Source organism: Mirounga leonina, unplaced genomic scaffold (assembly GCF_011800145.1).
Source record: "Mirounga leonina isolate KUSES-001 unplaced genomic scaffold, KU_Mleo_1.0 Mir_150, whole genome shotgun sequence".
Classification (NCBI taxonomy): Eukaryota; Metazoa; Chordata; class Mammalia; order Carnivora; family Phocidae; genus Mirounga; species Mirounga leonina.
Genome location: NW_023270374.1, coordinates 25,984,518 through 26,056,313, shown reverse-complemented (window position 1 = coordinate 26,056,313; position 71,796 = coordinate 25,984,518). Strand labels below are relative to the sequence as shown.

Below are 71,796 nucleotides of genomic sequence, written 5' to 3'. Positions count from 1 at the left end.
ATCTCCAGCTCCATCTTAGTTCATGGAGATTGCTGAACTCCACCTGGGTTTTCTCTCCAATAGCAGGATTTAGAGTCAAAACATACCATGGAAATAAAATCAACATGACTTGATAAACAATTAGAAAGGGAGGAATGGAGGATGCTGACAGTCTGAATGGTGGTGTCATTCCCTAAGTTGGGGGATTCATGAACAAACACATAGACTGGGAGCTGGACAGGGGAGATAAGGAGATTGCTTTAGGGTATAATTAAGGATGAGGTCTGTATGGGCTTGGGTAGCTGTATATATCCATCTCATTCTCAGAGGGAATAAATGAATTAGAGGTGGAGATTTCAGAAGCGTGAGTACACAGTTGAAAGAGGACTTTATCTACCTCCATTTTGACTGTGAACTTTCTAATTGATTAAATTCTTCTCTCCAGTTTATCCCTTAATCAGGCAAAAGACCCTGAGGGCAAAATGTCCCCTGGTGGGAACCAAACCTATCCCCTCAAGCAATAAGGACTGCCCTGAACCAGCAAAACTCGTTCATAACTGACCCCAAGACAATGATCAACTTGACCTTCACTGCCCACCTGCATGTACCCACTGACTTCTGTCCCACATTTTCCTTATATAAACCTGGAAGTATTTTCAGCACTTTGGAGATAGTCTTTGAGACATTAGTCCACTGTCTTCAGGTGCTGGCCTCACTGAAATAAATTCCTTTCTTGTTTTACCACCACTTGTTTCTCAGTCTTTGGATTTTGTCAGCAGTGTGTCGCCGAACCTGGTCTATTTGGGAGCCCCAGAGCCAGGTGCTCTTGTACCCTGTGCCCTAGCTACAGAATCTGAAGCCATTGATTAGGTCATCCAGGGAGCACATACTGAAAAAAAAAAAAAAAAAAGGAGAGAGAGAGTGGAAAATAGAAGTATGGAGTATTCTAATATTTAAGGTTCTGCAGAGGAGGAAGTCAGTAAAGGAAACTGAGGAGTACACAGAGAAGAAGAACGAGGAGAGCGAAGTCAGACTTGTCATTAAAGCCAAGAGACAAGAGGAATTTCAAGAAGGAGACAATATTCTGTAGTGTCCAATGTTCCAGAAAGGTCAGGCATAATAAGGACAGAAAATTGTCTTTTAGCAATTTTAGCAATTTGGAAGTCACTGGTGACCTTAGAGAAAGTTGTTTGCTTTTCCTTAGTAGAATGACTTTCATTGACTTGTTGATTTGTTTGTACATTTATCCATTCATTCATTCAAGCCCAAGCAGTGAGTATGCTTAACCCTCTGAACTCCTCATATTGTTAGGCTAACAGAATTGGGTCCTACTAGGATTCCTGGTAGATCTTCAGGAAACAGAACCATACTCTAAAAGGACTGAAAAAGGAAAATCAAACCTTAAGGGTAGGGCATAGCCAATAATGAGAAGGGTCAAAAATTCAGTTCATAAATAAATAGCCTAGGAAGTCCCTGGATTGTTCTCTTTATTCTTTTTTTTTTTTTTTAAGATTTTATTTATTTATTTATTTGAGAGAGAGAGAAACAGCATGAGAGGGGATAGGGTCAGAGGGAGAAGCAGGCTCCCTGCTGAGCCGGGAGCCCGATGTGGGACTCGATCCCAGGACTCTGGGATCATGACCTGAGCCGAAGGCAGTTGCTTAACCAACTGAGCCACCCAGGCGCCCCTGTTCTCTTTATTCTTGAATCCTTGCCTTGCTTGCACTGACCAAGTGCTAACCTTGTTCCAGCCCTAAAACACTTACCTCCTAAATCTGTAGGTGATGACCTTATCAATTCTAATCTCATCTTTCTTAAGGGACCACTTTGATTTTCATATCTCATTATATGAGTCAGAAGAAGAAAATATTTTTCTTGCACATTTTAGGTTATTTTCAGTTAAAACTACACATTTTTGGTAGCTTGGCAGGGATAATTTCTTTTTTTTTTTTTTTTTGCATAGAAGAGCCCCTCGTCCGTCTGAGCAAATTTAAAAAGAAAGAGTTTAATAGTAGAAGCTTCAAGTTCCCCTATACTCCATCCACTACATTTAACCCCAGAGTAGTCAAATTCCAGCAAGCCTGAGAAGGGAAGACAAGCAAGGACAGCTTAGAAAAACCCAACCTTTCTATTGGGCCTTCTTTGGCGGGGCCAGAAGGGCGGGGAGAGGGGGACCGTTTGTCTTTTATTGTCTTTTAATGCCTATTTGAGTCAACTGCAGGAAGGAGGAAATTGTCAAATGCTCAGTTACCCCGTAGGAGGCACAAGAACATTTGGCAAATGTTTTTCCTACCTTGAAGACCAGCTGTTCTCTCCTCAGATGTTTTCTAGTCAAAGTGAATTTCTTCATCTTTTAAAAGAGCTGCAGCTTTTCTACAAGGGAGAAAACTGGTCCCAGCTTCCAGAAAGGAAAAAGTTTAAATCTCACAGAATTCCCTACATCAGGAGAAAAAAAACAAGATCTGCAGTTTGAAGTGTTTTGTTTCTAGGCCTTCCCCACTTGCTTAGAAACTTTACACCATCCAAATCTCCCCTCCAAAGCAGATGTCTGTGAGAAAGAAGCACAAAGACATTTTTCCAATGGTAATTCCCAGATGTGAGCTGCCCAGAATAAAGTGCAGCCCTGCTGTCAACTTCCAGGACAATCATGGGCTGAGTTCTCTTGACACATGCTTTTATGCAGTTTTAGCAAAAGAAGCCTAAATTTAGGGATGTGACGAAATCTTATCCTTTCCTCTGCTGCCTTTCTTCTTATGCTAAAACTAGACCTTACTCTCCCAGTCATACAAGATTTATGTACAGGTTGTGACTAATTTTAGTCTGTCTAGGGCTAAGATAATTAAAATATAACTGTCTCTTAGGTTTTTGTCCTAACTGGTATTTATCCTAATATTTGAAGGTGACAATAAAAACAACAAAATATATAAAGCTCTGTGCCTCCTAGGTGATATAAAGAAGCTTTCTTAGAAAAAGTTGTAAAGAAGACTTGAAAGGGGACTGAGTATGGTGGGAACACATGTGTTAAGTTGTATGACAGGGAAGGAAAGGGTTAAGTTGGACATTTTGCAGGCAGATTTCAAAGTGGAACCTTAGTTGTTGAGGGGAGGTGGGTGGGGGGATGGGGTAACTGGGTGATGGGCATTAAGGAGGGCATGCAATGTAATGAGCATGGGGTATTATATGGAACTGATGAATCACTAAACTCTACCTCTGAAACTAGTAAGACACTATATGTTAATTAATTGATTTTAAATTTAAAAAAAGAAAAAAACCCAAAGTGGAACGTTAATATTTGGTGTTCAAGAGGCTCTGGAGAGGGCACTTAAACCCAGAAGTTAGGAATGGCAATGGAATATAGTTTGGGAAATTGCTATTTTTACTGTGACTAGAAGAGCTACACGTGGGATTCTGGTATAAACTGGGAGTGGACAGGAGTTGTTTGGAAATAATTATAAAAGCATGATGTGTGTGTAAATCCATGCTTTAGTCATATGACTGCATTCATAATTAATTGCCTATGGGTACTGTAATAGTGTTGTATGGAAAAAGGATTAATTCCAACAAGGCTTTTTTTTTTTTTTTTTAAGATTTTATTTATTTGCAAGAGAGAGAATGAGAGACAGAGAGCATGAGAGGGAGGAGGGTCAGAGGGAGAAGCAGACTCCCCGCTGAGCAGGGAGCCCGATGCGGGACTTGATCCAGGGACTCCAGGATCACGACCTGAGCCAAAGGCAGTCGCTTAACCAACTGAGCCACCCAGGCGCCCAAGTCTCTTTTTTAAATTCTCCTTATTATCAGTCTAGGCAATTAGGTAGCAAAGAGATATTGTTACAGAATGCCAGCTAAGAAGGATTGTGGTATGAACATGTCATTAAATGTTAATTAAAATAGCACCAAATAGACATGGGAGACTTGGACAGAGGGAGGGAAAGGACATATAAAGGCAGAGGAGGGAGAGCTTTTCCTGGGCTTTCTTCTTGGAGGAGTAGCCAGCAGGGCATTGGAGGAGACTGCTCATGTCACTGAAAGCAAAGAAGCCAACAAATATAGAGGACTAGGAAGACACATGTTCCTCTGATCCAGAAGGTTCTAGGGACCAAGTTTAGAGGGTTCCAGTTTGGTCTGCCTGGGAAGAAGGTGAATATGGAATTTTATGGTTGACTTTTTGATTTCTTTTCTTTTTTTTTTAAAGATTTTATTAATTTATTTGACAGAGAGAGAGAGAGATACAAGTAGGCAGACAGGCAGGTGAGCAGAGGGAGAGGGAGAAGCAAGCTCCCCCGTCAAGCAGGGAGCCCACTGCAGGGCTCGATCCCAGGACGCCGGGATCATGACCTGAGCCAAAGGCAGATGCCCAAGCAACTGAGCCACCCAGGCGCCTCATGACTTTCTGATTTCTAACATCTCTTTTGCCACTGATCTCAATATTGGGGGGGGAAGGTGTAAAGTTATAAAAGCTGGCTAAAATGCAAATATTAAAAGAAGCAACCTCAAATGTATGTCATTAGTCACCAAGTATAAAGATTAATACCTTTTCCAGTTTTGTTGAAGAAGTCTGGGTAAAAAGAAAGCTGGTGGTTCTTTAGAATCTGAATTTTAAGAAGGGATCAGAGGGGCTCCTGGTGGCTCAGTTAGTTAAGCGGCTGACTCTTGATTTGGCTCAGGTCGTGATCTCGGGGTCCTAGGATCATGCCCCGCATTGAGCTCCCTGTTCAGCAGGAAGTCTGCTTCATGATTCTCTCTCCCTCTGCCCCTCTCCCTGCTCATTTGCTCGCTCTCTCTCTAAAATAAATAAATAAATCTTTAAAAAAAAAAAAAAGAAGGGATCAGAAAAAGCAAATGCCTACTCAATGTCTATAAACCATGTTTAAAACTCATTAGCCTTCCAGTTATAAAATAAACAAGTCATGGGATGGAAAGTACAGCATAGGGAATATAGTCATTAACAGTGTAATAACTTTGTTTTTGTTTTGATTTTTAAGATTTTATTTATTTGTCAGAGAAAGCACAAGCAGAGGGAGCAGCAGGTAGAGGGAAAAGCAGGCTCCCTGCTGAGCAAGGAGCCTGATGCGGGACTCCATCCCAAGACCCTGGGATCATGACCTGAGCCGAAGGCAGATGCTTAACTGACTGAGCCACCCAGCGCCCCTAATAACTTTGTATGGTGACAGATGATAACTACTCTTACCATGGTGAGCATTTCATGATATATGTAGTTGTTGAATCACTATGTTATACACTAGAAAGTAATATCATATTGTATGTCAACTATATGATAATAATAATAATAATAATAATAATAATAATAATAATAATAATAGACAACTATCATGATTAAACACATTGCCAACCACACAACAAGATAAAGAGCCAGGCTGTTTCCCTTGCCCCAACACTGAGGCTCCTTTGTTTTAGAGATCTTGGTTGATTCTGACAACTGACCATTGGACCACTTGTTTTTTCTTTTAAACTCCCATTCTTGTGTTTTAAATTTACCAGTAATGCATGAGCCTGTGAATTCTAAGCCCCTACACAAGAACACCCCAATACAAGCAGAACCTCAGGCCAGTGTGCTGTCTCTCTAAGTATCACCTTGCTGTGTGGCCTTAGGTGTGCTGTATAATTTCCAGGTTCTATAAGTAATAAACTTTTATTTTTTCACAGTTTCCTGATCGTTGTTGCTGAAGGGCATTTTGCAATCATAATAAGAACCAGAAGGCCCATCCAACCACAACATTGATTATTGATAGGATGAGACCAGCACAAAACAATCCTTAAGTTACATCCCCACTCCCAATCTTTGTCCTTATCAGGGACAGAATTAGCCCTGGTCTCATGGGTAGCTCTGTTTCAAATGTTAGCAGTTATTTTAGCCTTGACCATACCCCAGACACTTAGCAACTAGTCAGCATGAACTATAAGGATGGGAGAAACAAAACGAGGATCTTTTTTACTGAGCTTTACCTGAACTAGACTCCCAAGATCTGCCACACAAACCTGCTTTGATGAACCTCACAATGAACTCTTTCCTGTCTCAGGGCTATAAACATGTTGTTTCCTCTGCCTAGACTACTTTCTCTTCATTCTTCTCAGGACTAACTCTCACTCATCCTTCAGGATTCAGTTTAAATGTCATTGCCTCAGTCACCCACACTCAAGTTTCCACTGTTATTCTCATTCATAACACTGTGTTCTTTTCCTTCATAAAAATTATCACAATTTGTAATTATATGCTGCTTACATGTTTATAATTTATTTACTATTTAACTCTCCCACATAAAGGTAAGCTCCATGAAGGCAGGTATTATGTCTGTTTGATTCACCCACTCTACACCTACCACCTGACAAAAAGCCCCATGTTCAATATATATCTGTTGAATGAATGAAAATGGATCCCTGGTCTCATCTGGTGACCAATTCTTTTTTTTTTTTTAAGTAGGCTCCATGCCCAGCATAGAGCCCAACGTGGGGCCTGAACTCAGGACCTGAGATCAAGACCTAATGAGATCAAGGGTTGGATGCTCAACTGACTAAGCCACCCAGGCCCCCCTCATCTGGTGACCAATTCTTGCCATGTTTTCTAGTTCATAAGAACTTGGTGGATTATCAAGGAAGATTGTTAGTATTCAGCTTCAAGTTTAATAGTTTTCTTATGTGAAAACATGTCAGACTTCTTTGAAGAAACATTCCCCTCTGAGGTATGGTCTTTAAAAGCGTTATGTTTAATCAATTAAATCATCTTTTTTATTTTTTAGTTTTTTAGTTTTTTAAAACTTTATTCACTTCAAAACCTTTATCAGAGACACGGTTCTGTCCTGGGGTAAATCATCCTTTTTTAAAAAAATTAAATAAAATCTTACATCAAGGGATATATATTCTTCATTTTTTCCTTTTTTTAAATTTCCTTTCTGATATTGCCTTTTGTTTTCATACTCCCTCTTGTGGCTCTCACCTCTTTTTCTCTGCTTTTGTATATTTGTTGCCTTCGCTTTATTTTAGTGATATTTAACACATCCCCCAAATTCTAGCATTTACTGAAATCAAACTGCATTTCTTTTTCTTTCCTGGTAATCAGACCCAAATAGCCCATAGAAGAGTCATATTTTTTCTCAGATATTGATATAACCTCATTGCATGAGGTATATAATTCACAGAAATATTAATTATTATATATAAAAACAAACCCAAGTCAAAATTTCCAGGTATCATTTCTTGTGAACAATAGTATTATTAATGAGTTCACATTGACCAGAAACATACATAAATGATATGAAAAAGAATAGTTCTTTTCCCTACACTTGAGGTTCTTTACTTAAAGAAATGAAAGATGAATAAGAAGTCTGAAATAAGAGACATTTTGGGGAAAGTCTTTGTTTTTTCCTTTTTTTAAATTTCTTTTCTGATTTTGCCTTTTGTTTTCATACTCCCACTTGTGGCTCTCACCTCTTTTTCTCTACTTTTGTATATTTGTTGCCTTCCCTTTATTTTAGTGATATTTAACACGTCCCCCAAATTCTAGCATTTACTGAAATCAAACTGCATTTCTTTTTTTCCTGGTAATCAGATCCAAATAGCCCACAGAAGAGTCATATTTTTCTCAGATATTGATATAACTACTACCCAACAACTCCTATGACCTGCGGATCCTCTTCCAGAAAAAAGAGATATTCTAGGGCTCACATCTAAAGCTCATAGCAGGTAACTCAATAAATCATAGCCACAACTATGCTTTGTAAAGAATCTCTGCTTCCCACTCCCACCTATAGACATAAAAATATCCTTTGGGGTACCAAGTAGAATAAATAACAAGTGTACAGCTCTTTCAAAAACACTTTTCATGTATGATCTCATTTAATTCTTTCAACAAGAAAGAACTAACATTATTCTTTCAACAAACCTGTGAGCTAGATATTATCATCTCCATTTCACATAAAAGGAAACTGAACTTCAGAGTGATAAAATGACTTTCCCAAGGTTACTCACCTAGTAACTGCCAGAATTAAGGCTCCAAGTAGGACCTCAACTCTATAACTTGTGGTCTTTATCCCACATCTAAAATAAATCTCCAGGGGTGCGTGGGTGGCTCAGTCGTTAAGCGTCTGCCTTCAGCTCAGGTAATGATCCCAGAGTCCTGGGATGGAGTCCCGCATCGGGCTCCCTGCTCAGCGGGAAGCCTGCTTCTCCCTCTCCCACTCCCCCTGCTTGTGTTCCCTCTCTCGCTGTCTCTCTTTCTATCTGTCAAAAAATAAATAAAATCTTTTAAAAAAATAATAAAAAATAAATCTCCATAACAAGAGTAAGAATAGGAATAGAAACAGTGACAAGTAAAGGAATATGATCCAAACTTAGGGAGCCTTATAAAACCATATGGTTGAGGATTCCTTCATGGGACTTCCTACTGCCTCATTCTACCTACCCTTCTCCTTCAAAACAAATGTGCAAAAACATCTTACATAGTAGAATTTGTCCTAGTGGGAAGAGTCATCAACTGCTCAAAGCTACTCTATCCAGAGGTGATTTATATTCTAACCAGGTAGCAGTCTGAAAGTAGGCTCTCTAATTCAAGCCCTTATCAACTCTTGTTTGGACAACTCCAAAAGCCTCCTAACAAGCCTTTACACCTTTATAGTCTTATCCTCCCTCAGTCCCTCTTCCACACTATTACCAGTAACTTTTCTGAATTAGAGATCTGTTCATGCCTTTCTCTACTTAAAATCCTTCAGTGGCTTCTTATGAGCTGAATTCTGTCCCCTAAAAATTCATATATTGATGTCCTAACCTCTAGTACCTCTGAATGTGACTGTGTTTGGAGACAGGGTCTTTAAAGAGGTAATTAAGTTAAAATGAGGCCATTAGAGTTTGCCCTAATCCAATCTGACTGGTATCCTTATAAAAAGGGTAAATTTAGACACATACACGAACAGAAGGAAGACTATGTGAAGACAGAGGGAGAAGACAGCCATCTGCAAGCCAACGAGAGGGCTCAGAAGAAACCAAACCTGTCAATACCTTGATCTTGGACCTCTAGCCTCTACAATCATAAGAAAATAGATTTCTGTTGTTTAAGCCCCCCAGCCTGTGGTACTTTGTTATGGCATCTCCCAAAGACTACTACAACTTCCCAATGCCTACGACATGAAATGGAAACTTTTTGGTGTGGCATTCAAGGTCGTTCATGAACCAATTCCTGCTGCTCCAGCATTACTTCTGACTACTCCCTGTCTTTGACCATATACTCCACAACACTGAATGTTTCTCGGCTCTATACCTGTGCCTGGTGCCCTTGTCTCTTTCTCATTTTATTCTCTAAGATTGAGCTCAGGACTGCCCTCACCTCCAGGCTGAGTGAGTGATCCCTGCTCTCCTAATGTGATGTCTTGAAAGGGAGAGAGTGTTTAGTTTATTTTTATGTCCCCAAACTCCATCACACTAGTCCATTCACAGGCAGATGTCAATACATATCTGTTGAGGGGCACCTGAGTGGCTCAGTTGGTTGAGCATCCAACTCTTGATTTCGACTTAGGTCATGATCTCAGGGTCATGGGATGGAACCCCAAGTCAGGCTCTGTGCTCAGTGGGGAGCCTGCTGGAGATTCTCTTCCCTTCCCTCTCCCCCTCCCCCCACTTTTCTCAAATAAATAAATCAGTCTTAAAAAAATATACATATCTGTTGAACTGAATTGAGGATTGGTGGAGAGGGAAGAGTGGTAGGGAAAGACCTCTCTGTCTTAGTGATCTTACTTCACACTGAGAAGTCAATTTACCCCTCTGTGTCAAGGCCCCTGGCTGGCAGTTTCCATGTCTAATTTCAAAGAAAAGGCTGACACTATGGAATGCGGGACATTGAGAACATGATTCATGAATTTCAGCTGTTTCCACTGTGTCCTTCTCTAGCCTCCATTTCCTTCTTTATTAGGTTCTTAGGAGTCCCAATTCTGTCTAAATGTGTGTGTTCTGTCAGGCATAAGTGATTCCTGGGGACATAGGGATTCTCTTTCTCTCTCCCTCTGTTCCCATTTCCCCCATGCATCATTTTTATTCTTTCTACCATAGAAGGGCTTCCTCTATGCCTCCAGGGAAGAAAGGTGTGACAGCTTCAAGTTTACAGTCCCATTTTTGCATCCCAAGTGGAAAAAAAGATTATCTTTCTTCTGGAAAAAAAAAAAAACAACCCTAACTTTCTTTGGTCACGTGTCTGCTCCTTGGACCAGTTACTGTTGCAGGAAAATGAGGTACTATGATGTCCAAGTCTGAGAAAAATTCTCCATGCTGCCCTCCCTCCACTCCTGGCAACACATACAGATACTTCGGCTAGTGGGGTGGGGTGAGAGAGTCTTTCCAGACAAATTTATTAGCTACAACACATATTAGAATGCTGATGAAGACCTGTAAACAAATGTTTATAGCAGCTTTGTAACAGCCAGAAACTGGAAAATACTCAAATGTCTACCAATAGGTGACTGGATAAACAAATTGTGGGATATAAATGAAATCTCAGCAGTAAAAAAGGATGAGCTACTGTTCTAAAGAACAACATTGGTGAACCTCATAAACATCATGCTGAGCAAAAGGAGCCAGACACAAGAGTATATACTATATGATTCGATTTAATGAAAGACATACCTAATTTATAGTGAAAGAAATCTATAGTGGTTGCCTCGGTGTGTGTGTGTGTAGGACTGACTGAGAAGGGGGCACAAGGGAACTTTTTGAGGTAATAGTAAAATTCTATAGATTGAGTAGTGGTAGTTACAGAGGTATATATATTTGTCAAGTCACCAAGATATACACTTAAAATGGGTGCATTTTACTGGATTTATACCCAGTAAAATGTACCCATTTTAAGATACCACCTTTTAAAGGCATATATATACATATATATGTATATATATACACACATATATAAGTGCAGAGCTGCTATGATAATAATCAAAATCTTGATTGTTCAGTACAAAACCCAAGATCCTTGGACCCCAACTCCTCTTTAGTCAGACCTCTAACTGTACCTGCAACCCCCTGTCTCTCATTGTGCCCCTCTCCTATATTATACTTTGGCATCTCAAATTAATTGTAGTCTCCTAAAAATTCCAAGCTGTCTTCCCACTTCTGGATCTTTACACATGCTGTTCCTCTGCCCCTAAAAGTTCAGCAGGCAAACAACTTTTCTCTTAGGACTCAGGTCCAGCATCACCTGTGCTGCCTTTCTAGATTGCTTTAGGTAGCATGTACAGTTAGGACGTCCTTTTCTCTGCACCATACAGTGGACATTCTATTGCTTTCATTTGTTTGCACATTGACTCCTCTATTAGACTCTGAACTCCTAAGGGCAGGTATGAAAGAAGTTTCTTCCACCAAAATAAGTTTAGGGGTGTTTGAAATACTTGGAAAACAGAAATTAAGACTTCTTAGATGGTTACTGTGTACCAGAAATTGCTAGACTTTTTCACGTCCTGATAGGGACTATTTGGTCTATGACTGTGATATCAGTGTTTCAGAGGGAATCTATAAGCTGAAACAGTACAGTCTAGCAACATTTTGCATTTCCCTAAAATGTCAAACATTCTCCTAAACATTGTTTTTAATTACAAAGAACTTTCCAGCTAATTATTAAATTCATATGTATTTCAAGGGAAATTGAATCCCTGTTTGATTCATTCACACTCAATCCATCACAGTTTTACTTTTAAGAGCTATTTGATGTTCCAGACACCATTAAAACCCCCATGATGCCAGTTTCTGAGAAAATGAGGATGTGGGTAAAATTAAGCAAAACCAAATGTTACCAAAATCCTCAAGGCCTAAAGCAGAATCTTTTTTAAGGCAATTAATGTTTTGATATTTTATTTTATTTGGAAATGATCTATATATTAAATAACTTTCATTTGCCCTAAATTACTATAACTTTAAGGTTTCGAGTTACCAAAAAAAATTTGGGAAACTAATTTTATTTAATTTTTGCTATTGAAGTATAGTTGACATACAATGTTATATTAGCTTCAGGTTACAACATAGTGATTCAACAATTCTATACATTACTCAGTGCTCACTGTGATATGTATAGTCACCATCTGTCATCATATGACATTATTATAGTATTATTGACTATATTCCTTATGCTGTACTTTTCATGTCCATGACTTATTTATTTTATAACTTAAAGTTTGTACCTCTTTATCCCCTTTACTTATTTCACACATCTACCCATCCACCTCCCCTTTGCCAACCAAGGGATTAAAGCAGAATCTTGATGAAGGAAGTTATGCTACACTGTTTTGACTTTTCAGACTCCAAGAAAGCCTGTGTTGACTCAACAGGCCCTCACATCTTTACTATATATTTTCTCCCAAGGGACTGTGAAGAGATGAGAAAAGGAATAGTGTGATGGGTACAGAAATGTTTGGCATTGTATTTCCAGCAAGATTTCAGTCCAGATTGTCTGACAAACCTTTGCTACAAAACACCCAAAATTGCTGACTAAAACACCATGAACATTATTTTATTTTTTCATTAAGTTTTTAATTTTAATTCTAGTATAGTTAACACACAGTATTATATTAGTTTCAGCTGTACAATGTTGTGATTCAACAATTCTATACATTACTAGTGCTCATCATGATAAATGAACTCTTTAATCCCCATCACCTATTTCACCCATCCCCCCACCCACCTCCCTTCTGGTAACCATCAGTTTGTTCTCTATAGTTAAGAGTGTGTTTCTTGGGGGCACCTGGGTGGCTCAGTCAGTTGTCTGCCTTCGGCTCAGGTCATGATCCCGGGGTCATGGGATCAAACCCTGAATTGGGCTCCCTGCTCAGCGGGCAGTCTGCTTCTCCCCTCCCTCTCTCCCTATGCTCCTCCTCCCTCCCCCACTCATGCTCTCTCTCTCTCAAATGAATAAATAAAATCTTTAAAAAAAAAAGAGTCCATTTCTTGGTTTGTCTCTCCTTTTTTTTTCCTTTTGCTCTTTTGTTTTGTTTCTTATTCCACATATGAGTGAAATCATATAGTATTTGTTTTTCTCTGACTGGCTTATTTTGCTTATCATTATTCTCTCTAGCTCCATCCATGTTATTGCAAATGGCAGGATTTCATTCTTTTTATGGCTGAATTATATTCCATTGTATATATATATACCACATCTTTATCCATTCATCTATCGATGGACATTTGGACTGCTTCCATAATTTGGTTATTGTAAATAATGCTGCAATAAACATAGGGGTGCATGTATCCCTTTGAATTAGTGTTTTTGTATTTTCTTGGTAAATATCCAGTAGTGTGATTACTGGAATATAGGGTAGTTCCGTTTTTAACTTTTTGAGGAAACTCCATACCATTTCCCACAGTGGTTGTACCAGTTTGCACTCCCACCAATAGAGCATGAGGGTTCCTATTTCTCCACATCCTCTCCAACACATGTTGTTTCTTATGTTTTACAAGGGCATATCTCATTGTGGTTTTGATTTGCATTTCCCTGATGATGAGTGATGTTGAGCATCTTTTCATGTATCTGTTGGCCATTTGTATGTCTTCTATGGAGAAATGTCTGTTCATGTCTTGTAACCATTTTTTAATTGGATTATTTGCTTTTTGGGTTGTATCAGTTCTTTATGTATTTTGGATACTAACCCTTTATTGGATATGTCATTTGCGGATATCTTCTCCCATTCAGTTAGGTTGTGTTTTAGTTTTGTTGATTGTTTCCTTTGCTCTACAGAAGCTTCTTGTTTTGATGTAGTCCCAATAGTTTATTTTTGCTTTTGTTTCCCTTGCCTCAGGAGACATATGTAGAAAAATGTTGCTATGGCCAATGCCAGAGAAATTACTGCTTGTGCTTTCTTCTAGGATTTTTATAGTTTCAGGTCTCACATTTAGGTCCTTAATCCATTTTGAATTTTCTTTGTGTAAGAAATTTCTTTGTGTAAGCTAATAGTACAGTTTCATTCTTTTGCAAGTAGCCATCTAGTTCTCCCAAAACCATTTGTTGAAGAAGCTGTCTCTTTCCCATTGCATATTCTTTCCTCCTTTCTCAGAGATTAACCATATAAACGTGGGTTTATTTCTGGGTTTTCTCTTCTATTCCATTGATCTATGTGCCTATTTTTGTGCCAGGACCATATTCTTTTGATTTCTACAGCTTACAATATAACTTGAAGTCCAGAATTGTGATACCTCCAGTTTTGTTCTTCTTTTTCTTTTTTTAAAGATTTATTTATTTGAGAGACAGAGGGAGAGAGAGTGGGGGAAGGGCAGAGGGAAACTTAAGCAGACTCTGAACTGAGAGCGGAGCCAATGTGGAGTTTGATCTCACAACCCTGATATCATGATCTGAGCTGAAACCAAGAGTCAGATGTTTAAACGACTGTACCACTTAGGCACCCCTGTTCGTCTTTTTCAAGATTGTTTTGGCTATTCAGGGTCTTCTGTGGCTCCATACAAATTTTAGGATTGTTTGTTCTAGTTCTGTGAAAAACGTTGTTGGTATTTTGACAGGGACTATATTAAATCTGTAGGTTGCTTTGGGTAGTATGGACATCTTAACAATATTTGTTCTTTCAATCCATGGGCATGGGATATCTTTCCAATTGTTTGTGTTGTCTTCAATATCTTTCATGAATATTTTATAATTTTCAGAGTACAGGTCTTTCACCTCCTTGGTTAAGTTTATTCCTAGGTATTTTATTATCTTTGGTGAAATTGTAAATGGGATTGCTTTCCTAATTTTTCTTTCTGTTGCTTCATTATTAGTATATAAAAATGGCACAGGTTTCTATACATTGATTTTGTATCCTGCAACCTTACTGAATTCATTTATCAGTTCTAATAGTTTTTTGGTGGAGTCTTTAGGGTTTTCTATGTATAGTATCATGTCTGCAAAGAGTGAAAGTTTTACTTCTTCTTTACCAATCTGGATGCCTTGTATCCCTCCCTTTTGTCTGATTGCTGTGGCTAGGATTTCCAGTACTGTTAAATAATAGTGATAAGAGTGGACATCCCTATCCCCTTAGGGGAAAAGCTCTCAGTTTTTCACCATTTAGTATGATGTTAGTTGTGGGTATTCATATATGGCCTTTATTATGCTGTGGTATGTTCCTTCTAATCCTACTTTGTTGAGACTTTTTATTATGAATGGATGTTGTAATTTGTCAAGTGCTTTTTCTGCATCTATTGAAATGATCATATGGTTTTTATCCGTTCTTTTATTGATTTGATGTATCACATTGATTGACTTGCAATTATTGAACCACTCTTGCATTCCAGGGATAAACCCCACTTGATAGTGGTGAATGATTTTTTTTAATGTACCATTGGATTTGGTTTGCTAATATTTTGTTGAGGATTTTTGCATCTATGTTCATCAGAGATATTGACTTTGTAGTGTCTTTATCTGGTTTTGGGATCAGTGTAATTTTGGCTTCATGGAATGAATTAGGAAGCTTTTCTTCCTTTCCTAATTTTTGGAATAGTTTGAGAAGAATAGGTATTAACTGTTCTTTAAATGGTTGGTAGAATTCACCTGTGAAGCCATCTGGCCCTGGACTTTTGTTTGCTGGGAGTTTTTTTATTACTGATTCAATTTCATTCCTAGTAATCAGTCTGTTCAAATTTGCTATTTCTTTCTGATTGAGTTTTAGAAGGTTATATGTTTCTAAGAATTTATCCATTTCTTCTAGGTTGTCCAATTTGTTGGGATATAATCTTTCATACTATTCTCTTACAATCTTTTATATTTCTGTGGTGTCAGTTGTTTTTCTCAGCTTTCATTTCTGATTTTATTTATTTCAGTCCTCCTTTTTTTATGAGTCTGACTGAAGGTTTATTGATTTTGTTGATCTTTTCAAAGAACCAACTCCTGGTTTCATTGATCTGTTCTATTGTTTTTTTTTTTTTTTTAGTTCCTATTTTGCTTATTTCTGCTCTAATCTTATTTCTTCCTTCTACTAGCTTAGGGTTTTGCTTATTGTTCTTTCTCTAGTTCTGTTAGATGTAAGGTTAGATTGTTTATTTGGGATTTTTCTTGCTTCTCAAGGTATGCCTGTATGGTTATAAACTTCCCTCTTAGAACAGCATTTGCTACATCCCAAAGATTTTGGACCATTGTGTTTTCATTTTCATGTAACATTTTCATTTGTCTCCATGTGTTTTTTTTAATTTTGTCTTTGATTTCTTGGTTGACCTATTCATTGTTTAGTAGCATATTTTTTAACCTCCATATGTTTGTGTGCTTTCCAGGTTTTTTCTTGTGGTTAATTTCTAGTTTCATAGCATTGTGGTGAGAAAAGATGTATGGTATGACTTTGCTCTTTTTGAATTTGTTGAGACTTGGTTTGTGGCCTAATATGTGATCTATTCTGGAGAATGTTTCATGTACCCTTGAAAAGAGGTGCATTCTGCTCCCTTTTAGGATGGAATGTTCTGAATATATCTGTTAGATCCATTTGGTCCAATATGTCATTCAAAGCCACTGTTTCCTTGTTGGTTTTCTGTTTAGATGATCTGTCTATTAATGAACGTGGGGTGTTAAAGTACCCTACCATTATTGTATTACTATTAATTAGTTCCTTTATGTTTGTTATTAACTGCCTTATATATTTGGGTGCTCCCATGTTGGGTGCATAAATATTTACAATTGTTGTATCTTCTTGTTGGATTGTACCATTTAAGATTATATAGTGTCCTATTTTGTCTCTTGTTACAGCCTTTGTTTTAAAGTCTATTTTTACTATACAAGTATCGCTACTCTGGCTTTCTTTTCACTTCCATTTGCATGATAAATATTTCTCCATCCCCTCACTTACAATCTGGAGGTGACTTAGGTCTGAAATGAGTCTCTTGTAGGCAGCATATAGATTGTTATTTTCTTATCCATTCCATCACCCTATGTCTTTTGACTGGAGCATTTAGTCCATTTATGTTCAGATGTAATTGTGGATATGTGTGTATTTATTGGCATTTTGTTGCTTGTTTTATGGTTGTTTTTGTAGTTCCTCCCTGTTCCTTCTCTTGCTCTAATTCTAATATTATAAACAGTCACTGTGAAGAATAAACAGTCATTGCTTTCTCACTATATAAGCTACATTATATACCCCTGAGCTTCATTCCATGCTTTGGTTTCCCAACTGTGTTTTTGGTATGTGCACAATAAACTTTAACTATTTACTGCTTCAGTGTTTCACTGGTTTTACTTCTGTTATTTCTGAACTTCTGATAATGATAATATAAAGAATTCCTAATAATCTATAAAAAAAAGAGAGAGAGAACAACCCAGTTAAAAAACTAAGCGAAGTCTGAAAACGTCACAAAAGATATCCAAGTGGCCAACAAATATATGAAAAGGTGCTCAACATCATTCCTCGTCTAGGTAATGCAAATAAGAACCAAAATGAGATACCATTACATGCTTGCCAGATTGGCTATAATTAAAAGGCTGATAATATCAATTGTTGATGAATATATGGAATCACTGGAATGCTCGTACATTGTGAATGGGAGTGCAAAATTATATAACCATTTTAGAAAACTGATTGGAGTTTCTAATGAAATCAAACATTTTTCAAAATTGATGTAGGAAATAAAAACCTCAGATGTAAGAAGCATAATGGATACTGAGCATATTAATAAACCTAAACCCATACCTAGATACATTACAGTGAAATTATCAAAACCTAAGGGAAGATGTTAACACAGAGAAGGTCTAGAAACAATGACCTACCCAATAGTAATAAGAATCCTTAATGCCCTGATTGTGATCTTAAAATACCATTTCCCACTAAAAGAAACTAGGATGTCCTAGAGAAATAGTTGATTCTAGATCTGGGACTGGAAAAGTATGAGGCAAATTTGGAAAATTTTTTTACACCATCTGGCAAGAAAGGTGTCAACAACAACTGGTCGTGCCAAAAGGCTTTAAGAAACAACTTAAAGAAGCTCTCACTGAGCAAAAATGGGACAAATGGAGTGTCAATATAAATAATACATGGAATGGAGTAAACTTGATTAAATATGCTAAAATCCTTGAGCTCATAATCATATTTTTAAAAACTGGTCAATTTGGAGTATGATAGGAAACCAATTGATTATCTTGAATATTGGCAAATAAAGGAAATGAATCAAGCATTTATCCTGCCTGTCTTTTATGAATTGTACCACTGGGTAAGTAAATAGTAGATTTTTGAAAGCATCTCTTTACAGAAGTATTTCAGAAAATAAATAAAAAAGAAAGGATTAGAAAGTCATGTTTCTAGTCCTCAATGAATTAATGAATCTAGGGAAAGAGCATCAATGGCTGCTAACACCACCAAAAAAAGGGACAATCAGGCAACCACACATAATGGGTAGTCTTGTCAAAGACGTCAAACCTGAGTCTGATCAAGCCTCTGCATCTAGCTGCTAATTTTTAGTCAATACAGAGGACACAGTACAATGCTGAACCGCACCTTGAATATGAAAGTGGTAAAATCCAGACTGTGGGAATTCTACAAGTCAAATGGACCAGGTTCTTCAACAGATAAACTCTAAGGAAAAGAGGGGGATGAGAAAAATAAATTAAAAGAGATTTAAAGACTAAACTGTAGTATCACACACAGGTAATAAGACTATAAAAATGCGGGGCGCCTGGGTGGCTCAGTCGTTAAGCGTCTGCCTTCGGCTCAGGTCATGATCTCAGGGTCCTGGGATGGAGCCCCGCATTGGGCTCCCTGCTCCGCGGGAAGCCTGCTTCTCTCTCTCCCACTCCCCCTGCTTGTGTTCCCTCTCTCACTGCCTCTCTCTGTCAAATAAATAAATAAAATCTTAAAAAAAAAATGCAAGGAAACGACTACTATAAAAGTCTGGAGAGTAGTTATTTTTGAGAGGAGGAAGGTGCATATGACTGGCATGAGGTACAAGAAGGGCTTCTAAGGGAACTAACAAAGTTTTATTTCTTGACTTGGTACTTGTTAAAGAGGAGTTCACTTTATAATAATTCATTAAGCTCAGTATGTGTGTGGGGGGGTTCTGCATTTGTTTTATTTTATTATAAAAACCATTAAAAACAAATATAAAACAACCAGAGATGGTTTATGTTGCACAACATAGTAAATATACTAACACCACTGAAATATAAATATTAAAATGGTTAATTTTTTACATAAGTTATGTGAAAGCAGATTGGTTTCTTTTTAAAATTTAAATTCAATTAATTAACATATAGTGTATTATTAGTTTCAGAGGTAGAGTTCAGTGATTCATCAGTCTTATATAATATGCAGCGCTTATTACATCATGTGCCCTCCTTAATGTCCATCACCCAGTTACCCCATTCCCTCACCCCCTTCCCCTCCAGCAGTCGTCAGTTTTTTTCCTATGATTAAGAGTCTCTTACAGTTTATCTCCCTCTCTGATTACATCTTGTTTTAATTTTTCCTTCCCTTCCCCTGTGATCCTCTGTTGTTTCTTAAATTCCACATATGAGTGAAATCATATGATAATTGTCTTTCTCTGATTGACTTATTTCACTTAGCATAATACCCTCTAGTTCCACCCGCGTCCTTGCAAATGGCAAGATTTCATTTTTTGATGGCTGAGTAATATTCCATTGTATATTTATAGACCACATCTTCTTTATCCATTCATCTGTCGATAGACATCTGAGCTCTTTCCATAGTTTGGCTATTGTGGACATTGCTGCTATAAACACTGGGGTGCAGGTACCCCTTCGGATCACTACATTTGCATCTTTGTGGTATATACCTAGTAGTGCAATTGCTAGGTCATAGGGTAGCTCTATTTTTAACTTTTTGAGGAAACTCCATACTGTTTTCCAGAGTGGCTGCACCAGCTTGCATTCCCACCAACAATGTAGGAGGGTTCCCCTTTCTCCACATCTTCGCCAACATCTGCCATTTCCTGACTTGTTGATCGTAGCCATTCTGACTGGTGTGAGGTGGTATCTCATTGTGGTTTTGATTTGTATTTCCCTGATGCCGAGTGATGTTGAGCATTTTTTTCATGTGTCTGTTGGCCATTTGGATGTCTTCTTTGGAGAAATGTCTGTTCATGTCTTCTGCCTATTTCTTGACTGGATTATTCTTTGGATGTTGAGTTTCATAAGTTCTTTATAGATTTTGGATACTAGCCCTTTATCTGATAAGACATTTGCAAATATCTTCTCCAATTCTGTAGGTTGTTTCTTGGTTTTGTCAACTGTTTCCTTTGCTGTGCAAAAGTTTTTTATCTTGATGAAGTCCCAATAGCTCATTTTTGCCTTTGTTTCCCTTGCCTTTGGAGACATGTCTAGCCAGAAGTTGCTGTGGCCGAGGTCGAAGAGATTGCTGCCTGTGTTCTCCTCTAGGATTTTGATGGATCCCTGTCTCACATTTAGGTCTTTCATCCATTTTGAGTCTATTTGTGCATATGGTGTAAGGAAATGGTCCACTTTCATTCTTCTGCATGTGACTGTCCAATTTTCCCAACACCATTTGTTGAAGAGACTGTCTTTTTTTCCATTGGATGTTCTTTCCTGCTTTGTTGAAGATTAGTTGACCATAGAGTTGAGGATCCATTTCTGGGTTCTCTATTCTGTTCCATTGATCTATGTGTCTGTTTTTGTGCCAGTATCATACTGTCTTGATGATTACAGCTTTGTAATGGAGCTTGAAGTCTGGAATTATGATGCCACCAGCTTTGGTTTTCTTAAAGTGGTAATTTTTATGCTATGTGAATTATATGCACATCATATCTTCTTTATCTATTCATCTATCGATGGAAATTTGGGCTTTCCATTTCTTGACTATTGTAAATAATGCTGCAATAAACATAGGGGCACATACATCTTTTTGAATTAGTATTTTTCACTTGTTTGGGTAAATACCCAGTAGCAGAATTGCTGGATCATATGGTATTTCTATTTTTACTTTTATGAGGAATCTCCATACTGTTTTTCACAGTGATTGCACCAATTTACATTCCCACCAACAGTGCATGAGGGCTCCCTTTTCTCCACATCCTTGCCAACATTTTTTATTTTTTATCTTTTTGATATTAGCCATTTTGACTGGGGTGAGGTGATATCTCATGGTGGTTGTGATTTGTACTTTCCTGATGATTAATGAGGTTGAGCATATTTTCATCTGTCTGTTGGCTATTGGTATGTCTTTTTTGGAAAAATGTTTATTCAGGTCCTCTGCCCACTTTTTAATCAGATTGTTTGTTTGTTTGTTTGTTTGTTTGGTGTTGAGGACAAACTGGTGGTTGCCAGAGGGGAGGTTGGTAGGATGATGGGCAAAATAGGTGAAGGGGATTAAGAGGTACAGATTTCTAGTTATAAAATAAGTAAGTCATGGAGATGAAAAGTACAGCATGGGAAATATAGTCAATAACATTGTAATAATGTTGTATGATGACTACACTTATCATGGTGAGCATTGAGTAATGCACAGAATTGTTGAATCAATATGTTGTACACCTAAAACTAATATAACATTGTATGTTAATTATACTTCAATTTAAAAAATCTCAGAATTGAATTGAAAGTTGTAGTGAACCCTAAAATTAAGTTAAAATAAGAGCACATGAAATGAAGTATGATTAAAAATTATCTTTGCAAACTAAATATCTACTTTTTTTTTAAGATTGTATTTATTTCACAGAGAGAGACACAGTGAAAGAAGGAACACAAGCAGGGGGAGTGGGAGAGGGAGAAGCAGGCCTCCTGCTGAGCAGGGAGCCCAACGCGGAACTCGATCCCAGGACCCTGGGACCATGACCTCAGCCGAAGGCAGACGCTTAACGACTGAGCCACCCAGGTGCCCCTAAATATCTCCTTTCAATTAAATGTTTTCTGTTGAGTTTTAAAAAAAGGATTGGTTAGGGATGCCTGGGTGGCTCAGCCAGTTAAGCGGCTGCGTTCAGTTCGGGTCATGAAACTAAGGTCCTGGGAAAGAGTCCGGCATCGGGCTCCTTGCTCAGCAATCACAGAGCCTGATTTAAAAAAAAGAAAAAAACAATTGGTTAAATAAACTACAATATACCTACTCAGTGACATATATAGTGGCCACAGAGTCTAGAAACACAGATTTGTAAAATAATCAGTCAGTCACCCCCTTGGTTACCTCTTCTAGTTTAACAACAGAGGGGACAATGAAACCAATGCCACAATCAACTGAGGCAACACACTTCAGACGCATATGTTGGGATTGATGGAAATACTGCATTTTATGAACCATGTCCATTGTAATTTGCACAGTTCATTAAACTAATGAAGGACAAAACACTGAATCATATTGATATGATATTGTAATATATCAATAAATCAGTTGTTATGTGTACTTGCCTATTTTTCCAGATTTTATAGCTTCTTTGTTATGCTGTTCTAAGGAGAAGAAGAAAGATCTGTTAGTACTGACATAGAAAGACCACAATTTATTAATGGAGAAAATTATAGAGTAGAACGCATCTTATGATGCCAGTTTTGTAAAAATATGTGTGTGTGTATTTGTATATGCATAATAAAAATTCTGGAGGGCTTTGATATTTTATTTCCACATTGTTTCCTTTTCATGAGCCTTTATTTCCTTTATAACCAGAAAACCAATATAAATTTCCATTATGAAAACCTTGAACAAACAAAGCCAAAGCCATGCTTGAGCTTGAAAGAGAGTTTTCAATGTCTATAAACCGGCCAATGCTTACTCCAAGCTGACTTTGTGTGAATGCTGGGACTAAGGCAGAAGGGAAAGGGGTATTAGTAAAAAATCCTGAAATGAGGATGAAGGAATTCAGGTCTTGAGATAGGGAAAGAGAGGAGTAGCTCTCTTTGTAAAATTGAGTAGTAGAGTCAGGATATAAAGAACTTAGAGCTACCTGGAGGGAAGGTAAGTTTATCAGCATACCGGATACAATTTTTTTTTCACATTTCTCTCTGACCTCAGATTGTGCACAACCCCAGTGAAGGGTAGAGGAGATGCTAGTGGTATGAATTCTTCATCCTCCTTTCACTTTTCAGACACAGACTCAGGGCAAATCAAGTATTAATAAGTGAGAGGAATAAGAGAGCAGAGTATTTCTGCAGGCCCTGTCCAGGGGTCAGCTCATCTATGGCTGTATGGTCTTTAAGGCTCTCATCCTAGAACCCAAGTCTGTAGGAACGTTTTCAACTTGTCACACTGGCAATACACGAGGTTTACTATCCCTAGATTACCCCTTGTATGAGGTTTTATTACTGTCATTCTTCCCAGATCCCATTTGTAATTTCAGAGCTTGGGGGTTCTGTTTATATGTTTGTTTTTTATATAATTGTCTGTTTATCTTCCTAGCTTCTCTCTGTATCTTCCTGAGCAACTTCTCCAGTGTTCTTGGTCTTCCACTTGTCAGCCACAAATGTAGTCAATATGAGGTCCATTATTTACATAAAGATAAAATTTCTTTTTTTTTTTTTAAGATTTTATTTATTTACTTGACAGAGAGAGACACAGTGAGAGAGGGAACACACCAGGGGGAGTGGGAGAGGGAGAAACAGGCCTCCTGCGGAGCAGGGAGCCCGATGCGGGGCTCGATCCCAGGACCCTGGGCCCATGACCTGAGCCAAAGGCAGATACCTAACGACTGAGCCACCCAGGCACCCCAAAGATATAATTTCTATAACATGACCAGTTGTTTCTATATATCTCCACATCTCATATAAAGAGATTTAAGATTGTTGATACATTCAATTAATACAGAAGACTGCAATCACATTATAGATCCAATTATGTATTGAAAGGGCCTGGTACATTGTAGGCCCATTTAAAGGTTAGCTTCCTCCTAAAGAGAGAGTTAAAATATATATTGCTAATTCTAAAAGGAAACATTGCAATCTTGATATTGCCAAAGATTTCTGAAGACAGAAAAGCACTAACTATAAAAGAAAAAGATGATAAACTGGACTTTATAAAAAGATAAAACTTTCTAGGGGCGCCTGGGTGGCTCAGTTGTTAAGCGTCTGCCTTCAGCTCAGGTCATGATCCCAGGGTCCTGGGATTCCTGCTTCTCCCTCTGCCTGCCACTCCTCCTGCTTGTGCGCCCTCTGTCAAATAAATAAAATCTTTTAAAAAAATCATAACTACTGATTTAAAAAAGAAGAAAGAAAACCACCACACCATATGATCTGCTCTAACTAATAAAATTGGTGGCATGTATGAGTTCTGGGTAGAAGCTTTAAGAGCCTGTGAGTGGTCTGCCTGCCTCTTTTTCCTCATCCATAAAACAGGCAATGTTTCAGATAGAACGCCTGGGTCCTGCAGTAAAGTTGATGTGGAACAAAGCTGCAGCCAGTTCACAATATTGTGAGTGAGAAATAAACCTTGCTAGGGGCGCCTGGGTGGCTCAGATGGTTGAGCGTCTGCCTTCAGCTCAGGTCATGATCTCCAGGTCCTGGGATCAAGCCCCGCGTCGGGCTCCCTGCTTGGCGGGGAGTCTGCTTCTACCTCTTCCTCTGTCTCTCCCCACTGCTCCTGCTCTCTCTCAAATGAATAAATAAAAAATTAAAAAAAAAAAAGAAATAAACCTTGCTACTATAAGTCATTAAGATTTGGGTGCTGTTTGTCATTACAGCATAACCTAGCCTATCATTAATACAGTCACTTTTTATTGACCACTGCCAAATATGTTAGGCATAGTACAAAGTACTTAACAAGTAGTATCCCGTTCAATATTTACAACAATGGTAGGTATTGTTATCCTCACTATATAGAAGGCATAGGTCTATCAGGGTGGCCTTTTCCCCACATTCCACTTCATCTCTCAAATCTTTTTTTTTTTTAAGATTTTATTTATTTATTTGACAGAGAGACACAGTGAGAGAGGGAACACAAGCGGGGGGAGGGGGAGTGGGAGAAGGAGAAGCAGGCTCCCCGCTGAGCAAAAAGCCCAATGTGGGGCTCAATCCCAGGACCCTGGGACCATGACCTGAGCCGAAGGCAGATGCTTAACAACTGAGCCACCCAGGTGCCCCTCTCCAAATCTTTAATCTATATAGAAACCATTTCTTTGGAGCCCAAAATAAACAAACAAACAAAAAACCTCAAAACCTAGCAGATTCAGAAAGTTCCAAGGTTGGAAGAGATTATAGATCATTTAATAAACATATCCTTTAAGAATCCCGAGTTCAACATCTTTCCTAATTGTGCAGCTTCTGATTGAAACACCACCTGTAATAAGAACTTATTACCTAGTAGGGCAGTCCACTCTGTATTTGTTCTGTTAGGATTATGAAAAAAATCTTCCCTATATTCAGCTAATCCTGATGCCCTGCAAATTTTACCCACTGGTCCTGGTCTTGGGGCCAAACAGACTAAGTCTAAATCCTTTTCTAGGGCGCCTGGGTGGCTCAGTTGTTAAGCGTCTGCCTTCGGCTCAGGTCATGATCCCAGGGTCCTGGGATCGAGTCCCACATCGGGCTCCCTTCTCCGCGGGAAGCCTGCTTCTCCCTCTCCCACTCCCCCTGTTTGCATTCCCTCTCTTGCTGTGTCTCTCTCTGTCAAATAAATAAAAAATAAAATAAAATAAAATCTTAAATCCTTTTCTATTTGATTGGCCTTCAGATAGTTTGAGACAATTCTACATTATCTTGGATCTCTCTTTATCACCCTCATCTCATCAAAGTCACAAAATATCTGTCCTGTTTTTATTGCTCTAAGATTCTAATAATGGTTTTTTGTGCATTTCCTTCTAGGTAACATTTGTGCATTTTATCAATTTTATTTGTTTATTTGAAGAGAGAGAAAGCGCGTGCAAGGGGAGGAGCAGAGGGGGAGGGAGAGAATGCCAAGTAGAATCTGTGCTGAGCGTGGAGTGTGACACGGGGCTTGATCTCAAGACCCTGACATCAGGACCTGAGCTGAAACTGAGTCTGACACATTATAACCAACTGAGCCACCCAGGTGCCCCACATTTGTGCATTTTAACAAACACCTTGATCCCAGATAGTCAAACTAATGGTGAGAATTTTAGAATACAAGGAGGTCAGTGAGGGAGATACTACATGCCACTGTGGGAGAAACAAAATTGTTGCAGCATGGTATTCACAATCGTTCTCAGCGAGTGTGCAATAAAATTTACAAGCCTCTTACTAAGCTTCATGTGGTGTATTTTAATGAAATAAAATCTCTTTTTATTCAATAAAACAGTGTTTAAGTGTTTTAACTGGCCAGTAAAGAAACATTAAAGGCAAAACTTTTTTTTCCATAGCCTGTAATATTCAGGAACAGTATCTGCTCTTTCTCCAAAAACAAATGTGTTAATTTAAATCTGTTTGCAAAAGAAAAAAGAGGAAGGAGAAAGCTGTGTTCTGTTCATTAACACCCTCAAGAATTACCATGTTTAGAACAATACTTATAACCTTATTTGGGGTTACACCAAGGAACAAAGCAAGGAAAAACAACATAAAAATGAAGTCAATGTGGTAGCACAAAAAGAAGAAATGACTAGGAGACTGTAAAGCGGGAATCTAGTTTCTGCTTTGCCACTACCTAGACGGGTGACGTGCACAAATTGCTTCACTTCTTGGACCTCAATTTCTTTATCTATAAAGTGTTGAAATTGGAATAGATGACTTAGAAAGTCTTTTGGCTTTTTTCATAGAAGTTTAAGGATTTTTTAAAATTTAATTTAGTTTTATTATGTTATGTTAGTCACCATCCAGCACATCATTAGTTTTCATTGTTTTCGTATAACACCCAGTGCTCCATGCAATACATGTCCTCCTTCATACCCATCACCAGGCTAACCCATCCCTCTAAACCCTCCCCTCTTAAACCCTCAGTTTGTTTCTCGGAGTCCATAGTCTTTCATGGTTTGTCTCCCCCTCCGATTTCCCTCCCTTCATTTTCCCCTTCCTTCTCCTAATGTCCTCCACGCTATTCCTTATGTTCCACAAATAAGTGAAACCATGTGATAATTGACTTTCTCTGCTTGCCTTATTTCACTTAGCATAATCTCTTCCAGTCCCATCCATACTGATGTAAAAGTTGGGTATTCATCCTTTCTGATGGCTGAGTAATATTCCATTGTAGATATGGACCACATCTCCTTTATCCATTCATCTGTTAAAGGGCATCTCGGCTCTTTCCACAGTTTGGCTATTGTGGACATTGCTGCTATGAACATTGGGGTGCATATGGCCCTTCTTTTCACTACATCTGTGTCTTTCGGGTAAATACCCAGGAGTGCAATTGCTGGGTTGTAGGGTAGCTCTATTTTTAATTTTTTGAGGAACCTCCACACTGTTTTCCAAAGTAGCTGTACCAACTTGCATTCCCACCAACAGTGTAAGAGGGTTCCCCTTTCTCCACAACCTCTCCAACATTTGTTGTTTCTTGTCAATTTTTGCCATTCTAACTGGTGTAAGGTGGTATCTCAGTGTGGTTTTGATTTGAATTTCCCTGATGGCTAATGATGATGAACATTTTCTCATGCGTCTGTTAGCCTTTTTAATGTCTTCTTTTGAGAAGTGTCTGTTCATGTCTTCTGCCCATTTTTTTTTAAGATTTTATTTATTTGACAGAGAGAGACACAGTGAGAGAGGGAACACAAGCAGGGGAGTGGGAGAGGGAGAAGCAGGCTTCCCACGGAGCAGGGAGCCCGATATGGGGCCTGAACCCAGGACCCTGGGATCATGACTTAACGACTGAGCCACCCAGGCGCCCCTGACCCCCCCTTTTTTTTAAGTTTTATTTATTTAAGTAATCTCCACACCTAACATGGACCATGAACTCATGACCAACCCCAAGATCAAGAGTCACACGCTCTTCCAACTGAGCCAGCCACGTGTCCCATAATAAGTTTAATTTTAACACAGAGGTATATACAGTTTTCCGGTACAGAGGAATGGGACCAGTGGTATACTGATAAATGCTTGATAATAATGTAAGTGTTTAATAATAATTGGCTTTCTAGGGAGAAAAAAAGCTCTGTTTTGATGTACAACAAAACAGTGGTGTAAATAATTCTAGCATGGCCAGTTTTCAAGCTACCAACTGTTTAACAGCCTCTAACAAAATTTCTGAAAATTTAATAATTAGCATTCAAAACCAGTAAGAGCAGGCTCCAGCATACCAGCAGATACGACTCCATTTATTCATTTGCCCATTCCATTCATTCAACAAACACTCCCTGAGCATTTATTATTTATGTGCAGGCATTAAATTAAATGGAGTACACAAAGATGTGTAAAATTTGGTTCTTGTCCTAAGAGGTTTAGATTCTAGTAAACAGGAAATGAATACAGGTAACTCTAATGCTAGAAAGAACATGACAAATAATATAAAGAAGGCAGGCAAAAGTAAAGTATTATAAAGGTTCAGAGGAGAAAGAGACTATTGCTTTCTGAGGTTACTGGGTGGAAGGGACCTTGCAGAAGGAAAATAATAGATTTCTCAAAAAGAATAAGGCTACTTAAGGATATATTTTTTAAAGATTTATTTATTCATTTTAGAGAGAAAGAGAGAGAGAGCGCGGGGTGAAGGGCAGAGGGAGAGGGAGAGAGAATCTCCAGCAAGACTCCCTGCTGAGCATGGAGGCTGACATGGGGCTCAATCTCATGACCCTGAGATAATGACCTAAACTGAAATCAAGAGTTGGATGCTTAACCGACTGAGCCACCTAGGTGCCCCAAAGATATTTTTTGTTTAGAAGAGCTATCTAATAGGAAAGAAGTAGCATGTATGTTGGGAAATTAGGAACCTAAGAAGAAATACTTGGAGGAAGCTAGAAATAAAGAGGCCTAAGAAGTGATTATAGGGTGGGAGAATAATAAAAGCCACCAGGTCAGATGGCTCCACAAAGAAGAACAATCTTTTTTTTTTTTTTTTTGAAGATTTTATTTATTTATTTGACAGAGAGAGAGACAGCGAGAGAGGGAACACAAGCAGAGGGAGTGGCAGAGGGAGAAGCAGGTCTCACACAAAGCAGAGAGCCCGACATGGGGCTCGATCCCAGGACCCCAGGATCGCGCAGGACCCCGGGATCACGACCCGAGCTGAAGGCAGATGCCTAATGACTGAGCCACCCAGGTGCCCCACAAAGAAGAACAATCTTAAAATGAAATGAGTTTAATACCATTCTGAGGAAACTGAAGTACAATTTAGGAAAGAAGATAGTAAGAAAGCCTTGGGTCATTTCTAAGGAACACAGTTCCACTAGTTTAAAATTTCATTCCAAGGTTCTTAAAAATTTTACCCGTGAGAACATAGAGTTTACTGCCAGTAATCATAGACAATAAGGAATCTAGAAAAATGTAAAAGTGGCCTAAATTATTATACATAGGGAAAAAGTGATTTCTAGAAATGACAGCCCAGTCAGTGACTTTAATTCTTTGCAATATTCTAAATTTAAACAGATGATTTGTGAACACTTGGAGGAAGGTAACAGAGAAATGAGCATGAGTTAATTAAAACAAGTCATACCAAATGAATCACATTTCTCTTATGGATATGGCTGGCAAACAGATGAAACACATCCTCCCTTAGTTAGGTATGATGAACCCTGATTTCAGGTTCATATTTGACAGATTATCTCATGGTGACAGTGGTGATACGAAGGAGAAATAGGTGTTACTTGAGAAGTACACTTAGTTGAATTTGTAGCTGCCTAAATAGAAGGACCATGTGACCTGGACAAAGGTCTATAGTAATGGACCACACATGGCCTTGCCCCTTCAACATTTTTATCAACAAATTAGGGAAAGGCATATAATCTATGTCTACAAAATTAACGTATAGCATGAAGATAGGAGATATAACTAAAATGGTGAGTTAAAAACCAGACTGAAAAAAAATCTTTAAAGGCTGAACTAGCAGTACAACACAGCTGCTGTAAAAAGAAAAAAAGTTCTCACATTAAAAGAACATACAAAAATCTAGGAACTGATTAGAGCATATCTGGAAGATGATATTTAATTGCTTCATCTCTTTGAGCCCACTTTCTTATTTGTAAAATGGGGATAATTATGATACCTATTTAATAGGGTTGTTCATGATTAAAAAAAATAATATATTAAGAGCTTAAAAGAGTGTTCAAAAGGAAGCATTCAATAAATATTAGCCATAATAATATAGCCTTAATTGAAAAATTATAATGTTCTAAAATATATGAACAGGTTAGTATAAATTTATTTATATTTATTTTATTTTGTTTTTATTAAAAAACAAAATTTTTAAAAAGTATATTTTAAATTTCCAAAGGTGATCTAAAGTTCTAATATTCTATGTATTGTTGAACAAATTGAGTCTCACTCTGTTTATACTTTTCGAGATCATAAAAACTCTTTTTATATCTCCTTCATCAGGCTTCATCTTTCCATGTCACAGTTTTATTTGTATAGATGGGTCATAAATTCTTCTGTTAATACTTGTAAGAACTGGATAGAAGTAAGAATAGGAATTAAGTTTACCAAATTTTACTTCTGTGTTTCAGATAAAATCTTTTTTACTTTATTTTATTTATTTCTTTTTAATTTTTTAATATTTTAAAATTTAAATTCCATATAGTGTGTTATTAGTTTCAGAGGTAGAGTTCAGTGATTCATCAGTTGTATATAACACCCAGTGCTCATTATGTCACATGCCCTCCTTATGGTCCATCACCCAGTTACCCCATCCCCCACCACCCTCCCCTCCAGCAACCCTCAGTTTGTTTCCGATGATTAAGAGTCTCTTATGGTTAGATAAAATCTTTCTTATAAAACTATAAATCATTAAGGAACTCGTCTTTCATTGGAAGAAAACAGACTGTTCTGGTTTTACTTTATTGTTCAGCTCCAATTTAAGCCTAAATTTAATAATGAAAATGGAATTTTCCTGGAGCATATGGAACTTTCTATCTTTTCTAAATAGGGAATTACAGGAACATTTAATGACAAACATTTTCCTCACAATACCAGTCAACAAATCTGTGGAAACACTGATTTGTTGCCTATTAGAAGCAGAGAACAGTAATAATAGGATATGGGGGAAATTTCAGAGACAAAGGTATATAGGTGACCCTTGAACAACATAGGTTTGAACTATGTGGGTCCACTTATATGTGGATTTTTTTCAATAAACATACTGGAAAATTTTTTTGAGATTTGTGACAATTTGAAAAAACTTGCAGGTGAACTGTGTAGCCTAAAAATATTGAAAAAATTAAAAAGTTAGGTATGTCATGAATGCATAAAATATATGCAGGTATTAGTCTATTTTATCATTTATTACCATAAAATATATACAAATCGATTATAAAAAGTTAAAATTCATCAAAACTTACCCACATACTTATAGACTGTACATGATGCCATCCACAGTAAACAAATGTAAGCAAACATAAAGCTGCAGCATTAAATCATAACAGCATAAAATTAAGTGAAGTACATACTGTACTGCTATAATAGTTTTGTAGCCACCTCCTGTTGATATTGCAGTGAGCTCAAGTGTTGCAAGTATCCACTTAAAATACCTGATGATGCTAATCAACGCGGCATGCGCAGTTCATCTCTCTAGTAAATAAAAAGTGATCCCTCACAGTTCCTGTGTATTTTTCATTGTGTTTGGTGCAATACCATAAACCTTGAGTAACACTAAAGGACCTATACAAAGTGCCACTAGTGATGCTGGAAGTGCTCCCAAGAAGCAGTCATGATATTACAAGAAAAAGTTGAATTGTTTGATACGTGCCATAGACTGAGGTCTGCAGCTGCAGTTGCCACCATTTCAAGATCAATGAATTCAGTGTAAAGACCATTGTAAAAAAATAAAAGGAAATTTGTAAAGCCATTGCTGCAGCTATGCCAGGAGGTGCGAAAGTCTTGTACTTGTTGTAAAATATCTTGTTTTTTTAAGATTTTATTTATTTATTTGAGAGAGAAAGAGGGCATGAGCTGAAGGGAGAGGGAGAATCTGAAGCCGACTCCACGTAGAGGACAGAGCCCGACTCAGGGGTTTGATCCCACAGCCGAGAGATCATGACCTGAGCCAAAACCAAGAGTTGGCCACTTAACCAACTAAGCCACACAGGTGCCCCACAAAATATCTTTTCATTTTTTATTGAAAATGCAGCTTTTATGTGGGTACAGGATTGCTATAAGAAAGCCATACCTATAGACTCTGATTTGAGAAAAAGCGAAGTCATTACATGACAACTTAAAGCAAGAGGAAGCTGAAGGATCTAAAGCTGGAAGAGTCAATGTCAGCAAAGGATGGTTTGATAATTTTAGAAAGAGGTATGGCTTAAAAAGTGTCAAGATAACAGAAAAAGGAGCTTCTGCTGACCAAGAGGCAGCAGAAAAGTTCCCAGATGCCATTAAGAAAATCATTGAGGAAAAAGGATATCTGCCGGATCAGGTTTCAGGTTTTTAATGAAGATGAAAGTGTCCTATTCTGGGAAAAAAAAAATACCACAAAGGATATTTATTAGTAAGGAAAAGAACTGAGCACCAGTATGTAAGGCAGGAAGGGATAGGTTAATTCTACTGTTTTGTGCAAATGCAGTTGGGCTTATGATGAGAACTGTCCTTATCTATAAAGCTGCTAGTCCCCAATCCTTGAAGGAAAAAGATAAACAACAGCTGTCAGTCTTCCGGTTATACAAGAAGAAGGCCTGGGCAACGAGAACCCTTTCCATCAATGCTTTGTCCCTAAAGTCAGGAAGTACCTTGCTAGTAAGGGACTGCCTTTTAAGGTTCTTTTGAAATTGAACAATAATAACCCTGGCCACCCAGAACCCCATGAGTTCAACACCGGAGGCATTGAAGTATTCCACTTGCCCCTAAACACAACATCTCTAATTCAGCCTCCAGATCAGGGAGTCGTAAGGACTTTTAAGGCTCATTACACACAATACTCTATGGAAAGGCTGTCAACACTATGAAAGAGAAGAGAACATCATGAAAGTCTGGAAGAATTATACCATTGAAGATGCTATTGTTGTTACAGAAAAAGCCACGAAAGTCATTAAGGCCCCAGACAATGAATTCCTGCTGGAGAAAACTGTGTCCAGATGTTGTGCATGACTTGACAGGATTTAGGACAGAGCCAATCAAGGAAATCATGAAAGAGGTCGTGGATACGGCCAAAAAAAAAAAAAAGAAGATGGAGGGTGAAGGGTTTCAAGAAATGAATCTGGGAGAAATTCAAGAGCTAATAGACACCATCCCAGAGGAATTAACAGAAGACAACTTGATGGAGACGAGTACTTCTGTACCAGTACGAGACAATGAGGAAGAAGACGTAGAAGAAGCAGTGCCGAAAACCAAATTGACATTAGACAATATGGCAGAAGAGTTCTACTTATTCATGACAGCTTTTAACTTCTTTTATGATAGACCTTTCTACAATAGGTCACTGAAACTAAAGCAAACAGTAAAAGAAGAATTGGTACCATATAGAAACATTTTTTAGAGATATGAAAAAGCAAAAACATCAAACAGAAATTATGATGTATTTCTGTAAAGTTACACCAAGTGTGGCTGCCTCTCCTGCCACCCCTTCCATCTCCTCCACCACTTCCACCTCTGCCACCCCTGACACAGCAAGACCAATTCCTCCTTGTCCTCCTCCTCCTCAGCCTATTCAACATAAAGACAATGGGGCTGAAGACCTTTATGATGATCCACTTCCACTTAATAAACAGTAAATAATCATCATGCTGTACAGTTAATAAAGTTATCTGGTACGTATGTATGTATCTTTGTGTGCACATATAATAACTGTAGGTCAGAACTGTAGGAGATGTTTTTGTGTCACCATCATTATTGCATAACTACTCATCGTGTAGGTCATCACGCGCAAGATTTGTATGGAAGTGGATAGCCTATCCTTACCTAGGCATGAAGTAAGTGATATTTAATATAAAATTAATAATGTGTTTGTGTTCTTACTGTATTATAACTTTGCTTTCAAAAAATTATATTACCGAACAGTATATGCTTCTCTTGCTCATAATTGTGTGTCAGCCTACCATCACAGGTAAGTTTTTTTTTAGTGTAACAATGTTTCTAATACCTTATTATGAATATGACTATAATTCTGAATGCCATACAAAAATTTATAACCATTTATGGGGCGCCTACTTGGCTCAGTAGATTAAGCATCCAACCCTGGTCATGATAGGTCATGAATGATCTCAGGGTCATGAGACTGAGCCCCGCCTCAGTTCTGCATTGGGCCTGGAGCCTGCTTAAGATTCTCTCTCCCTCTCCCCCTTTTCCTCTCCCATCCATGCCCATGTGCATGTGTGTGCTGTCTCTAAAAAAAAGAAAAATTTTATAACAATTTATTCGTTAGAGTATAGGCTAGGTTGCCATGAAGCAATCATACTGCTGCTTCTTCATTATCAATGCATGAATTGTTATACCTGTAAATAAATATGAATTTCTTTTTCACATTACCTTTTCTTTTTGATGTCGAGTGTTATTTTTTTAAATATTTTATTTATTTATTTATTTGACAGAGAGAGACACAGCGAGAGAGGGAACACAAGCAGGGGGAGTGGGAGAGGGAGAAGCAGGCTTCCCGCTGAGCAGGAAGCCGGATGTGGGGCTCGATCCCAGGACCCCGGGATCACGACCCGAGCCAAAGGCAGATGCTCAACGACTGAGTCACCCAGGCACCCTGATGTCTAGTGTTATTAATATGCATAACATCTACAGTGTTTTATATCATATAAGACAATATTGATGTAGGTACTCACAGATGACTCGTCTTGTAAACAGACAACATAAACTACAGTATCAAAAAATACAGTATAGGGGTGCCTGGGTGGCTCAGTTTGTTAAACGTCTGACTCTTGATTTTGGCTCAGGTCATGATCTCAGGGTTGTGAGATCGAGTCCTGCATTGGGCTCCATGCTGGGCTTAGAGTCTGCTTAAGGTTCTCTCTCTTCCTCTGCCCCATCCCTCTCTCTCCCTCTTTAAAAAAAAAAAAAATACAGTATAGTACTATAAATGTATTTTTTCTTCCTTATGATTTTCTTAGTAACATTTTCTTTTCTCTGCTTACTTTATTGTAAGACTACAGTATGTAACACATATAACATACAAAATATGTGTTAATCAACTGTTTATATTATTGTTAAGGCTTCCATCAACAATAGGCTATTAGTAGTTAAGCTTTTGGGGAGTCAAAAGTTATATACACATTTCTGACTGCATAGGGAGTCAGCACCCTTAACCCCCTGCGTTGTTAAAGGGTCAACTGTGGTGGTACTTTTGAAGTTCTTAGAGTTTAATAGAAGAGAATGAATAATCCCTAATCAGTACACTAGAGCATGTTTAGTATTAGAGGAAATGAGCACGAAGCAGTTCTTTTTGAACATCATTCATTGCAGTTTAGCTTCCAGAGTAAGGAGAAGAAACGGGGGCAGAAACAATAATATAGCCAATAAGTCATAAAAAGGGGACTTGAACATAGATCTCCTAATTCTATATATAACGCAGTATCATGATATTAATCTTGAAGATAACATCGTTTTGAGATTCCAGAAGATCTATGATATTCATTGAATTCATAATTTTAAAAAATCAGCCAGTAATGCTGATAAGAACTCAGAAGATAGCAATGCTTTAGCATTCCACTTTATTTCTCTCATTTTGGGGGAGGGTAGCATCTGTGACACCCCAAATTAAATGCAATACCTCAAAGAAAGTGGCCTAAGTGGTTAGGGTTTTATTCTTCTCAAATATCAGGGGTTGTTATTTTCTAGTATTCCTCCAGGACTTCTCTATAAAGAAAATTCATAATGTCATTTTATATAACAGGTCTGGATAGACACTAAAGCTTTTCTTCTTTTCTTTCTTTCTTCCCTCCTTTCTCTTTCTCTCTTTTTGATATTTTAAATGTTTATCAAGGTAATACATGTAAATACTTTAAAAGTTATGTGGTTTAAAAAAAATCATGTGCAACTACAAGACTCATAACAAAACAAAGCAGGAGTGTATTTTAACGCACACACACGTCTTGGAGAAAAAAAAAAAAAAGCAGTAGCTTCCTCAAAGCCTGAGATGCCCTACCAGACTCTTTTACTTGCTTCTTTTCATATTTACCAACATTTTCCTAAATAAAATATTTATACTGCTGTTTCTTGATTTGTAAATTTTAAAAAGTACCTATTATAAAAAATAAAGATCCAACACCTTCCTTCCCTCCAGCCTCCCAGTAGTGTTATATCTCAATATATTTTTTTAAGATTTTATTTATTTATTTGAGAGAGAGCACATGAGAGGGGGGAGGGTCAGAGGGAGAAGCAGACTCCCTGCCGAGCAGGGAGCCCGAAGAGGGACTCGATCCGGGGACTCCAGGATCATGACCTGAGCCGAAGGCAGTCGCTTAACCAACTGAGCCACCCAGGCGCTCATATCTCAATATTTTAAATTAAATCAATGTTCCATGTTAAACTCATTATGATTCTATAAGTGTGTTTTACTTCTGGGTCAGTTAGTTCTATTATGATTACATTTACTTTCTTATACAACTTTTTTTTAAAGATTTATTTATTTATTTGAGCGGGGAAGAGGCAGAGGGAGAGGGAGAGAATCTCCAACAGATTCCCCGCTGAGCATGGAGCCTGCTGCAGGCACGCAAGCTTGATCCCACGACCCTGAGATCATGACCTGAGCCGAAATCAAGAGTCGGACGCTCAACCACTCAACCGACTGAGCCACCCAGGTGCCTCTCTTACACGACTTTTTGTTTTTATCGGAATTAATAATTGTCTCAGTTTTTTGTTTGCCAAATTTTCTGTATTATTATCACTAATTCTTTCAGGAATGTAAAAATGCTGAAACTATTTTCAACACAGTCAAACGTGTCAGATAACTCTATCAGTTTCGCTGGAAACACTCCACTGCAGCACTCCTTCCTTCAGTCCAGGCTGTATCTCCCTCCCTCTGCTGTATAGCTGTCATCTTGGGATTTCCTTTTGCCTCTTGCCTAGGTTAATCCCATTTCTTAAAACTTCTAGCTTTGTCTTTCTTATTTCAGTAGAGTATATCCTCCAGTAGTGTCCCAGGAAAGGCTGGGAGGGGATGGGTAGTAAATTTTTGATCCTCGCATGCCTGAAAATATCTTTAATAGTCTCTCACACTTGATCACAAGATTTAGCATAGAATTCTAGATTGAAAGTAATTTTCTCTCAGAATTTTGGGAAAGCACCGTTTCACTGTCTTCTAGCAACCAGTGTTAATGTTGAAATATATGAGACTCTTATTACCTATTGTAAGTAATCCATTCCCCTTTCCCTGCTCCCTCCTCACCTATCACCAAGATTTGATCTTTTTATCTCTTGTGTTTAGAAATTTCATGATGATGTGCCATAGTAGCTTTGGTTTTGGTTTTTTCCCTACATTATGTTGGGCACTCAGCAGGTTCTGTCAGTCTGGAAACTCATGTCCTGAAGTTATTAGAGATTTTCTTGTAATTTCTTTGATAATTTCCTTCCCTCCATTTCTTCTCTGTTTCTAGAACTCCTTTTAGCCTCATGTTGGACTTTATGAATTCATCTTTTAATAATCTTTTCTCTCTCATTTTCCATTCCTTTTTGTTCTCTTTTCCAGGAGATTCCTCAATTTTACATATTAATACTACTTTGAATTATTTATTTTTGCTATTATATTTTTAATTTCCCAGAGCTATTATCCTCTGATTGTTCCTTTTTTGGAGCCTCTTGTCTTTGCTTTATGGATACACAATTATCTCTCAGGATTCTTATTGTTTTTTTTAAAACATATTCTTCTGCTCTCTCTATTGTCTCTGCTATCCTCTGAGTTTCTCCTTTTCTCTTCCATTTCTATTTGGTGCTGTCTTTCTTGGTGAAGGTTTATCTCAACTATCTGGTGATCCTTTGCTGTCCCTTCATATCTAAGAGTGAGTTACTACAAAGGTATTTGGAAGCTCTGTGTTAACAGGAAGAGTTTTTCCGTTGGTGGGCTTTATTGTAGGATGATAAGGTGGGGACCTATTTGTTTTGTTGGCGGACACTCAAGTATCAGTATCTATAGATCTTCCTTCTGGGATTATTCAATTTTAAGTTTCTCCCAAAATTAAATCTCTGTTCTCCTGCCTAGAGAATATAAACCTTGCTGTCAGCATTCCCAGAGTGAAATCAATAGAGAGGGCTTGGCAAGTTTCATCATTCAGCAGGTAGACATTCATCTGATCTATTTTCAGTGTGGTATCCTCTTATTCCAGCCTCCCCAGGTATAATCTTTAGCTGTGTCTGGTATCTCAGTCTGGAGCTTTTCTAGTTCAATTTTTTCCCCCCGACAGAATAAACCCCAGGGCTCTGCCAAAGAAATGGAAGGATGGTTGCTTAACTGAGCAGGAGGAGGAAAGGACCTGGTAATTTAACTTCCTATATAAACCTTCGACCAATCCCCCGCTTTTCAGCCCCTCAGATATGTCTGCTGCTGTTGTATTTGCTCCTTCCAATTCTAGTGTTCTGCAATATGAGACTGCTTGCCTTTCATTAGTATATGCCTCTCAAGCATTTGAAATCCAGTTTTCTTAGCTCAGCTTTCCATCTTCCAAAGATTTGTTAATATACCTCATCTGCTATTGTCTTTCTTATTCTCTTTGTCCTTGTGGGCAGATAACTTAAAATATTAACTCACAGGGCGCCTGGGTGGCTCAGTCATTAAGCATCTGCCTTCAGCTCAGGTCGTGATCCCAGGGTCCTGGGATCGAGCCCCACATAGGGCTCCCTGCTCGGCAGGAGGCCTGCTTCTCCCTCTCCCACTCCCCCTGCCTGTGTTCCGTCTCTCTCTGTCAAATAAATAAAATCTTTAAAAAAAACGATTAAAAAAATATTAACTCACTGTCATTTTAGTGATTTTGGGAAGAGAAGAGGGATGAACACATGTGTTTAATCTGTCCATGTATAACAAGATATTGCCAGGATGTCAAGATGCTCACTCTTGGGCGCCTGGGTGGCTCAGTCGGTTAAGCGACTGCCTTCGGCTCAGGTCGTGATCCTGGAGTCCTGGGATCGAGTCCCGCATCGGGCTCCCTGCTCGGCAGGGAGTCTGCTTCTCCCTCTGACCCTCCTCCCTCTCATGCTCTCTGTCTCTCATTCTCTCTTGCAAATAAATAAAATCTTAAAAAAAAAAAAGATGCTCACTCTTTTGCTTCTATAAAAAATGTCAGAACCAGAAAAATCAGAGATAAAATCTGTGCTCATGAGGCTGATGTGCAAAAGCAGGCATCTGAGAATTGTAGTACCTATTTTAAAGTGCTGTTATAGTCATTTATTGGTTGGTTTATGTTAGGTAAGTTAAATTTTCTGACTGCTTCATCATCTGTAAAGTGGTGACAATTATCCCTACACAACCTATCTTATAATGACTTAGTAAGAAAATTGACATAAATTTACAAATACAGAACATATATCATTTATTATTAACTATATCACTAATAGGCATAATCAAATATATTTTGAGAGGCAGTGTAACAGAGTAGAAAGAGTATGGTCTTCAGTCATACAGATCTGGAATTGAATTCCATCTTTGTCATTCATTGTGTGATTTGGGGTAAATGACTTAACCTCTTTGAGATTCATTTTCCGTGTTTATAAAAGGAGTATAATATTATTAACCTAATAAGGCTTTTGTGAAGATTAAATGAGATCTTGCATGTAACACAACTACTATAGAGCCTGACGCTTCATAGGTACTCAGCAGATTTACCCTCATACCTTCCTAATTTGGGACCAGCTTTCATATGCTAACATGAAAATCCTGAGCTTCTATTTCCACAATTAATGCTAAACCACATTAGTAACTAGCATCTTAGGTCTTCAATAGTCCTCATAAAGGATGTTTATTTGCTGTGTTCCTGGAACTAAATTATAAGGTGAGCAGCCCAAATTGTAAGAGTTCAGCATACATATCCTTTTAAGTGGTAAGAGGTTATTGCTGAGGCATCTTTAGGAATATTTTATTATGAAATAGGACGTGAAACTTGTGATGAATATTAAAAGAGATCAGGGACACTGGAATACTGGAAAAACTACTACTGAAAAAATCATCTTAAGAATTGTTGGTTTTGTTTTGTTTTTGGTTTTGTTTCTATTGGGTCCTCACACAAACCCAGAAGCCAAGCAGACTTTATTATACTGTTTAAAGATGAAGAAATCAAGGCACAAGTAAAAAAATGACTTGCACGTGATTCACTGGTCATTGGGGAACAACCAAGATTAATCTTGGTCTCTTGACTCCCTGATCAGTGCTTGTATTTTTTTTAATAACATAAAATTCACAGTGTTAACCATTTTTAAGTGTACAGTTCAGTTAAGTACATTCACGTTGTTGTGCAACCAGTCTCCAGAACTCTATCTTGCAAAACTGAAACTCTGCCCCCATTAAACAACAACTCCCCATTCTTCTTCCCCCAGCCCCAGGCAACCACCATTCTACTTTCTGTTTCTATGAGAGTGACTACTCTAGGTACCTCATATAAATGGAAGCATGTAGTACTTGTCTTTTTGTGACTGGTTTATTTCATTTAGCATAATGCCCTCAAAGTTCATCCATGTTGCAGTATGTGTCAGAATTGCCTTCCTTTTTAAGACTGAATAATATTCCATTGGATGTATATACCACATTTTGTTTTTCCTTCCATCTACCAACAGACACTTGGGTTGCTTCCACTCTTGGCTATTGTGAATAATGCTGCTGTAAACATGGGTGTTTAAAATCTCTTTGAAACTTCCCTTTCAACTCTTTTGGGTACATACACAGAAGCGGAATTGTTAGATCATATGGTAATTCTAATTTTTTGAGGAACCACCATACTGTTTTGAGGAACAGCTATATATAGCAGCTATACCATTTTACATTCCCACCAATAGTGCACAGAGGTTCTAATTTCTCCACATCCTTGCTAATACTTGTTCTTTTCTGTTTTTCATTTTGCTTTGTTTTTATAATAGCTATTCTAATAGCTAGCTAACAGGTGTGAGGTGGTCTCATTCTATGGTTATCTTCAGGGTTTTGCAGTCTTCTTAGAGGACAAGACACTATGTGACCCTGGGGAACATCACCAACAATTTACACAATAAAATCCTGCTAGATTTAAGGACACTACTATAGGATGCAATAGTACACATAGTCCCTGCTCTCAAGGATTCTATAATCTAGCTGGAAAGAAAGGATATATGCACTTAAAAATAAATAAAAATGCAAGATAGAATAGTCTAAATGATATGTGCTACTGGGGCACGCGGCTGGCTCAGTCAGTGGAGCATGCAACTCTTGATCTCAGGGTTGTGAGTTTGAGCCCCACAGTGGGTGTAGAGATTGCTTAAAAAATAAAAGTAAAATCTTTAAATAATATGTGCTACATGAAGACAGAGAAGGATAAAATTATAGCAGTGGATGATTAGAAAAGGCATTAAAGACAAGTGGCACCTCAAACATTTTTTTTTTAAGTGGGCATTTTATTTATTTGTACTTAAACCTATAAACCAATCAGCCAAACTGGTACTATTATCATGATACATTAAAATACAAAACATCTTTCTACAAATGCGAGAATAATGAACAAATTAACAGTTCTAGTAAAACATCACAAGGGACCGAGGAAATCAATGAAACACATTATAGCTTAACCCTTCATCGTTAATAATTGAAGTTATTAACAAGAAAAGCCTCACAATCTCAGAAAATACAAATTATCCTTCATCACATGTTTTTGTATCTTCACTTCCTATTCTTGAGGTTAGATTCTAGAGCCTAAAGATATCCACATTAGTATTGTATCTAGTTATCTATAGCGAGAAACACCTTTTATCATTTTGTCCATAGAGCCAACACTACTGAAACCTCTTTGACTCCAATTGTATCCCCTCAATGGACACAGTAAGAATAGTGGGAAACAGAATATTGAGGCAGAGATATATAGGACCTAAAAGACAAAGCCTAGGAGAATAACAGCCACCACCCAAATTGAGACCGAATAATATACTCATCGTCACACATCTTCAGGCTGTATGTTCACAGAGTAATTTGTGAACAAATCCATTATTTGCTGCATACTAAAATACTTAGCAGATTGTTGTACTACACTATGGCTTTCCCCAGAAGTTTCTAAGATGGACTCCAAATCACTGATGGAATTTTGCTGGAACTGGATCTGGGGCTGCAGAGATTCCTCTCCACAGTTCTGGAGCTGATTGTTCCAGGCTTGGGGGCACCAGGTCTGACTGGTCCAGGAGTGGTTGCTCCAAGACTGGCTGTTCCAGTTGCTCCAATTCGGGTTATTCCAGGTCTGGTTGCTCCATATTGGAAGGTTTCCAGAAGTGTTCCTCAGGTATCCCTGGTGGTAGGAATAGAAGCCTGGGTATTCTGCGGTTGCTGTGCTGTTCTGAGTCACACTCTTGCTCTCCTTTGGCCAGTGGTTTTTCTGCCACCTCTTACATTTCATTCTCTGGTTCTGGAACCAGGTCTTCACCTGCTTATAGCTAAGGTTCAGAATGTTGGAAAGTTCTTGCATCTGCTGGAGACTGAGGTATTTCTGTCTCTGAAATCGATCACTGAGGACATAGAGTTGGGTCTGAGAGAACACGGTCCGGATCTTCTGTTTCTTGCCCTGGGCCGTATCTTCCTTCCTCACTGTTCTCTCCTCTCCAGAAGTGGGTGGTGGTTTTACCCTGGGACTGGTGGGGGAGTCGGGGCTGTCCTGAACAAGCAGATCCATGGACGAAGGAAGAGGAGAGACGGTCTCTGCGTGGGGTGTCTCAGCAGATGACATTTGCAGGGATGCATAATTTTCTTTAGGCCCGTAAATCTCAGGCATTGGAGAAGAGTCCCTAGAACTGGGTGCTTCGGGGCCAGGCGGGCATAGGGGCAGAGCTGGATGTGCACTCATGTTGGTAAGTTGAGGGTAGACGGAAAAAAAGAAAGAGCGAGATTGTAAGAAAGGGCCAGGCTTATGGATCTAGGTGGAAGAGCTGAGAAGAGTAGAAAGATCTCCAGATGTTAAGAGTCTGAGAAAGACAGGATGAAGTGCGTCACCACTGCAACAGTAAGAGCTAACCAGCCCAATGGAGCCGAACGCACCTCAAACATTTTTAAAGGGAGGGTTTAAATTATCCAAGAGAGGAGGAAATTAATTTATAAATTTCATTTAATTCATATATTCTTTCAATAAACATTTATTGTGCTCCCAATAAGTGCTAGAAACTGACCCAGGTGTTGGGCTTACAAAGTCTCCCAAGAGCAAAGGAGTAAGATATGCAATGAGTAGTGACAATCCAAGGAGCTGAGTGTATACATGGTGCACTGAATCACTTTTCTAAGAGACTACTGATATGTCAAGAAGACTGATAATCTCTTTTTATGGTGACTCATAGAGAGAGGATGTAAAGCACATTTCTTTCCAGATTATGCCCATATCCAATTGTTTCAAATGGGATACAGTTGAGAAGTTTCCCATTTTCCCTTGGGAAAGAGACTATGTTTAAGAAGCTAAGGCTGTTGCAAGTTAGTTATCAGCACTCATACTTACGGGTCCTTTCTCCACACTCCATACGGGTCCTTTCATTCACAAACATGTGCTAGGCATTGGGGAAGCAAGGAAAGATGACTAAGACATAGATCCTGCCTTCCAGGATCTCAAAGACAGCTATAATATGAAAGGGCTGTAGTAGAGTAATGAGAGAAAACAAACATGAAAAAAAGAAATCGCTTTCACCCTCCAGAGAAGTCATAAGCTTCTTTTAAAAAGTAACTTATAAGCTGGATCTTAAAGGATGGCAGGAGCTCACCTGGGAAGAGAAGGAATGGATATTCTCGCCAGAGGAATGGCATGTTCAGGAAATATTAAGTGATTTAGTGTGGCTGGGAACTTACAATAGGGAGTAGTAAGAAGGGTAGTAGTAAGGGAGTAGTAAGAAGGGTAGAGAAATAAGAAGGGTAGATAGGGAGTAGTAAGGGAGTAGGGAGTAGTAAGAAGGGTAGAGATAGAGAGTAGAGTGGTAGGAGAGCTGGAGAGGTAGACTGCAGATAGCTACTAATCTTTTTTTTTTTTTTTTGAAGATTTTATTTATTTATTTGACAGAGAGAGACACAGCGAGAGAGGGAACAGAAGCAGGGTGGGCGCCTGGGTGGCTCAGTTGGTTAAGCGACTGCCTTCGGCTCAGGTCATGATCCTGGAATCCCTGGATCGAGTCCCGCATCGGGCTCCCTGCTCGGCAGGGAGTCTGCTTCTCCCTCTGACCCTCCCCCCTCTCATGTGCTCTCTCTCATTCTCTCTCTCAAATAAATAAATAAAATATTAAAAAAAAAAAAAAGAAGCAGGGGGAGTGGGAGAGGAAGAGGGAGAGGGAGAAGCAGGCTCCCCGCCGAGCAGGGAGCCCGATGCGGGGCTTGATCCCAGGACTCCGGGATCATGACCTGAGCCAAAGGCAGATGCTTAACGACTGAGCCACCCAGGCACCCCAGATAGCTATTAATCTTAAGGTAACAGAGAATTAACTGATTTTTAGGCAGGGGAGCAATATGATTGGTATTTTAAATTTTTATTTTATTTAAATTCAATTAATTAGCATACAATGTATTATTAGTTTCAGAGGTAGAGTTCAGTGATTCATTGGTTGTATATAACACCCAGTGCTCATTACATCACATGCCCTCCTTATGGTCCATCATCCAGTTACCCCAACCCCCTCCCCTCCAGCTACCCTGTTTGTTTCCTATGATTAAGAGTCTCTTATGGTTTCTCTCCCTCTCTGATTTCCTCGTTTTATTTTTCCCTCCCTTCCCCTATGATCCTGTTTTGTTTCTCAAATTCCATATATCAGTGAGATCATTCGATAATTGTCTCTCTGACTGACTTATTTTGCTTAGCATAATACCCTCTCATTTCATCCACGTCATTGCAAATGGCAAGATTGTTTTTGATGACTGAGTAATATTCCACTGTAGGTGTGTGTGTGTGTGTGTGTGTATACACACCCCCCATATCTTCTTTATCCATTCATCTGGGCTCTTTCCATAGTTCAGCTATTGTGGACATTGCTGCTATAAACACTGGGGTACAGGTGCCCTTTGGATCACCACATTTGTATCTTTGGGGTACATACCCAGTAATGCAATTGCTGGATCGTAGGGTAGCTCTATTTTTTTTAAAGAGATATATTATATATATATATATTTTTTTTTTTTTTTTTTTAAGATTTTATTTATTTGACAGAGAGAGAGACAGCGAGAGAAGGAACACAAGCAGGGGGAGTGGGAGAGGGACAAGCAGGCTTCCCGCCAAGCAGGGAGCCCAATGCAGGGCTCGATCCCAGGACCCTGAGATCATGCATGACCTGAGCTGAAGGCAGTCGCTTAACCAACTGAGCCACCCAGGCGCCCCTAAAGATATTTATTTGACAGAGAGACACAGTGAGAGAGGGAACACAAGCAGGAGGAGTGGGAAAGGGAGAAGCAGGCTTCCTGCGGAGCAGGGAGCCCAATGTGGGGCTCAATCCCAGGACCCTGGGATCATGACCTGAGCCAAAGGCAGACGTTTAATGGCTGAGCCACCCAGGTGCCCAGGGTAGCTCTATTTTCAACTTTTTGAAGAACCTCCATACAGTTTTCCAGAGTGGCTGCACCAGCTTGCATTCCCACCAACAGTGTAGGAGGGCTCCTCTTTCTCCACATCTTCGCCAACATCTGTTATTTCCTGACTTGTTGATTGTAGCCATTCTGACTGGTATGAGGTGGTATCTCACTGTGGTTTTGATTTGTATTTCCCTGATGCCAAGTTATGTTGAGCATTTTTTCATGGTCTACTGGCCATTTAGATGTCTTCTTTGGAGAAATGTCTGTTCATGTCTTCTGCCCATTTCTTGACTGGATTATTTGTTCTTTGGGTGTTGAGTTTCATAAGTTTGTTTGTTTTTTTTAAGATTTTATTTATTTATTTGTCAGAGAGAGAGATAGAGAGAGGACAAGCAGGGCAGTGGCAGGCAGAAGGAGAAGCAGGAATCACAATCTGAGCCGAAGGCAGCCGCTTAACCAACTGAGCCACCCAGGCATCCCAAGTTTGATAAGTTCTTTATAGATTTTGGATACTAGCCCTTTATCTGATAAGACATTTGCAAATATCTTCTCCCATTCCGTAGGCTGTCCTTTGGTTTTGCCAACTGTTTCCTTTGCTTGTGCAAAAGCTTTTTATCTTGATGATGTTCCAATAGTTCATTTTTGCCTTTGTTTCCCTGGCCTTTGGAGATGTGTCTAGCCAGAAGTTGCTGTGGCTGAGGTCAAAGAAGTTGCTGCCTGTGTTATCCTCTAGGATTTTGATGGATTCCTGTCTCACATTTAGGTCTTTCATCCATTTTGAGTTGTAATATAGTTGATTTTCATTATGTTAGCTCCAGTAATTTTTTTTTACCATATATGATTAAATAAAGGCTCCAACTTCAACTATGTCACTATAAGCAATCATGTTAAAATTTTAACACTATTAGATTTTTATCCATTAATTCAATAAATTATCCTCAAGGAATTTATATACATTCTAGAAGTGAAGTGAGACTATGAAAATCACAAGTAAACAACTGACCAATAAATAAAACAAATTGTGTTAAGTGTTATGAAGGAAAAGGTCAAGTGGAAAATGTAGCATCCAAGAAAGACATGAGAGTCATCTGGACCAAACTAGTGTGGCAGTGGAGATAGAGAGAAGTGGTTGGATTTGAAATTTATTTTGGACATAGAATCAACAAGATTTGATAATGAATTTGATGAAGAAGGTGAGAAAAAGGGAGGAATTGAGTTGAATCCTAGGTTTCTGACTTAAGCAACTGGGTAGATAGCAGTACCCTTAATTTATGAGATGAGGAAGACATGCAGTAGGAAATACCCAGAATTCTGTTTTAAATACAGTAACTTTGAGATCTCTATGAGACAAGGAAATGTAGAGAAGTAGGTACTTGGATATGTGAGGCTGGAACCCAGTAGAGAGGTTGGGGTTGTAAATATGAATTTGGGAATCATTAATATAATGACAGTATGTAGAGATAGTATTTTCATTAGACTATAGCCTGGTCAAATTGCTTAGAATTGGTGATTCCTAGATCTCTTCAGTGACACATTATCTCATAAGTCATTTTTACATATGGCTAAATAATTAAGAATTCATTCCTACTAATTTAGTTCCTAAAGGCTAGCTCTATTCAAACCTTCTTTGGGGGGAGCCTCACTATGCCTTCTGCCTATTATGTCAATCCAAAGATTAATTTGAGAGTTACCAGATGCTTCATTAATATCTCAGTGACTTTTCTCTTTCTTCAAAGCTAACTCTTAAAAGATCCTACATAATGAGGTACAAATAGATGAAAGGGTTGCATAGGTTTGGATTTCTATGTGGATTAGAGTATCTTCTGTTCTTCATAAATTAAGTATCACTACATATATGTATGGGCTTGCTTACCAAGCAGAAAGAGTACTGGACTAAGAATCATGAGATCTGGGTTCCAGTTCAAATACTATCACTATTTAATTTTATTTAATTCATGGCCTCTATTTTAATTATTTTATTTAATTCATAGCCTCTATTAAAATAGGCCTGCTATTTTATGGGTCAAGTTAAGAGGCTATGGGTTATTTTAAAGCCTATGAAAACATAAAATTTAGTATACACTTGAAGGATTATCATTACCTTACTATTGAGTAGTGGGAGACCTGGAGTGGTGCTGAGCATCAAGAATGGCCCAGGGACGCCTGGGTGGCTCAGTTAGTTGAGCGGCTGCCTTCGGTTCAGGTCGTGATCTCAGGGTCCTGGGATCGAGTCCCACATCGGGCTCCCTGCTCAGTGGGGAGCCTGCTTCTCCCTCTCCCTCTGCTTGTGCTCTGTCAAATAAATAAAATTTTCAAAAAAAAGAATGGCCCAAAGTGAAGATTCCAATTCTATTTCTGGATTTCTTACTATTTTTTGTGGACTCCATGACTTGGCTTTTGTATCTATAAAAACAGAAAAATCACATTGATTTCTCTCACTGTTATGAGAAGTAAATTAATAGATGACTATGTATTTTGCAGAGATTCCTAGATGAAAGAGGTTAGGAAGATACAAGTGATTGTGTTGATGCTCTTATTAGCTTAGTCTAAGTAGGATCGTCTCTTGGAAAACCTGGAAAAGCTTAGCTATCATTGCTTTGTGACTTTTGCCAGCTCCCCAAGGAATCTTGGCTTTCCTGGAAAACAAACTACTACCTTGGGGGATGCTTGAAATCTCTGAAGAGTCTCTTGCAAGTAGCCAGTTCAGGGAGGTCAGACCTGGGACCATGCTGTAAAGGAAAAGAAGTCTTTTCAGAAAAGTGGCTAAGACTATTTGCTAAGCATAATACCATCTCCCAAACAGGGAGCAGAGGTACTATGTGGCCTCATTAAGACTTTTTGTGTCTTTGTTAGTATAAACTGAATAACTTAAGGGTGATTTCCTAAGAGCTCCTCTCCACTTTGATCACTGCTCTTCTCCCTTTGTTTCTTCCCATTTCATTTGTCTATGCTTTGTCTCAGTCTTCATTTTTCTTTTTTAAGATTTTATTTATTTATTTGACAGAGAGAGAGACAGTGAGAGAGGGAACACAAGCAGGAGAAAGGGAGAAGCAGGCTTCCCGTGGAGCAGGGAGCCCGATGCGGGGCTTGATCCCAGGACCCTGGGATCATGACCTGAGCCGAAGGCAGACGCTTAACGACTGAGCCACCCAGGCGCCCCTCAGTCTTCTTTTCTGTTTTAACAGGTTTTTCAGAACTTTAGGCCACACAGTCTCTCTCTCTCTTCAAGATCTCCCCATTCAATGTGGTTTGGGGATTCTCATGCTGCAAATGTTTGTTATCTCTCAAACACCCAGGAGGAGATAAATGGTATACACCAGTGGCTCTCAACCATGGGTTATTTGGTAAGTCTGGAGACATTTTTGATTGTCACAACGAGGGGCAGGGTGCCACTGACATGATACAGGCCAGGGATGCTGCTAAACATCCTAAAATGCACAGAACAGCTCCCAACAACAAAGAATTATCTGGCCCCAAAGGTCAATAATGCTGCTATTGAGAAACCCAGGTATGAAGAGGTATCAGTAGCTGAAGATTACTGAGGAGGTACTGCAGCCTCCTTAGGGCTTAAAACTCTCAAGGTGGTAAAGTGACAGCCACTGACATCAGATTGTTTGGACTCGGATCCCCAGGTTCCCTGTTTTGCTGGCTGTATGATTTTGGACTAATTACTCGATGCCATGAAAGCATAGTTTCCTCATTTGGAAAAAGGGGCTAATAAAGTATTCTCATAAACTGTAAGCTTCCTGGAGGCAGGCACGTAATTTTACCTGCCATGCTTAGATTAGGGACTAGTAGCCAATGGGGAGTACTAACTATCTGTGGATTGTCTCACATAGTTCTTTTGAGGCCTAAAGCATAGCACATTTTTAGGTGATATGAAACACAGTGAAAAGGAGAAAAGCAGCCCCTGATAGTGGGAATTAGGCTGGCACCATAAACTGGGATGTGCTGCCCTGTTGAATATAAACAATTTCATGGAACACCAATTATCAAAGCCACTCTGACCAGGATGGATGAAGACAAAACGAAAACCACTCCAAAACCATGTCTGAATACAAACAAACAAAAACATTGTCCCGATCACACACACACAAAACAAATATGCCCCTCTCCTGGCCAACATGAGGGACTGCTGCTTCATAATCAAGCATAGCTTCAGCTTCTCTTGGTTATTCTCCCTTTTTTAGATAAGAATTAAAGGGGCACCTGGATGGCTCAGTCGGTGAAGCCCCGACTCTTGATTTCAGCTCAGGTCATGATCTCAGAGTAGCGAGATGGAGCCGTGCATCAGGCTCTGCGCTCAGTGGGAGTCTGCTTCTCTCCCACATGCTCACCCTCTCACTTTCTCTCTAAAATAAGTAAATCTTTTGGTGGCGCCTGGGTGGCTCAGTCGTTAAGCGTTTGCCTTCAGCTCAGGTCATGATCCCAGAGTCCTGGGATCGAGCCCTGTGTCGGGCTCCCTGCTCCGTGGGAAGCCTGCTTCTCCCTCTGCTGCTCCCCCTGCTTGTGTTCTCTCTCTCCCTGCCTCTCTCTCTCTGTCAAATAAATAAATAAAATCTTAAAAAAAAATAAATCTTTTATAAGAATTATTAAAATATCCCGTCATAGAATTACCTCCATCTCCTAAAAGCATCCAGTCTAGACAGAAGGTCTGCTTCCTTGAACACACCTAGAGGTTACCTAACACAAGTCCAAATCCTGTAAATTCTTTCAGGCACCCTCTTCCTGAAATGCCGCCGTCCCTCATGATGTGTCTCCCTCCTTGCAAGGAGACAATAAGGCCAACTTCGTTCAACTTTACTGGTGTTGTCAGCGGTCTTCAGCTGGAGGCCATCCACAATCGTGAGAGCCCCTTCAAAGGTTAACTGCTGTTATTATGCCTCAAGGAGAATTGCATGAGGCACCCAGAGCGTTCAAGCAGAGATTTCATGAACAAGTATTTTCAGGCTTCCTGACAGACTACTGGCAGTCCATTTCTTCTCAGGGGACATCTCTCCTCAAAACTTTTGGCTTCCGACCTCCCAAGCTGGAATCGGGCATGTCAGATTAAATTTCTCATTAAGTAAAACCTCTTAGTGAGGTGCGCGCCCCTAGCTCCAACTTCTGAGTCCCTCAAACACTGGAACACCTCAAGGGCTCATAGTGTAGGTAGTAGCAAGGAACCTAAAGCCCTAACGGGTTCATATTACTGAGCCTCCCACCCACCACCTAACCCAGGAGAAATGGCCCCGAATTCGCTCCACAAGCCCTGCCCAACAGCGTGGAAACCTCCGCCCGGAAACAGACTGAGGTAACAGCCGCCAACTGCAAAAGCCAACCTCCCGTCCGGCTTCCTTAGATGTCGCACACGCGCACGGAACGCTGGGCGGCCGTCCTGTAAGTGCCCGCCTCTTCTGGGCGGACTACAAGTCCCGGCTTGCCTGCCGCCGCGCCGTCCCCTGGTAACTCGCGCCAGACGGAGCGCTCCAGAGCGGTTCCTCCGTGCGCCTGCGCCTTGGCAGGCTCTGCGCAGGCGTATTTCCAACGCCTGGGAGGAGAGGGCGGGGTGTCGTTCCCTTTAGCTGATGCAAGAGCCTAGTGCGGTGGTAGGAGCAGTGTCGGTAGGAGCAGTGCAGCCCGCGGGGCCTGGGGCTGACCCGTCCGACTTCCCGTCCGTGCCGAGCCCACTCGAGCCGCAGCCATGTCCGGGGACGAGGTGAGGGCCTGAGCCTGGTTCTAGGGCGAAGGACTGAGGCGGAGAGTCTAACCCACCCCGGTGTGGGAGACCGGGTCTGCGGCCTAGCGGCCGGCCGCCGCCATGTGGGGCCCCCGGGCCTAAGCGGCTGGGAGCGATAGAGCCGGTGAGGACTTCGGAGCCGCGGGCCTGGTCGCGCCCGGCTCTCCTCAGGGTGGCGGCGCCGAGGCCTACGTCCTCCTGTGGCCGGCGTTTCCGGAATTTTGAGCTCGTTGAGCCGCCCTCCCAGAAGGGGGCTTGAATGCCCGGGTAATGCCCCAAAAGAACGAGATTGGGGCTGCCGACCCCTGCATTCCTTTCGATTTGACAGTGCGTCTCCAACTCTCCTCGCTGGGCGCCGGAGTGGTGAAAGGAGCCTCCCTCAGCTCCGGCGGAGCGCCCTCGTTCAACTTTGCAGGCTGGCTTGTCCTGGCCGGTATCCGCCCTTATTCTCATCTTGAGCATTATAGGGGTGAGGGAGATAGGACGGAGGAAAAGACCCTTCAGCCTCAAAAAGTGACTCACCTCGGAAAGTTTTAGGGCGGGAGTCCCTGAGCCTCCCTGAACAGAGAGCTCACAGCGACGTGAGCGGGAAGATCGGGCTGCGAAGCTGGCTGGATCTTTTTCCACCGTCGTGCTTGTACTTCAGCAAATTTTCTCAAATCCTTTTTAGCCAGATTTGTACCCGTTCATGTAAAATCAAACGGCTTAAAATGAAATTTCATTTAAGTGCCGTAAGTATTGACTGAGGGAAAGCTACAGCTTACCGGCCAGGTCTCCCCGCCAAAAAAAAAAAAAGCTCTTGAATTTATAATTCACTTTGTAAATATTGGGGTGCTTGGCCTATAGCGCCTTGGAGAGGAGGAGGAGGAGGAAAAAAATCTAGGCTTCCTCGAGCGTTGGTTTTTTTAGGTAGACCCTGAACGATGCTTAGAATTTCCACAGTAGTGGAAAGGCCTGATCACAGGGTAGAGGGAGTGGTTAAGAAGGCAAGTACATGTGCTCACGGAAAGGATATTCTCCAGTTTGCTTAGAGTTAATTCCATTGAGATGTAAGTGGTGGCTAATTCCTGGAGGGATTTGAAGACCAAATTAAGGAATTTGGACTTTATTCTGGAGGAGGCAACTCCAGTCTCACATTTGATTTTCACAATAACTATGTAAAATTGGTATCATTGTTGTTATGCCCATTTTAGAGATGAGAGAACTGAGGCTTAGAGAGTTGTATGATGCCCATGGTTAAATAGTAAGTGGCGGAGCCAGTAGTAGAATTCCAGATCTGTGCAGTATTGCCTCCATCTAGGTAACTGGGAAGCTCTTGCTCTGTTAGATAAACGGAGTCTAAATGAAGTAGGTGGTTCTTGCTTGGAGGTCATGCTCTGAACTCCAAGACATTGCTCTGGCCACTGTATTTCAGAAGTTCTGAGAGTGGCAGTGTTTCATGCTTGTTTCTTTTCTACCCATTTTCTCAGCTTTTCATAAACTTTAACAGTGCCTATGTAGGTCTGTGGGGTACTATTCTGTGTATGGGGTTTATGGTAAAGTACAAGTGTTGTAAGGGAGTTAAGAGATCTACTAGTAGCTACAGGAGAAGAAATAGGGCCATTTCAACATAGCGATTTGGGGAGCTGGAGGATTCAGTTTTAGCAGTGGGATCAAGTTTTGAAGGAAGTGGAATGTGAATAAATTATTGAAGGGTGAACAAGATTTTGCCAGCAAAAAATGGCAGAACCAGCATTCCAGCAGAGGGCTTTGGAAGCCAGTAAAGTAGTAAGCAGCTTAACGCTTCACAGGTCTACCAGTCCAACTTCATTTTATAGGCAGGAAACTAGGGCCTAGGAAGGTTAACTTGCCCAAGATCACACAGCAAGTTAGTGGGACTAGAAACTCAGCCTTTGGCTTCAACTCTGGAGGTATGTGCAGGGTCTGGTTCCTCTAGTACTATTGACTAGATTAGTATTCTTAGGCCAGTCTTTAACTTCTGACTACTTTACAGACATGCAAGGATCAAGTGAAAAGTTGTTCATGGAAATTATTTATAAACCGCCAGGGTCTCCCCAAGAGTAGAAGTTCTGGGCTAGGATAGAGGGTTAAAGAACCTGTTTTTTTCCCTATTTTCTTCACATTTCCTTCTTTCTTTAAACACTTTATTGATGTATAATTGATATAAAATAAACTGCATACATTTCTTTTAAAACCTAGTAAGTAAGCCAGAAACTCACCAAAATATAACTTTTTTTAACCTAGTGGAACACCATGACCTTTAAAAAGCAGTGTTATAGAATTCTGGAAAAATATCCTAATCTGCAGGCATTCATTATTTTTCAGACCATTTTTTTTAGTGCTATCAGTAGCTAAGATTACTGCTTATTACTAGGCCCCATTTACAGGGTGTCAGAACCATTAGGTTTTCACACAACATGGTAGGATGTTTTACAAAAGAAGCTTTAAACTTAAAAAAAGTTTCTGATTAAAAATGGAATGTGTGTGGGGCGCCTCGGTGGCTCAGTTGGTTAAACGACTGCCTTCAGCTCAGGTCATGATCCTGGAGTCCCGAGGACGGGGTTGAGTCCCACAGAGTCCCACATCGGGCTCCCTGCTCAGCAGGGAGTCTGCTTCTCCAGCTGACCCTCCCCTTTCCCATGCTCTCTCTCCCTCATTTTCTCTCTCAAATAAATAAAATCTTTAAAAAAAAAAAAAATGGAATGTGTGTTGTACAGAGTTTACAAAGCACAGAAGAATACAAAGAAATAAAAATCTCCCAGGATCCCATCACCCACGGATGACAATATTTAGCATTTGTTCTCACCTTGCTTCTCTAGGTTCTTCTGTAACTAACACTTGCCTCCTGGGTGTGGTGTGGCCATAAAGTTATCTTGGGTAAATTCTGATGGATGAGAGTAGGTTACCACTTTCATGAAGCATTTTAGCATTCTCCAACCCAACCCAACCTGGAAAGTTGAAAGTGGGAAGCTGTTTTTGAAAGCTTTGTTGTGGACTTAAAAAAAAAAAAAAGCTCAAGAGAGTCTGTGGTTTTTCCTAAGTGTACTGTCAGCAACTATTTGCTTCTCAAACCAAACTAGTCTCATAAAACATTTTGAATGTAATAATTTGTAAGTCAGACATGAAAATCTTTAAAAAAAAAAAAAAAGGCAAAATCATTTTTTTTACTCAGGACTGACATGGCCTTGTATTTTGGAGGAGTCCTGCTCTGGGCACCACTTTGGGATCCCTGGTTTCCTTATATTTAAACTCTACTTTCCTATGTGGTTTGAGTATATGAGGCACTGACTTTATGTGTTAAGTATCCAGAGACAGTAACTGAGAGAGATGTAATTACTTCAGTATATAATTCCTGCATGTTTATTACTCTTTACAAGGCTATAAGCAAACTGTTTGCCTGTACACTTAAGTATAAATGCTATTCAGAGGGTAAGAAGACAACTGTGGTGCTGTCCTCTGATTTAAGAATCCCTCCTATCTTTGGTCTGTCTTGCTGAATAATAGTTAAAAGATAATTAATATTCCAGGGAACTTGATACTTGGGGAAGAATGCAATAAATTGTAAGCCCTGCCAGACAACCAAATTTCTAGTGCCTAGTATGCTGTCCTTTTGCCAAATCTCCGTTTTCAGTAAATGAGGATAAACTGGATACCTCCCTGGAATAGATCGCAACATTCCATGTACAGTGACCCAGGACCTAATAGATTAGCCATGGGGAACTTCCTCCTGTTTCTCCTATTTTATTTTTTCTTTATTTATTTTTTATATCTTCTTTAAGTTTGCTCAGTAATGTTCTTCAGACTGACTGCATTTCAGAATTACTCATTTGCTACACAATTAAATCTTTGTGAGGGTGGCAGAGGAAATCTTTGAAATGAGGCTGTATCAATTTCCAGAATGTTTTGCAGAGCCTTCTTTATTGGGTGAGGACGATATCTACCCTACCTTATTACAGACCCTAGTTTGGTTTCAGTGTAGCTCAATTTCTCTAATGTACTTGGGTCATAAAGAGATGTAAGTAAATTGGAATCAATTTGGGGAATTTTTTTTGAGAGTTTCAAGATACGTCTTGGAAATTTAATCAACCTGAGTTGATGAAATTTCAGTGATAGGAATCAAGAGATATCATGCTTTGTCAGAACTATAAAGCATTACATAAATTATAATAATTGCTAACATTCATTGAGTACTTTTGTGCCAGGCACTGTGCGAAGTGTTTTATATTTAATTACTCATTTAATCCTCCCAATAACATTATTAGGTTTGTTTTTGGTTCCACTACTAATCTCCATTTTATAAATGAGGCAAGAATTTATCTGGAGTAACACAAGTAAGTGCCAGAGTGGATTTGAATTCAGTCAGTTGGACTCCAGACTTGTGCTTTCAAATACTTCTCTGTCACTCAGATCATTGGGCAAAATCCTAAATTTAAGCATGGTAGAATTTGGACAAAGATTGGTAAGGGCGTAGAGAAAAATACTTGGGACTTGAATCCAATTCTGCTTGACTTCAAAGACCTCTTTACATTGTACCAGGCATCTATTCTATATGTTGTTAAACTGTTGTGTCTAAAATAATGATCGATATTTTTTTCCAAGAGATCAGTGTGCACAAGTTGTTTATAAATTAGTTCAGTTTTTCACTTACTCTCTAGTGGACATTAGATTTAAAATAACTAAGAAAACTTAATGTTCCGGAAACAAAAAGCAAAATAAAAGGTGGTATGGAAGTTTCTCTTACTCAGAGATTTGCTATAGGAAGGGTTGCTGATGGATTTTCTTAAAGATTTGTCTGAACTGGGGGGGGGGGGGGCAGTTCTTGTTTTAATTTTTTATCAGGTCAGGTCTCCTGGCATAGCAACCCCAGGTTACCAGCCGTAAATAAAGTCTCCAAATTTGCTTGTGAAATTTAAAAGTGAAGTTGCAGTATCTTGTAGAATTTACAAATTTCAAGACACGTGCATGTGTTTCCGAACCATACCCCTCCCCCACCCCTTTACTAATAAGGGAAGGTTGTTGGATGGACTTTTTGTTTGTGTTTGTAAAATTCTTTTTGGTACTTTAATGCACCATCTATTGTACTTTCAAGCGTATACTTTTTGAGTATACAACATTTGGAATGTGAGTGTCTTTAAAAACAATCACTTGGTTGCTTTTTCTTTTTTTAAACAGATGATTTTTGATCCTACTATGAGCAAGAAGAAAAAGAAGAAGAAGAAGCCTTTTATGTTAGATGAGGAAGGGGATGCCCAGACAGAAGAAACCCAGTCCTCAGAAACAAAAGAAGTAGAACCAGAGCCAACTGAGGATAAAGATGTAGAAGCTGATGAAGAGGACAGTAGGAAAAAGGGTGAGTTGTAGATATGAAAGAGTCAGTGATGTCCTATGAGACCTGATTCTCTTCTGTGAGTGTTTTGGATTTTGTGCACAGTGACCTCTCAGCCTGGTAAGTGAAGTTGAGGCTATCAGTATGTTGTGTGCACTGGATCTTGCCAGATTTCTGATAGACTTGTTCCAGAGAAATTCCTACCAAATCCACAAGTTGCAGAGATGACAAAACCTCATCATTTCAGGCCTGGTTTTTCCAGTCTAACCTGTCAGGTCTCTTCCAGTTTTAACTGTAGTTGTATTTGAGTGTAGGCAGAAAGACATTGGAGCAAAATAGGCAGTTTTGTATCTTAGCAAACCTGAGAATCTATAAAAAGATTAAAATTATAGCCTAAAATGTTTGGATTTAGACACCAGCGTTAGTTATTCCCTCTTGTGCTCTAACATAGACACCATTTGATTACTAGAAATAAGTGATGCAATAAACATGATTCATGTCTAGTGAACATAAGACACTGCTGGCGATGGGGAGAACTGACAGTCGTTGAGCATCTAATCTAGCATGTGCTAAGCATCTTGTACATGTTTTTAAAAAAACGTGAAAAGTAAGACATTCTTGTAATAAGACAAAATGAATTCATAAACAGCTCCTTGAAAAACTTTGTAGCAGAGGGATCCTAAAATATTCTTAGTGTACAATAGGGCAGGACAAGTGGAAGACTTATTGAATAAACCCATTATTACTAATGGTGGATAAAGTTTCAAATTGTAGCCTTTTTTTAACAAATGTCATATACTTTATAAGGCCCTTTGTTGATTGATTTTAGTAACAATGAGCTAACCAGTAGGATTTAGATGAAAAAAGTATAGCACCTTAGTAGCCAGTAGGGAGATAGGTAAGCCAGTAAGTACCTTTGTTGGAGTAACAGAAGGTTCTTTCAAGACACTTAGGGGGGCACTTAAAACCCAGTTGGGGGATAGGCTTAGAGAAGGCTTCTTGGTGGTAGTTACTTCTAACCAAGATCCAGTGAGATGAAGATAAGTGCAATATGAGAGGGCCGACAGGAGGCTTAGGTAAGAGACCACACACACTACACTAAGAAGTGGAAGTAGTTTAGTTGGACTGGAACCAGAAATTAAGGGTTGGTAGATGAGAGGGTAGGCAGAAATGGAGAGAGAAAACTAGAGACCCTTAGAAATTGTGTTAGAACTCTGACTTTGCCATAAGAATAATGAGGCATGGTATGGTCAGATTACTAAGTAAATATTCCCAACATGGTCCCCTAACCAGGATTTTCCTACAAAGCTTTGACTTGACCTGCCATTGAGTTTTTCAGAACCATAACCTTAGGTTGTAGAGATACCACTGTACTAACTAATATCCAGTCTCTCTGTTCTGGTGACTTGACTAATCAATAGCTGAAATGTTGGTTTAACTCTGTTTGTGCTGTACTTTCTGCTAGTTGTTAATACTCTTAATTATCTGTCTTTTTAGATGCTTCTGATGATTTAGATGACTTGAACTTCTTTAATCAGAAGAAAAAGAAGAAAAAAACAAAAAAGATATTTGATATTGATGAAGCTGAAGAAGGTGTAAAGGTAGTATTGCTTTCTTATTGAAGGTAAAATTTGACCTCTCGAAAGGTTGCTAATAGCTGATGTTTCTTTTTGTCTTGTCTCAATAGCTTTGCTTTTGTTATTAAGTACTTGATCAGTGTTAAGGTCATTTTCTTGGGAGTGTGTCTGACTAGGTATCTTAAAGGGATTAAACAGTTTAAAGGAATATAAGTTGAGTTTTACACATTGTATTGCAGTGCCATTAAGATGATTACAAAATGCCCTTGGTCATTAACCACACTGAGATTGGCTGAGGAGAGCTATTTCTGTAAATGAGAAATCCTGTGGAGCATATGTTCATATGGTTTCTTCTTTTTTTTTTTTTTTTAAGATTTTATTTATTTATTTGACAGAGACACAGTGAGAGAGGGAACACAAGCAGGGGGAGTGGGAAAGGGAGAAGCAGGCTCCTGGCTGAGCAGGGAGCCCGATGTGGGGCTCGATCCCAGGACCCCAGGATCATGACCTGAGCCAAAGGCAGACGCTTAACAACTGAGTCACCCAGGCGCCCCGTATGGTTTCTTCTGTTAGACTTTTGGTAGCATGTTGAAGATACAAACTTACGCATGTTCCTTTAAGCAGCAAAAAATGAACCCCAGCTTGTGATGGTTGGTGGCTGATGATTTTATGGCCTGTAGGAGAACAGGAGCATTTAGGCTGGTATTTTGGGGTTCTTTTGTCTTTTAGGGACATGAGGCCCTGTGATTACCTTGTTACTGGATCAGTTTCCAATATAAATATCTCAAAATTCTTCTGAACAAGGATGGGTAAATAGGTGGGTAGGTGGGTAAATAGTAGGAGGATGGATCAAGAAGGAGCTGCAAGTCTGTTATTCCCTTATTTAGAGCTACTATTTTAAAGACCCTGTCCAGGAATCCTGAGCAGAGCCCACACATCTATTTCAAAAATCCAGGGTAATAGCAATTTTATGTATATACAAGTGAGAAGGAGCAAGCATGAGAACACACATACACATGTATTAAGTGTCCCGTTTTATGCTTTCTACCCCAATTTTTCTTTGGTAAATAGTTTATTTGCTCAAACTCAAGTAAATAAGGTGTGTCTCACATGTAATAGGAAATGTATACAGTAATTTGTTCAGTTTTGGAAACAATGTCACAATTTTGATAGCTTGGTTAATTCAGCAAATATGTATTGGTAATTACAGTGAGTCAGGCATTGTGTGCTAATTGCTAAGGTACTGAAATGAATAAGATATTTTTCCTTTTCAGAGATTATTTTAGTTCAGGAATAATTTAGACTCCTTTAGAACAAGATGATTTTACCTGGATTTACCTATTCTCTCCCTGTTTGGGGATTCTCTTCTCTTCCTACTGTTGTAGGGAAACTGTGAAAGAAATATTCAGATTATACTGAACAGAAGAAGTTTAAATATCCTATCCTGGGTAACAAGGTGACATACCAGATGTGCTACAGAAGGTCTTGGTTAACAAGGTTTTGTTGGTCAGTTCCTCTAGTAGCTTTTGTCCTGAAGAGTCACTTATAAGCTCTGCTCCTACTAAGTGTTTAAATACTTTTTTCTCTACTATTGAAGGCATAACATAGCTTGTTATTACAAGTATCTTCATCAGGCAAGGCAAGGAGTTTAACTCAAAACTAAAGTGTTTTTAAGATTCTGGGTGTTGGGTTACTCGTCCACCTGAATTTTCAGACCATCACAGGGCTTTTGAAAAATCTTGAAAAACACTCTGCCGTTTTCTTTGTTTCACTGGGTCTTTGCCTCAGTTTGGAAGTAGATCTGGCTGGAATGAAGTAAATAGTATAGGACTAGAAATTAGCTGTTGTGTGCTAATTTGTATCAGTATATCTAAGTTTCTCGTTTAATGACTGTCATTTTAGAGACTAAATATCTGCTTTCTCATGTATGTGTTATTCAGCTACTACACATGAGCTGATTGGTTTTTGATGGCCAAATGTGGCATTGAGGCTACATAGCTGGATTTGGGATCTCAAGGCTGAGTGTCATACTCCCAGCTATTCCAGTTTTTCTGCTAAGATTTATGAAATTACAGTGGCCAATGTCAGAGTTTTTCAGGATGTAGGCATATAAAAATAGATGTTGATAAGGTAATATTGACAGCATACTTGAGGGTAGGAAGCCGGATAAGCTGGTGAAAAGGATGGAGACATTAGAAGACTAGAGACTGAGACTGGCCTTTTCTGATCTTCTGGGGTGTGTATGACTCATTTCTAATGCCCTGTTTACATCCATAACTATAGCAGCCAATCTTAGGATCAAGCTGTACCTTGTCTCCAACCATTCATCAGGTGACTGTAATTCTCTGGATTCTGCCTTTTCCCTCTTTCATGATGTCATCTGTTGAAATGATGCCCAAAGACCTCTTCACAATCTGGTGCCAACTGACTGTGGCATAATTAAAAAATAAATAGGGCGCCTGGGTGGCTCAGTTGGTTAAGCGACTGCCTTCGGCTCAGGTCATGATCCTGGAGTCCCTGGATCGAGTCCCGCATCGGGCTCCCTGCTCGGCAGGGAGCCTGCTTCTCCCTCTCCCGCTCCCCCCTCTTGTGCTCTCTCTCTCTCTCTCTCTCACTCTCTCTCTCAAATAAATAAATAAAATCTTTTTTAAAAAAAAATAAATAAATATTTGGTCTTTGTCCCCAGTTCCTGGCACACAGCTTCTAAAACCCGTGGCATCTCTGGAGTGATAAAAGTATCGTTTTTAGAGATGACTAGTGGCTGGGAGCCCCTGGATAGCTTTAGGGTGGGGGACTGGTTGTCAGAAAGATTAAGCTGTGATGAGAGGATTGGAACTTTCACATTCACACTCCTCCAGGGAAAGGGACTGGAGATTGAGTTCAGCCACCAATGGGCAATGATTTAATCCTGCCTACATAATGAAACCTCCATAAAAACCCTTCAACGGCGGGGGTTAGAGAGCTTCAGGGTTAGTGAACACTAACTGTTGGGCGAGTGGTATAACCAGAGAAGGCTCTGCACCTGCCTCCCTCCCCCCCCCTTTTTTTTGCTCTATGCATCTCTTCCTTTTGGCTGTTACTGAATTGTATCCTTATCATAAACTGGTAATAGTTAAGTGTTTTTCTGAGTCTGAGTCGTTCTAGCAGATTATTAAATGGGGGGGCGGTGTTCTGAATTTGTAGTCAAGTCAGACTAAGTGTGGGTAAGACATGGGGACCCTGTGCTTGGGACAATCTTGTGAGACTGAGCCATTAAACCTGTGGAATCTGTCACTGAGTCTGAGTAGTGTCAGAATTGAATTGAATCGTAGGTCACCTAGTTAGTGTCAGAGAGTTGGACAATAGCTGTGGGAAAAAAACATGTATTTGGTGTCAGGAGGAAAAATGGCTCCCATTGATTGCATCAGAATACTTAGAAACTTCTTTAAAATACTCCTAAACCCTGTTCCTGCTAAAGATTGTCAACCAAAAGATACAGGAATCTTTCTTTTTTTTTCCTTAAGATTTTATTTGTTTTAGTGAAAGAGAGAGACCACATGAGCGGGAGGGACAGAGGGAGAGAGAGAAAATCTCAAGCAGACTCTGCACTGAGTGCACATCCCAGTGCAGGGCTCGATCTCACGACCCCAAGATCACAACCTGAGCCGAAACCAAGAGTCAGATGCTCAACCAACTGTGTCACTGAGATGCCCTGATACAGGAATCTTTTAAAGATTCGCAGGTGATTATGACAGTGGCCTGGTTTGGAAACATGGGCAATAATTACAAGATCTCAAGGCTGATGGATAAAATAAAGGAAAAGATGCCACAAAAGTGTCTTAAAGAGGGATGCCTGGCTGACTCAGGAGAACATGTGACTCTTGATCTCAGGGTTGTGAGTTCAAGCCCCACATTGGGTGTGGAGCCTCTAAAAAACAAGGTATCTTAAAGAACTTCCAGTTTAAATGACAGACTTTATTTTTAATTTTTTTTTTTAAGATTTTATTTATTTATTTGAGAGTGAGCAAGAGAGAGAGCACAGAGAGAGAAGGAGAAGCAGAGTCCCCGCTGAGCAGGGAGCCAGATGCGAGGCTCCATCCCAGGACCCTGAGATCATGACCTGAGCCAAAGGCAGACGCTTAACTGACTGATCCACCCAGGCGCCCCTATTTATTTGGTTTTTATTTTTATTTTTTTTAAAGATTTTATTTATTTGACAGACAGCGAGAGAGGGAACACAAGCAGGGGGAGTGGGAGAGAGGAGAAGTAGGCCTTCTGCTGAGACCCCAATGCAGGGCTTGATCCCAGGACTCTGGGATCATGACCTGAGCCGAAGGCAGACGCTTAATGACTGAGCCAACCAGGTGCCCTTATTTATTTGTTTTTTAAAGATTTTATTTATTTGAGAGAGGGCACAAGTGGGGAGAGGGGCAGAGGGAGAGGGAGAAGCAGACTCCACACTGAGCACAGAGCCTGACGCAGGGCTCGATACTAGAACCCCGAGATCATGACCTAGGCTGAAGTAAGATGCTTAACTGACTCAGCCACCCAGGTGCCCCTAAATGACAGACTTTCTAAGCCAGTTTGGTTCACTTGTGAGAGACATTGCTTATCTATAACTTCAATTGTGAATATGTTTTCCTCCAAAATGATGTCAGCCATGTCATTTAAAAAAAATAGTCCTAGTATCAAAATGTTGATTCTTATCTCAATTTCTTAGGATCTTAAGATTGAAAGTGATATTCAAGAACCAGCTGAACCAGAGGATGACCTTGACATTATGCTTGGCAATAAAAAGAAGAAAAAGAAGAATGTTAAGTTCCCAGATGAGGATGAAATACTAGAGAAAGATGAAGGTAATATTGGGGCTCAGCAGCTCATTTCTAGGTTACTCAAAACTTTGGCCTGGTCTCTTTGATGACCTTTCTTATTTTTCCCTTCTCCTTATTTCCAGTGCCTGATAATGGAAACTGAAAGGAAAGGGTATCTAACTTGATAATGACAGTTCAAGATTTCATGGAGAAAAATTTGGCAGTTGGGATTACACTAACTGTAACTGTTTAAATGGGTTTTTTTTTTGGTTAAAAGTGCTGTTTTATTCTAAGTGCTAAAGTTCTTTAGAGAACTTTAGTGTAGTTAGCAGATGGATTTTTTAATGGATGTGGATGTTTCTTAAGCACTTCAAAACATCTGGACTTTTTTTGTCTAATTATCCCAGTGCATTATGTTATCTTGTGTTTGTTAAATCAAGAAATAATTCAGTGTGTCTGTTACCACAAATTCCTAGAGAGGTCTCTGTTAAGGGTTATTTATGAAAGTTGTAACATCCCTGTCTTGAAGAAGTACTAGGTTGGTTGTGAGCCTTGATGCTTTTATGCGGAAGGGAAGACAAATGTCTTTGAAGCTTTCATTTCTCTAGATCTGTGTCCGCCCCCCACCCTCACTTTGTTACTGCCTACCCCTCATTCTTATGGTCTTTATTATCTGTAGCTTTAGAAGATGAAGACAGCAAAAAAGATGATGGTATCTCATTCAGTAACCAGACAGGTCCTGCTTGGGCGGGCTCAGAAAGAGACTACACATATGAGGAGGTAAGATAAATTCTGTTATGAAAAAGGGCTAAGATGTTCACTCAAATTCAAAGAAGAGCAAGATCTTTATTTACTTATTTTTTAATATTTGAGAGCACGAGAGAGAGCATGCACAGTGTGGGGGGCGGAGAGGCAGAGAGAAAGAGAACCTCCAGCAGACTCCCCGCTGAGTGCGGAGCCCGGGCTCCATCTCATGACCCTGAGATCATGACCTGAGTCAAAATCAAGAGTCGGATGCTTAACCGACTGAGCTACCCAGGCGCACCTGAAGAGCAAGATCTTTATACTGAATTGGAAGGGCCATTGAAGAACAGATCCTGAAACAGACCCAGAGAGGTCACAGAATTAGTGCAGTGTTGCCAGATACCCTCAAATGCCCAGAGTTCAGCAATCATAATGGTATTCACTGTTCCATCTGAATCCATGAACTTCTGAGGACATGGAGCCCCTTAATTGAGAGAGCAGTATAGAGGAAGGGGGTGACTAATTTAGGGCCAGTCAAGTTTATTTGGGCTTTCTTGAATCATACTTTTCCACGTATCACATACTTTCCCTAGAAACAGCAAAATTAGTAGGGCTCCTTCATTCAACTTTGAACTGAGTATTGCTGAGCATCCCTAATTGACCAGATCCTGGTTGAGAATTGAGTCCTGCTCTTAAGGCAATGCCAGAACACGTAGTGATAAGTGTGTGTGTTTAGCAAAAAGTGTGTATGTGCTGCTAAAGCGAGCACTGTTTAGCAAAAAGTGATGTTTGCTTTGCTTGAAGGTAAAACAGAGTGAGTGGGAATTTTATACTGCTGCTATTAGTAAGAATGTATGTGAATACCAATTGTTTCTCTATAGCTACTGAATCGAGTATTCAACATTATGAGGGAAAAGAATCCAGATATGGTTGCTGGAGAGAAAAGGAAATTTGTCATGAAACCTCCACAGGTTGTCCGAGTAGGAACAAAGAAAACTTCTTTTGTCAACTTTACAGATATCTGTAAACTGTAAGTTGGTTAATGGAGAGTCCTCCACCCCAAATACCAGATACTCCATGGGGGCTATGTTAAATGTCCTTATTGTGCACTTTGTTGCAGGTAGAAGGAAAGATTGCACAAGTGTCGGGGTTGGTTTGAGGGAGGTCACAGTTTAAGTCTGTCAGTTCTTCCTGTTCTAGGGCTCAGGGCTTGCTTTATCAGGCATCCAGAGGTGAGAGAAGCCAACTCATGCTGACCCATGAGAGTGGATCTTAACCAGATGGGAGGGAAGAGGGAGGAGGTTGAATGTAGTCCTCAGACAGGAGCCTGGGGAGCCCAGGGAGGTGGAAAAACTCATTAGGCTGGGGTGGGCCTGCCAAACTGCAAATGTGAACTCCGGGACAGCAGCTTTATTTGGTGTGCCTCTTCTTTGAACGGTCATTGCCAAGACCTGGTCCGTGAGATTTTAGCTTTCTTTCTTTTTTTTTTTTTTTTTAAAGATTTTATTTATTTATTTGACAGAGAAAGACCGCGAGAGAGGGAACACAAGCAGGGGGAGTGGGAGAGGGAGAAGCAGGCTTCCCGCTGAGCAGGGAGCCTGATGCGGGGCTCAATCCCAGGACCCTGGGATCATGACCTGAGCCAAAGGCAGACACTTAACTGAGCCACCCAGGCGCCCCATGAGATTTCAGCTTTCTTAATGATCACCTCCCATGTGTATCTCACCCCCAGGTCATGTTCTGGGCCTGGCACTTCTCATAGCTCAGCTGCATCTTTTCTGACAGGCTCTTTAGGGCAACTGACCTTATTTATCTACTTTTTGTTACTCAGTTTCATAAATGATACATGCTTATTGCAGATAAAAGGCAAAACAGTGATGAACAAAAAAGAGAATAAACACTATAAATTCTACCACCCTGAGATAATCACTTGTTTTCATTATAGGCATTACTTAAAAGGTTTTAGACTTTTGGCTGATGACAACAGTAGTATATTCTTACTGTAGAAAAACTAGAAAATACAGACATGCTAAAGAAAATGAAAAATCATCTCTAAGTCCACCATTAAGAGATAATCATAATACTTTTATGTTTAGTATTGTGCATGTAGATATTTTTAAATAAATTAGTATCATACTGGTTTTCAACAGAATTTTCTCTTAATATATCACAAAACTTTTACCCATGTCATTAAGTAGTCTTCAGAAATGTTTTGAGTAGCAACACGTTTTAACAGTTCCTTAGTTGGATATGGTTGCTTCCGAGTTTTCATGATCAGTGGCAAAGCTTTAGGAAACATCCTAATAGACGTATCTTGACAGTAACTCAGAATAGAGCCTTAGGGCAAATTCCCAAAATGGAACTGCCAAGTGAAAAGGAATGGGTTATTTTCATGGCAGATGTTGGCAAATTGCTTTCCAGAAAGCTCCTACCAATTTATACTCCCACTAGCAATGTAGGAGTTTACCTTTCTATTATATTTTCACCAACCCTCACTTACTACACTTTGGGAAAGAATAACTTTTAAAATTGTAGTAGTACCTGGTTATTGGAACAAGTTCAAACAATGCCAAGTAAATAGAATTATTTTTTAGAAAAGATTTGTTTTAGAGAGAGAGAGAAGAGTGTGCATGCGGCGGAGAGGAGCAGAAGCAGAGGGAGAAGGGAAGCCGACTCCCTGACAATGTGGGGCTTGATCCCAGGACCCTGAGATCATGATGTGAGCTGAAAGCAAGAGTCAGATGCTTAACTGATTAAGCCATCCAGATGCCCCCCAAGTGAATAATATTAAAAAGTTTAAATACTGAATGGCATTGCTCTGTATTTGCTTTTTCCTATGTGTACTTTGGCAGGGGAGGGTATTTAGAGACCTGCCTTGTTCTAAAAGCAGGATAGAATAGATGTACCAAAACTTATTTAACTGCTCCTCACTTGTGAATATTTAAGCTGTTTTCAGTTTTTCTGCTCTTGTGGTACCATGAGGTATTTCTCTATATATTGTTCCCCTTTTTTTGGTAATGAAGATTTTCAAAAAGGAAATACATAGGGATTGGCAGAACAAACAGCCAAGTGTCCCATTGCCTAGGTTTCTTGTATTTTGACCTGTTGACACATGTGCATCAGATCTTTTTCTTCTTTAAAGGTTTTATTTTTTATTTATGTTTTTAGAAAGGGAGAGGGAGAATCCCAAGCAGGTTCCATGCCTAGCAGGGAGCTCGATGCGGGGCTCAGTCTCACAACCCTGAGATCGTGACCTGAGCTGAAATCAAGAGTCGGACACTTAATCCTGAGCCACCCAGGCACTCCCAGATTTTTTTCTTTAAAAAGAGGGTTTTACCGTTACAATCAAGGACATCTATGTATCTGTTTCTGATTCTTTCACCTTCCTTCTCAGAGAAAGAGGTTAACCTCTAAAGTTGGTGTTTACCTTTCCTGAACATGTTTCTAGACATTTACTCAACATGTATGTATTTATAAATAACATGTTGCTTTATGGGCTGTAAAATGTAAATAAATGGTATCTATATCTTTATTTCAGGGTTTGATGAGCTAGGCACTAAAAATCACCAAATAGTTGAGTAATTACAGATAAAAACAATGAGCAGGATGGTTTTTTTTTAGATAATCGGTAAGATTTCCAGTGAAGGATAAAGCTTATATATTTCACTTTCTTTTTAGATTACATCGTCAGCCCAAACATCTCCTTGCATTTTTATTGGCTGAATTGGGTACAAGGTAAGAAGCTATATCCACACTTATATACAATTATAGATAGTAGTACTGGATGTTTCAGAGGAACTTCTCATAACTTGAAAAGGGTACATAACATAACAACCTTAGAAAAAACTTTCACAAAAAAAAAAAAAAAGAAAAACAAAAAACATTCACAGAATGCTAATTAGAGGAACTTTTAGGCCAGTGAGGGAGGGAAATCGTTTGAGAGCTTAGCTGCTTAGGAATAGGGAACAGAGTTAAAAGTGGCTCATCCATACAGGCCTGCTGGTGTTCCTGTCATTAGAATTCTTGGGTCGTCTTATGGATCAAATATTAGACTTCCGAGGAAACCATTTTCTTAGGTCAGAATTTATTTTCTAAATTGTTAATAGGCTATCAAAGAAATAGGCTGACAAATGGCATGGGATTTGAAAACATTGAAAAGGGATCTATAATTAGTTCCTTGTCTTCAGGGCTCACGTGTTGAAGGCACCAAGCCAGTCCATCCCCATTCAGGGAGACCAGTATCCCACGGAGCCCATCCTAATGAGCATGACCATAAGTACCAGGAATCCAAAAGTCCCTTTAAAAATAAGTAACCTAGACTTAGAGCATGATAATGGTGAGTAACACATACTGAGTGCCTGCTGTATGCCAGGTACTGTGCCAAGCACTTTTAGGGGTACTGTCTCAGTCGTTAATAATAGTCCCATGAACTGTAAGTGGAAATTAGTACTACCCGTCTTACAGGTTTGGAAACAGTGAGTTGGTCACATAGCTAGCATAGTCAAGATAGTAAACTCAGCTCTGCCTGTCTCTAGAGCTTGAGCTCTTAAAAGGCTTATAGAGATAACTAAGGTGTCTTGCTGTCTTCCTACTCAAAAGTCTTCCTATTTAAACTCAGTTTGTTGGAACTGACTACACTCACTGTGGGGTTAAGGAGTAATTTATTTGACTAGTGGTAGATATGTAGACTGTTGTAGAAGAATGTTTCAAATGTAAACTTGTTACACTATTCTTAACTTGCATAAACTAATGAAGGAATAAAAACTAGCGGTGTCCTACTTCTCAGAATAATTTAGTTTTTGTAGAGGTGGGATTGTTGTAACCAGTGAACTTATGGTCAGTGGGCTATTATGGGGTTGTTGAGAAAATTCAGTATCTTTTGACAGTGAATGGAAAAAATTTTCCTACATCAAGCATTAGAATCACCGTAGCTTGGAGATTAAGGGTTACAGTCCATGGAGGATAATAAAGCTTTATAGTTAAAGGAGAATCACAGGAGAGGTTCTTTAAAAAGTCAGTTTTATGAGATGCAAAACAAATATAAATTTAATGCTACCTGGCTGAATTTTGTTGTTTGACTTTGTGATTTGTAACATGATAACGTCTAGGGCAAAGCTTTACCTTATCAAAAGTGCTCGTCAGCACCACTGACAACATGCGACCTGTGATTTCAACTGTACTTCTTTATTGGTAACAGCTTTATAGAGATACAGTTCACACATCGAAATGTACGAATGGTTTTTAGTATGTTGACATAGTTGAACAACCATTACTGTAACCCATTTTAGCATATTTTCATCAACTCAATGACTGAATCAAAACATTTGGTGCTTAGAATTTTTAAAGATATAGTTCCCTTCCTGGTTTTTTTTTTAAGATTTTATTTATTTATTTGCGAGAGAGAGAATGAGAGACAGAGAGCACGAGAGGGAGGAGGTTCAGAGGGAGAAGCAGACTCCCCGCTGAGCAGGGAGCCCGACGTGGGACTCGATCCCGGGACTCCAGGATCATGACCTGAGCCGAAGGCAGTCGCTTAACAGACTGAGCCACCCAGGCGCCCTCCCTTCCTGTTTTTATATAGACCCCCCCTCACTGCCTTGTACATGCTATACATTCAGTAGAAGTGTCTTTTTTCCCTTGTTGGATGAATAAGCTATCACACACAGTTAAGGAATCAATTTGTTAGACTTAATCATAAATCTAATTATGTCACTGGAGATGTAATTGGTTGAAATTGGATTCAGTGTTAGGAAATAGTACGTCATCAGGCACCAACTACTTAAAAATAAATTCTGAAAAATCAGGTAGTGTAACACTGCTCCTAGAACTTGTCCTATGCCATTGAATATATTTTAAATAGGCTCTGGAATTTGGTTTCTTACAGGAAACAATAATAATGGAGATACTTTTCTTTTCTCTCGTAGTGGTTCTATAGATGGTAATAATCAACTTGTAATCAAAGGAAGATTCCAACAGAAACAGATAGAAAATGTTTTGAGAAGATATATCAGTAAGTGTATAATTTAATTACATCATTCTGAAATGTTCTCAATCAGACTATAGTATTTTGGGGGAGATCTACAGGTTTTTTAATGAAGCTAGAAAGGCTGGCCTTCGCCTTCAAAGATGAGGGAAAATGATGGGAAGATGGGACAACTACTCTTGGTAGCTGCTTACAGGTACAGAGAAGAAAGGTTTTGATTCCTTAAGGCCCAGCAGATCAAGGATGCTGCTTGGTTCTAGGCTGAAGGCCAAGTCAGGGAAATCTCTTAGCAATCAGGCTTGGCCTGCCTTTTATCATCTTCCTAATCACTTAAAATTGGCAGGTGTATTCCCACCTAGGAAAGCTAATGAGTTCTGAGTGGCTCTCCTGTAGATAGAACCAGGAATGGCATCTGGCAAGCATCCCTGCCTCCTTGGAGTCTTTTTTCAAACCTTGGTTTAGTACCTGAAGCATCACAGCAAACAGCTTGTGTCTTTTTATCCCTAGAATATCTAAGTTAAGCTAAAGCTTTCCCTGGTCTCGGTGCCAGCCTGGGCTTGTGGAGTTCATGGTAGAAGATGTTTCAGAGGGAAGAAACCTCTGGCTCACTGCAGCCGCCAGGTAATTCTGTATGTTGCTTTTCCTGCAGAGGAATACGTTACCTGTCACACGTGCCGATCACCGGACACAATCCTGCAAAAGGACACCCGACTCTATTTCTTACAGTGCGAAACTTGTCATTCTCGATGCTCTGTTGCCAGCATCAAAACCGGCTTCCAGGCTGTCACAGGCAAGCGAGCACAGCTCCGTGCCAAAGCTAACTAATTGGCTGGCCACCACCGATTTTGCAAAGTGTGTTGTGGAGATTTGGCTGGACAGGTTTACCATCAGAGTGGACCTACCACTGTATTAAAAAACAAGATAGAAAAGCTGCCAGGTTCTTTGGCGTGTGGCTGGTTGCTCTGAAATCCTTGCAAGATGCCAATGCTCAAGCTGTTGACATACTCATTGCCTACTTTAACAACTGTCAGAAAAACGGGATGGGGTAAGGCGGTGCTTTTTTAAAATCGTTCATAGACTTATGTAAAATGCAAGATAAATTAAAGTTATTATAACAGTGATCCTTTCAATTTGCTTTGTCCTTCAGTTTTCTATAAAAATTATGCTTAATGAATTCAGCAAAAACAGTTGGTGCCTGGCCTCTGGTGAGGTCTCTATATCCTCATCCTGAGAAACCAGCCATTGGCAGGTGCTTCAGCTGGGCAGCTGTTTGTCTTCTCAGCTTGTCTCGAGATAAAGCTTCACGTGAGAGGGTGGTTGGAACAGGAGATCTGGGAGGACAGCCTGTTTTCAGTGTCCAGGGAAAGATTACATAGATTATTTGAATTCCTTTACTTAGGTGAGGATTGTTGCTACTACCTCACTGCCAAGTCCTCCAGCTGTTACCACGTGAGGGGAACACAAGGTGCTGGGTTCCCTCCCTCCCTCCGAATTTTTCTTTCTTCTACTGGCCACTAAAAAAAATCTTAGGAATAAAGTCTTTACGTATGTCTTGTAACCAGCACACTGAGAAAAACCCTAGTTGGGCGTCTGTTGGTGAGGAAGCAGTGCGGCATGTCGTACCACACAGAACCGAGCAAACTATGATGCTAGAGAAAGCTTTTCTTTTCCCCAGCTTCAGTTCTGCGTTTGAAAAGACCCACTACAAATGCTTTTCTGTTTCCTATATTAAAAGTAGCTTCAGTGTGACCATGAGAAACCAAGAGGTGATGGTGCTCTTGGTGCCTCGAGTTCTGCCGCCTGATGATCTGGCTGAAAGGCTGTTTCTCCATTCAGCACAGGGAGAAAGATCATTTCATGTGTTTGCTGTGATCTGCCTAGCACATGACGGTAAGGGCATAACGCTGCTCCTCACAGTCTCGATGGCTAAGTGGCCCCAGGAGCCGTCGCTTAGCCCTCAATGTCTTAACCATGTTTTTTTTAATCACTGTGACTCTTAAAGTACAGGCCAAGTGTTGGCCATGAAGTGCTGGACGGAGCAGAGTAGTCCCTCGACCAAGTAGGTCCCAGGGAGACCACACACTGGCTGAGCTGCCACCACTGCCCTGATGAACTCAACTGTTTATGATGCCGTCTTTTTTGTTA

General features: G+C 39.6%; 2 protein-coding genes and 1 long non-coding RNA gene across 6 annotated transcripts; 1 reads left to right on the top strand and 2 right to left on the bottom strand.

Annotated features, from left to right (window-relative positions):
- Nucleotides 1-21,894: 21,894 nt before the first annotated feature.
- On the bottom strand, nucleotides 21,895-50,773 carry LOC118011395. Of its 2 annotated transcripts, none has more exons than XR_004679461.1 (3): nucleotides 50,130-50,773; nucleotides 47,614-48,241; nucleotides 21,895-22,330 (listed from the first exon to the last, which is right to left on the bottom strand). It is a non-coding gene; the product is annotated as an uncharacterized LOC118011395 (long non-coding RNA). The 2 variants fall into 2 exon arrangements; XR_004679460.1 differs by lacking the exon at nucleotides 21,895-22,330 and having other exon boundaries at nucleotides 47,778-47,804; nucleotides 48,168-48,241.
- Nucleotides 41,304-43,887, bottom strand: LOC118011391 (homeobox protein NANOG-like). The gene has a single exon (XM_035006140.1). The coding sequence runs from the start codon at nucleotides 42,826-42,828 to the stop codon at nucleotides 41,932-41,934; it is 897 nt and encodes a 298-aa protein (XP_034862031.1). The 5' UTR covers nucleotides 42,829-43,887; the 3' UTR covers nucleotides 41,304-41,931.
- Nucleotides 50,774-51,000: 227 nt separating the features above from the next.
- On the top strand, nucleotides 51,001-70,781 carry EIF2S2 (eukaryotic translation initiation factor 2 subunit beta). 3 transcript variants are annotated; one of them, XM_035006138.1, is made up of 9 exons: nucleotides 51,001-51,210; nucleotides 56,404-56,581; nucleotides 58,055-58,158; nucleotides 62,834-62,969; nucleotides 63,604-63,704; nucleotides 64,550-64,698; nucleotides 67,347-67,403; nucleotides 69,593-69,678; nucleotides 70,301-70,781. In XM_035006138.1, the coding sequence occupies exons 1-9, from the start codon at nucleotides 51,196-51,198 to the stop codon at nucleotides 70,474-70,476; spliced, it is 1,002 nt and encodes a 333-aa protein (XP_034862029.1). In that variant the 5' UTR covers nucleotides 51,001-51,195; the 3' UTR covers nucleotides 70,477-70,781. The 3 variants fall into 3 exon arrangements, with proteins under 3 accessions (XP_034862029.1, XP_034862030.1, XP_034862028.1); XM_035006139.1 differs by lacking the exons at nucleotides 51,001-51,210; nucleotides 70,301-70,781 and adding exons at nucleotides 51,265-51,962; nucleotides 70,159-70,294; XM_035006137.1 differs by lacking the exon at nucleotides 51,001-51,210 and adding an exon at nucleotides 51,540-51,962.
- Nucleotides 70,782-71,796: the final 1,015 nt, after the last annotated feature.

Excerpts from the sequence above, each read along its gene's own strand:
- EIF2S2 (XM_035006137.1), top strand. The coding sequence starts at position 51,942 with ATGAAATTTCATTTAAGTGCC. Across the intron at positions 51,963-56,403 it reads TGAAATTTCATTTAAGTGCC|ATGATTTTTGATCCTACTAT; the intron begins GTAAGTATTGAC and ends TTTTTTAAACAG. Across the intron at positions 67,404-69,592 it reads TTGGCTGAATTGGGTACAAG|TGGTTCTATAGATGGTAATA; the intron begins GTAAGAAGCTAT and ends TTTCTCTCGTAG.
- LOC118011391 (XM_035006140.1), bottom strand. The coding sequence starts at position 42,828 with ATGAGTGCACATCCAGCTCTGCCCCTATGCCCGCCTGGCCCCGAAGCA.